The sequence below is a fragment of the Mercenaria mercenaria genome, chromosome 8, assembly GCF_021730395.1.
Source record: "Mercenaria mercenaria strain notata chromosome 8, MADL_Memer_1, whole genome shotgun sequence".
NCBI lineage: Eukaryota > Metazoa > Mollusca > Bivalvia > Venerida > Veneridae > Mercenaria > Mercenaria mercenaria.
Window position 1 is genome coordinate 51,642,677 of NC_069368.1, and position 72,089 is coordinate 51,714,765.

Below are 72,089 nucleotides of genomic sequence, written 5' to 3' on the forward strand. Positions count from 1 at the left end.
TCCTTATATCTTTTCATAAGTTAAGAAACACTTTTCTTCCAAAAAGGCGAGACTAAACAGGTTAAGATCTAGGTTAATTAGTAAATGCGTCACTATAGAAAAACATGTTGTTTAATTTTTCTCACGAAGTGCACATAAAATGCATCTAAAGTTATTGGTCAGGTAATATAAGTGTTATTTTGCAGTAAAATGATGGACATTGTGTGTAACTTGAGTGACAATTTATCTATATTTTACGAGAAATATTTTTATTGTTTATTACTTTCGGTTTGTACCAGAATTCATTAATGTTGCTTATGTAAATGATGTATTTGACCAATCTGTATAAATATGGAGACAAATTGTGTATTGTCGGACTAAGCTGTAAGGGGACGCCCGCTCACACAGCAACCACGTGGTGGCTCGGAAGCCGGCCAGGGCTAAGGCCTTGCGCTGCGCGCAGCCTGAGAACGATTGCAGACGTAGACAGAGAGTTATGAAATGCTTAAAGGCTTATTTGTGCTAGATGGAATTTTGTTAGCTCTGTCAGTTAGAAGTTATACAATTGGTGACGGAAAATAAACTAGATAGAAACAAAAACAGTGTATTGAGTTATTTATCCAGATGACTTAAGGAGCGGCTACGCTACAATTGTCACAAAACAGACACAGTCTTTCCTCCAGACGTTCACCAACGAAACGGGAGGATTCCAAAACGAAATTGGCACAACAGCGAACACTCGTACTTTTTTAAGTTCAGTGTTAAGTACTCCTCTTTTTTAAACGAGGATTTGAACAGGCGACAAGTTCGTAGCTTATTCACATTCATGATGTCATTTTGCCATCTGGTGTTGTACTTTGTCTTTAAACAATCATTCACAGTTGTTAAGTTAACAATAGTTTATGTCGTAAATTCATGATTTAGATTTAAGTAGTTCATAATTGTAGTACGTGTATAAACACTGTATACTAGTACCACTCTGTACTATTTCAATCGAATAAATCTTTGTCCGTGACTGTCTGATGTTAAAATTTGCAGATGTTTTTAGTCATGATATTAGATACAACATTGAATTTATCATTTTATATGTCCTCTTACCAGCATATTCATTTTATCATTAGTATTAACAGTAAAATCATGAAGAAATGATACATGTTTAAACCATGTTACCCATTCTCAATTTTATGTTTAGAAAAAAGTTTTAAAAGGAGTAACGTGGATACCATCTCTATTCCACTTGTATAACGATTCGATTCTTACTACTTTTCTTCTGAGTAACATTACATTGTGTTCACTGTATATCTAAAACAGATGAACGTTTAATTCACAGGCGGAAACATCTCAAGACGCATCAGGAAGACGGTATCAGAAGACTCACTCTTTTCCTTTCCATCGTTCATTGTTACAAAACGATGAAATTGTTGTAGTTAAATAACATACAGTACTAATTTACATTCTAAAGATGAAACTATGCCTTTACAGTGTTTAGCCTTTAGCTAGCTCATAGTTCGTAGATAGAATTTTAAACAAGCCAGTAGACTTATGGCAAGTGTTGCTCTTGTTGTTGTATTTCTTTTTTCTACAGTCCTATACAACTGTTACTTAGGATAGTGTGATATTAATACCAAGATGACATTTAGAAAGATAAATGAGGGCTTCAAAAGTAAAGTTGCTCTCGATGTAAACACCAATGACACAAATGCTGTATCTATAATAATTACAAACATACCAGGAATATATGGGGACACTAATAGCTTATTAGCACATACTACAATCTATGTGTTAAATAGATAGGCGCACCTAATACGGAATAATAACGACTTTTATATAAGTATGAAAAAAAAACAAAAAAAAAAACAAAAAAAAAACAATCGGATTTATATGTTTACTCGTACCAAACACCCAACGAAAATAGTCTGTTATTTTAAATACCACATAGCGACAAAGTACGTATATCATAACTTGTTATGTAAGTTCTGTTGGTTTTCAAATCTAAAGAAAAAACTGCAACAACGTGTGTAAATACCTGACTTTTATCGAAATACTGTTACCGTCGTAAAATTCTAGGGAACGTAGACACTCAAGTGTATTCAGTAAAATTGTTTTAATGTTGTTTAAACGTGCCTTTGGCCCCTCTGTTTTGAGACACGATACATGTTTGATACTCAGCTATGCTTTCCTACTGGGACTGCGATTCTTCAATATCAGTCGTCTGGCCATTTCTTTCAGGATCTGCGTTCAGCAAAGTCATTTAGAACAATCATATGTGGGTGTTTAGTTTATATAATTGATGTTTTTCTACTGACTGATGCGGAACCCAACCCTCTTCATTTGCTTGTTTTGTCAACATGTTTTACTTTGTCTATATAATAGTGTGTTTTGTATCTCTCATGTACACATCCGTGCAAAAAGTACTACTTGTTATATTTTGAGGAGGCTGAGTTCTTTGAACTTGTGTAGTCTTATATGATCTTTGTCCTGGGTGAACACCAGTTTAAGACATAAGAATACGTAAGCCTTTATTATATGAGCCGCGCCATGAGAAAAACAACATAATGCATTGCGACCAGCATGTATCCAGACCAGCCTGCGCATCAGTCTGGTCAGGATCCATGTTGTTCGCTTTCAAAGCCTATTACAATTAGAGAAACCGTTAGCGAACAGCATGGATCCTGACCAGACTGCGAGGATGCGCAGGCTGGTCTGGATCCATGCTGGTCGCAAAAGTACTATGTTGGTTTTCTCATGGCGCGGCTCATATCAACTATTTCCAAATGCAAACAATCACTTAATACACAAATAATAGCTTTCTGATACTACTGATTAGGTAGATATAAGGTTTTAGAGTAAAATTTGCTGATTTGCAATATTATTCCTTATCGCATAGTGCGGCAGTTTTCCTTTGATCTTTGCAGTATGTTAAACATGGTAACACACATTAATACTACAAAATCTGTTCTGATATTTTACAAAACTGTTACGATATATATCAACACAGAAATCTCTATAGAGTTTCATTAGAAAAAAACTGTTGCGATATATATCAGCACAGCAAAACTGTCCCGATATATATCGCAACACTTTTTCTCTATTGAGGTCCTATCAAGGGAGTATAATTTTTTCCTTTCAAAGAAAAGTTGATTTTAGCTCCAATTTGAAGTTCACAGAGAAAGAATTGTCACAAACACCTACATTTATAAAGTAAAAGATTAAATTAACTAGAATATTTCAAAAACTTGATAGTTATTGCCAAATTCAGACATACATGAAATATATGAAATTCTGGGATTTCTCAAATGTTTCTTTTTCTTTGATTTTTTTTTACAAACAAAACAACAAGTTTTACAATATGTTTGGCCAATGAAATGCAAAGATTTAAAACCAATCCAGAAATCTGTTGGATACTTTTATCTGGGGAACAATTTTTTCTAAAACAGAAGTTTTAGTGTTTCAGTCAGCGAGGCGCAGAAAGGGAATCAAAAGAGTAAAAATATTAATAAACAAATTTAAATGAAAATAATATATAAATTTTAATGATAACCTATGCGATAAAACAGTTATAATATGTAATGCTCGTGTGTTACCCGGATATATCAGAGCTAGGGGTACATCTCGGTATTTTTCTCTGCACATATCTGTCTCGGCCTACCGGCCTCGACGATATGTGAGGAGAAAAATACCCTCGATGTACCCCTAGCTCTGATATATCCTGGTAACACACTCTCACACATACTATAACTATTACATATATCGCTCAGTCGAATGTGTCATACTATCTTACTAATTAATCAATCGATTATATCTGCTGAAATGTCGCTAATATTGCTAACTTGTTTTTTATCAGTTACATACATACTTTATAAATCTCCGACTCATATCTATATCATAAAGAATGATTAAAATGAACACTCACAAATTAAGAAAGTCGTTTGCCTGCAAGATTATAAACGTTGTTTATAGATAAAGTAAGAAGCAATAATATCCATTTGGAAACAATTTAAGAGTTAGACCAATTAAGACAATAAACTGACATCCTCTTGAAATTTGAAAAAGAAAAAACTACAATTTTACAATACTGATAAATCCTTACATATTATCACTTATATTTGATATCTTTATAATTTAGTGAATAGGCTACTTCTTTTCCCACATCTAAGGACAATATATCGAAACATGCATGTAGTCAATTTTAAGCTCATTCGTGACAGTACATACTAAGTCTGTCAATTTTTCAAAGACAAAACTTCAAAGCTGCTTATTATCTACCTACATGCATTTTATTTCTATTCAGGACAAAAATTGCAATGGTTATAAAAAAGTGGTGATTTTAGATTGTACTAACTGGACGACTGCACTGTAAGGGAGGCAGTGCCGTTACAATATGAAACTTGTGTGTGACCGTCAATACATATTTGCAGTACTTCGATGAAGCTTTATACAGCAGCTTCATTCCAAATTCGCCATCATTATCATATTATTTTTTTTACAATATTTTGAAGTTTATTATACAAAACAATATCTTATTGAAAAAGTAATAACTTTTTTTATCATTATAAAACGGGCAAAATGTTTACACTGATATGTCTGTATGCTACAATTCCTGCTTTATCTCTGAGGCCTTTTGTAGGATTTATACCGGCAATTTCTCCTTGCAAAGGAAAAACAAAATTCTAGATAAATTATCTATTTTAATTATCATTTTGGTGACTTAAGCTATAAATACATTTGGAAAGAAACTGCTGCTAAAATTTACTTTGTCCAATATGTGTAGTCTTTTACTTTATGACCTGTCTTGAAATCTGCTCTATATGCTTATACTGTCTATCAAATTTTACCTTTATTGAACTATGCCATTCATGATGGTATAAAGAATGTCAAGAATAATATCAGCTAAACATTTTGTTTTTATTATTAAGTTGATAATGCATTTATGCCGTAAACATCATATACACAGATATATTAAATAATGATGCTCCAAAGAAAATCAAACTTAAGAAGGCGATTATTTGAGAACTTTTATGCCATCCATAAAATCTTATAAACTAATCAGTATTAAGATATGATTTTTATGATGAATATAGCAAGAACACTTTAAGCACATTTTACACTAAACAGTTTTGGCAAGACAAACTGATCTTATCTTGTCCTGTCCTGTCCTGTCTTGTTCTGTCCTATCCTATCCTATCCTATCCTATCTTATCTTATCTTATCTTATCTTATCTTATCGCTTTGTTCTGAAAATACTGAAATACTAAAATTCCCTTATTATGTTTATTATATTTTATATTTGAGAAGCATTTCCAATCTCTAGTTTTGCTGTTTGCTGATCTGGTTGCCTATATTCATAAGTCTTCGACTGTTTTTTTTAAATTCTAATGTGCAATCATCATACATCCTATTATGGTATTAATTAAACACATAAATATTTATGAACATTGTATGGTACAATCCTTTGAAATTTTCATACATGCTTCACTTAATAATCTCTTCTCGTTTTTCAGAAACATTTATGACAAAAAATAACAAATACTTATGATGTATAATTAATATGTTTTATGTTAAGAACATATCTAACAGTGGTGGCCATTTACCTTCTAATTAAGTGAAAATGTCATCATGAAACGCGGCAGTTATGGAACTGCTTTCCTTATGTCACTCGTGATCAAAATGTACTAGGCATGTAGACAATCGATTATGTTTGACTATGACTAAATTGTAACAAGAACTGTCAATAAAATACAAACGAGAAAGGCTGTTTCAGCCATATTATTAATACTCAATTTTATGTTAAGAAATATCATTTTAGCATTCGAAAAAGGCAAATAAAATAAAATACTTTACGATCAATTATTGTTATCAAATAATAATTATTATTATAACAAATATTACATCATATGATAAGCATTGCAATATTACAAGTTCACGTTAAGATAAATCTTGGGATTAAAGGCCATTTAAAAGTAGGACAGGGAGTGCCGGAGCCTGAATAGTTTTTCTTGCAAAATAAAGTCAATTATTTGCAGGACAAAATAATTTTTTATAGTTTTAAAAGGCGTCCCACGTAGTTACCAACTCTGTTTCGACTGTTTTAAGTTTTTTTCTTTTAGACATTTCTCTAAACGGCCATATTACATGTTTTTCTAGAAAATTTCACAGAAGTAACATAGCAATGAGTTATATAAACATTCCACATGCGGATACTAGTATAAAACAGTGCAACAAACATTATGAAATGGACATTAGAAAACACTCTCTTTATCTATTCTCTTTAGAAAGGATGGCCTCTATACCCAGATATGGCATTAAAAATAAATGAGTGTTTCAGAAAATATTGTTTATTGTTGTTAAGAAATAAGCAATTGTGACATACAGGCTGTATCTATGATAGGGAATATATATGGAGGCACTAAAAGCTTATTAGCACATACTACAATCAATGTGTTAACATTAATAGGCGCACTTTATATGGAGAAATAACAAATTTGTTAATAAATATGAAGACAATCAGGTGATGTGATGTATAAGTTTATTTGTGTCAAACACCTCATAGTTATATTCTGTTATTTTAAATACTAGTATTACATAGCGACACATGATCGTAATTCGTCCAGTATTAGTAGTGAAGGCATCTAGAATGAACAAAATCTAATTAATTTCAATAAACATGTATTTATATTCTATCTACATGTTGTTCGTGTCGTTTTCTTTCCGGAGCTTTTAATCAAACTTCCTGTTTCTATGTGAGTGAAAAGAAAGAAATTCATACTTCTTAAAGTACCTTTTCTTTTATTTTTATTGAAAACAGGCCCCAACAAATTCTAGAAGAGGCAAGTGCTTCCGTTTGCTCCGTGTGGTTATGGCCCTACAAGTGACAGAAAATAAATATGCTTTATTTATAATAAATAACGTCACTGCGCATGTGCTTTTTTATCCTACCATTTAAAACTATCGTATATAGTTTTATGAAATAGTATACATGAAGTGTTAAACTGCTTAATATTATCAGTTCAAATGCGTTTATTAGCTGACATTTTATGTTGCAGATGATGAATACTAATGACCATGAAGAGCTTGACCCGAAAGTCGGAGCTTTACAGTAGTTACAGCACTCGTCTGTCTACGCTACGTCGTCATATGAAAAAACGAGCATACTGTAAGCTGTCCTTGGAAAGCGTGCGCTGTACATAATGCATCGTAAGAAATCCAAAGATCCGCCGTCACGTGACTATTCCAACCCAATAATTTTTGAAATATGCGAGAATAGATAAAAACTCAATGTTAAAGACAAAGAAATTCTAACATTTCCTGATTTTAAAAAAGACTGATAATGTGACGTCATTTTATGCGATATTTCAAAGGGTACCAAACACACGTCAATGTCTGCAATTTACAAACGAGCAAATTTTGTTATAAAGCTAAAGCAAAATAACTCCTTAGTTTAATCATATTTTATTGTAATCATCACACAAGACATTATGGTAATGTACATCAAGACAATATTATACAGATACATATGTAAATATATATACAACAGCAAACTATCATTATACAAGACATATAATTATTATTACTACTGTATATTAGGAAGTATTCAGTAACTTTGCGAATGTGTGATAATACAAAAGGGTTGGACCACAAGTTTTGCCAACATTAGAAATCGGTCCGTCCCTGGCTGTCAAATTAATGTTAGATTAAACTAAATGGCGGATTTTTGTTTGGTCTAGGATGGAAAAATTATATAGGCTTAACATGCGTCAGACAAAAACATAGCTGATAACCAAACAAATGTGTTCAATAGTCGGGTCATAGCCTCTTTTGAAAAAAAAAATTCCTTAAGCTCGTCATATCTTTGCTTTCGATTAGTATATTCTAAACACTGTAAGATTCTACGAAACGGCAACTCTGTTACTTGAAAGAGGCTATGACCCGACTATTGAACACGTTTGTTTGGTTATCAGCTATGCTTTTGTCTGACGAGGCAAATAGCCGTTTTTGAAAACCCACTGGGACTTGATTTTTTAGTATTTGTCTTTTGTTAGGTTTCGTCGGGCCATTTATTTTTTACGAGTTCTGCAAAGTCATTTGTTTATTGATAAGAAATGTCCGTATGTACTAAATTAAAGTAGTTGTTGTAAAAATAGGTTTCATCTTAATTTAGACTGGTTAATCTACATGTATTAAAAACGCTTGCTTAAAATAAAAATAAATGTGTTAGTGTCCAAAAGACAAAACAATATATCCTTTTTAAAATAAATGCGTACGTACAAGACTTTTACACTTTGTGACTGGAGGCAGGAAGGGGATTTACCTCTCGTGGGTATGTTTATTTACAATATCCTGTACATTAACACATATCGTCGAGTGTCCATCATTCGTCACTGGCCTTCATTCGCCACCATATTGTTTTTCATGTAGTCTCGCGAGATTTTACAGGTGCACGTGACCATCCACAAGAAAATATGTTACAACCGTAGTAGTATATGTAAAATAAAACAACAACATCAAAATGCGCAAATAACAGGTAATTTTTCTCTACCTTCTAAGAAAATGTAAAACAGTATTATTTTACCTGTCTGCCAACAGCATTTTCTATTTAATTCCCATTTTTATAGAAGTTTTATCCTCAAAATAAATTTGACAGTTCGTCTGCTTTTGTTTACAAAATGAATGAAGGCCATGTGACCGAAAATTTCCCTCTCTCGTGTTGTGACGTCACAGGAAGTGGTGGGGTAACGACCTTGGGACCAAAATGTGACGGATATTTTTTGCAGTGTGTTGTTTTTTAACGGAATGGCTACAATTTATTTTTTATGGTGTGCAGCTAAAACTTGCTAAATCTATGGATTAAAGGCTATTAACTACTTGTAAGTGCTTAGTTTACTTTGAAGTTCGATAATTATTTTTTATGCGTGTGCAAATGCTTACGGTAACGAATGATGGATATTCGAGGATAAGATTTTTTACACATTGTGACTTCTGATACCAGTGGATTGACCTAGCAGATGTATCTTAAGTTACACTTTCCTGAACATAAACATTTTACTTTTTCTATGTATTGTAACTTCATTCCTTACTTACGGGGATATATTAATTCAAACTCTTCTGAACATTAACATGTTACCAGGGGATTCACCAAACGGCATATGCGTATTTACATCTGTAATTTGAAACACGATTGGGAAAAGAGTAAGTTTTGTGCATAGTTACATTGCCAATTTGCATTTTCTCCACTAACCTTTCAAATGCTTTACCCAACTCCTCCTTCGTTTGTTTGCTTGGCCTTCTTTTGTTTCATGTTTACTATGTCTACACACGAGTGTATTTTGTGTATGCTTACTATGTATCTCATATACACAACCCTACAATGTATGTTTTCGATTTCATTTCGAGAAGGCTCGGTTTTTTTAACAGGAGTAGTTTTATTATTCCTTCTCTTGAGAAGGAATATCTTATTTCGGTAAGTCACATTTGACTGAGCTACTGATATCGAAAGCTGTTGTAATTACAAGCTGACCAATTAAATCCGTGACCTTAGAAATAACCTCTAACGCTAAACTATTCTTTCTCTATTGTGGCGACTCTCTGACTGAACCCGTTCCATGGATTACATAATACTTAACCCGAGGATGATTGATTGATTCTTTTATTTCCTCCATTCTTGACGAACATAACATATGTACATTCAGTCGGCCAGATAGACATTTATCAGCAAATTTAAATGTTAACAACCAAGTATTATCGTTACCTTCAAATGCATGGTTAATATATTAAAACAAACCCCATTGCAACCCTCTAATTATGCGCAACAAATTCACACATCGAATCATAATGGATTGACCGGGTCAATGTCTTGTTGCCGTATTTACTCTGAAAGTGGTAACAGATTTTATTTGTTGTTGGATTTAACAATTTATGTTAAATAACTAGCGTAAATACTTACCTGACATTTTTTGGCAGTAGAAAACAAACATTGCAACCAAAATTTTACAAGATGATCATTTTATATTTATATAGATGTGCCCTAGAAGGAACTTTTGCTATGCTTTAACTTGTTGGATATTTGTTTTTGTTGAAAACCAGAGTCAGACGTTGCGTAAGCATTGATGAATATCAGCAATTCCCCGATGCAAACAAACACATAATACACGAACTGTCACTTTCCTGACACTACAGATTTTGTAGATATTACGTTTCAGAGATGGGTTAATTTGTAATATTATTCCATATATCGCTAAATCGAATATATCTGATCATTTTACTAATTAATCAATCAATTATATCTGTTGAAATGACGCTAATATTTCCAACTTGTCTTAGTCAGTCACAGGACTGATTCGTCATCATCCGATAACATATTTAAAGATACAAATCTATATCATAAAGCCTGGATGACATGAAAACTGAAAAATAAAGATGATATCAATTATCTTTAACATGTGCATGAAAAGAGTGGTATATAAAGGTGGTATAATAATAATGATAATAATAATCATAATAATGTTATTATTTATTTATCTATCTATTTATTTATTTGCTATTTGAATTCAGAAACACAGATTTTCTATTAGTATCATTCTACTACATATTTCTGTCAGTTTTGTTTACAAGACATATGGAAATATTAGGCACAAACAACAGAATGTTTTGAAGGTGTATTTTTATATTAAACTTGAACTGCTTATATAAACTACAACCTAAACTATAACAATTTTATCATATGTTAATATCTAAATTGATCGGATATGAAAGATGGAGGCGAAATAGAAGAAGTCGGAAGTGTCTTTTAAGACGCACGAATTTAAGCTATGTTGTAGGGCTAAATGGCATTTAAACTGGGATACGAAACCAGAACCACAGCTTTTCATTGTTCCCGAGTATAAAACTACGTATCAAATCTCTTTGTTTTCAGTATATATCCATGTACATATATAAATATTGAATTATTCCGTATGCTTGTTATATAACAATGTATTTAGTGTAACTGTGGTTATTGGGCTAATATTGTTTAGGGGATCTGTGCGTTGTCTTTGGTATATTGAGCAGCTGTAAAAGAAATGGTATGTATTTTCTACCTCACCACATAAACACAATGGACTGTTTTACGATGGTTTTTTTAAAATATGTATTGACTAAGAGAGCTACATTGTGTCCCTAGTCTGCCGTAAAGAATATGGTATTTACGTTCGTCTACATAATTGCGACAGGGGACTTTCAGTATATCAGAACAAGGCCGTTTTTGAAGATGTTTAAAGTGGGGGAATTCCTATGACCCATTGGTAATTTGTTCTGGGCGGGACAACTCTTCAAATTCCGTATAAAAGAGTCGTCTGGAATTACATCCCTTGTATGTGGCGTATCGCCTGCTGGAAGCAGTAGTATTAGGCAAAAAACTGCGATAACTTTTTACTTTCAAACGAAACATACATGTGAGCACTCAATCTTTTATATATTAGTTAGAAGATTTCCTAATAGTTTATGGTTCCTAGTCAAAAGTCAAAATCTAGTGAAAAGTGTGTTCGTTGTTTTTGTTGTTTTTGTTGTTATTTTTTTATTTTTTTTTTTTTTTTTTTTTTGCACTGGGAGTAGGCCATCGCTGCTGAAACAGGTTTATTTGAAATCAAAAGACTAATATTTTTCAAGGTGTTCTTGCATGTACAACGCAAACGTCTAAATTAACATACCTATTATCAAAGAAGAACATGAACTTTATATATATAAGATGCTCAGTTTCCAGTCGTCAAGTAAAATGTGTGAATTTTTGTTTTCTTTCTTAGGCGTAAAAAAAATTGTTTGTTTCCGGTATCCCGACCTACCCTAACTTTTTGACCCGAACCTAAATGTTTTTAGGGCCTTGGAGAATATTTTTTCAACTTTTTAACATAAAGTTACTAAACTTCACTTTTTATGCTTTAAACATGGTTAGTATTGTTAGAAATCAACTTACTGGTGCTCTAAAGGCATAACCCCCTTATTTGTATTCATTTTTTGACATAAAAATAATTTCCGAAAAGTCTCACTTAATAAAAAATAAATCAAAAAAAAAAAATGTTTCCGACCTACCTACCCTAATTTTTTTAGCATGTTACCGGAAACAAAGAATTTTTTTAGGCCTTATCTGTCATTTCAAAGTTTTATTTTATGGTATGAAATTAAGAAGTAATTTAAAGTTATTGAGTAATTGTACTCGTTCACAGCATTAAAATCCATAAAATCATCAATATTTGGATTCGGTATTCGCCTTGTTACTGATGCCTACTCGCCCAACAGAATTCAATATGATAACAGGAAAATAGACAAAAATGTTTATACAACTTTTAGCGTAACCAGTTAGCTATGAAATATGATATCCTCATAATATGATGTTGTATTGAGGTTGCTTAATAGGATTTCTTAGTAGTGCCTGGATTTTATCTTGTGAGTCACTGTTTAATTAATTACGTATATTAGTTCTGGCCAGCTGCTGGAATTGTATCTATAAACAGACTGATTTAAATTTTAAAGCGTCCTCTTCAATGCTCAATAACTACTGTCAAAGATGCCACATTTTATTATGTTTAAATAACTAAAGCTTTGAAAAGTAATTTCAAAATTATACGAAAAAAAAAGAACAACAATAAAAAATATTTACTGAGAAATCAGTATCTTTTATTATTAAATCAGTCACTAAGGAATCATCTTTTTAATGACTTGTACTTAATATTTGAACAAGAATATAATCGAAAATTAAAAGATTTCTTAGTTTCTTTCAGTCCTAAGCCAATTTGATAGTGAAAAATGATTGTCAATCGAAAACAAAATGTTAAACCGCCACAAACCCCTGCCAATTTTTGAATCAAAATTTGTTTCGGCATCTTTTATGTTTGAATAATTTTTAAATTTAACAAAACGGCAACTATTCCTTTACATTTTCTGATTTGGATTAGACACGGATTGTCAAATCATAATGTACATTCTTTTAAACTGTATCTAAATTGCGATATTTTTAAGATTTATTAAAAACATTTAAGCAAAATGCTTTGCACTCATTTCAATAAAAAAACAACAAAAAAACGCATTTAAGTTATGTATAAACGACTCGATGTTTTAAAACTCTTTAACTAATTCGCATTGATATGCAATCTGATCTATATCTGGCTTGTATATATACGTTTATTTTAAACTGCGAATTTGAAGTTTATTTACATTCATTTACTGTATAGACATTCGGAAAAATACATTACGTTTTGCCATTTACAATATTACATCACAAATACGGTCAAGACAATCAACATAACTATAACATAAGTTTCAACATTCAGTTGGAATAATCAATTCAAGAAGCAGTTACTTTGTTAAAAGGCTGCTGCCTTGTTATCCCCCGCCGATGAAATCGGGAGTGGGTGTTGAAATGGCGTTGTCCGTGCGTGCGTGCGTCCGTGCGTGCGTCCGTCCGCAGCCATTTCTCAGTAACTAGCAGGTAGAATTTCATGAAACTTGAAATAAACGTGAACCAACATACTGCGATGATGCCCGTTAAGTTTTGTTTTGGATTGGTCAATTTCCCTTAGAGTTATTGCCATTATCTCAGTACATCATGTATACAGAAAATGTATAGAAATATATCACAGCAGGCACTTCGTGCAGGATTATACCACAGCAGATAATTAGTGAAGAAATATATCTCGGTAGAATAAAAATAAAGATATAAACACTTCAAGAAATGTTAGTAATATAACAACTACTTTATTGACATAACACTTAGAGCGGGAATAGACTTGTTAAGACCATGTTTGTAATGACAGTAGTTCCTACTTCTTTAACATTTACCCTGGTAAATTTTTTTAATGGACTGCATGTCCATGCAGGCTGATCTTATACTGCATGGGTTGCAAAGACAGAATCACTTGTCGCCAGCAGATTAAAGGTTAACGGTATGATGATAACCAAAGTATGGTATGTAAGACAACCATTAAAAGGTAAATGTTTGTTTCTATTAATTTAACGATATTGTTACATGCAATTTACAAAGGAAATAACATTAAACACTATGAAAAAATACATGAAACATTTTGTTCTTTGTTTCTTCTGTCTTTTAAAAGCAAAATCTACTGGTTCTTATGTGCTCAATTTTAAATGCATCCTCTTTCAAAAACTTTATAATAGTATACCATATTACTTATTAATTTTAAACATCAAAAATTGAATGATGGTAATTCCATTTGTAGTTGTTTACATGCTGATACGCCCCATGTGGTTCTGGGACGATCTGTGTATGAAAAGAATTGAAACCACTGGCTTACCCTTGCATGATCGTAAGAGGCGACTAATAGGGTATTTACACTTGGTTTGCAGTAACTCTGTGATTCCAGCAGGTATGCAAATTTTGATTCCATACCTCATGTTTTTATTTCGATGTAAATGAGATGTGGAACCAAACTCTGTAGTCCTGTTTGGCGCCATATAACCTATACTTTGTTGGTGCGCCGTAAAACCCAAATAAAATAATATATATATATTACATGCTGATACTACCGTGCCAAGTTTTGAACACAAACCACACGTTTTAATGGCGACAATTGCATGGCCGTCATGATTTAGTCGGCTAGCCTGGATCCGGCATGCGGAAGTGATAAGCATTCCACGAGTTAACGATAGCCTGTGAATTAACTCATAAAACTGATAACGTTCGGATCTTTCTAAGGATCAAATGCCAAAATAGAAATGTTGACTTGCGGAAAAAAATCTAAATGGTGCCATAAATCCAGCTTAAAAGTTTGTAGTCTCTGTGATTATAGGCAAATAATTTGGAGAAAAGCACATGGACCCATATATTTTATTTTAGCGCATGACAGGTTACTAAAAATTTCGTTGAAATCTACAATTTAGTATGAACGAAAAATGTCAGCAAATTGAGATTTTTCCATAAAGTGTCATTATGAAACTAATTTATGATATTATGTTTCAAATTAACAAAACACCAAGTCCATGACCTATCGTTTTCGGGAAAGACATGGTTAAAAGCAAGGACAACAAATTTTCATGTGCCCAATTTTAACTGCATCCTCTTTCAAAAACTTTAAAACGGTCAGTTTGATTAAATGTGTGAACTTTTTAATCAAGAAACTGCTGTAGTCATCAGCCTACAAGCACAAGGACCCATACATTCTGTTTTAACGCATGACAGGTTATGCGCTAATGCGTAATAATTAAATTTCGGTAAAATCTACAATTTACTACTAGCGAAAAATGTCAGCAAATTCAGATTTTTCCATAAAGTGTCATTATAAAACTAAATGTTTAAAATTAACAAAACACCAAGTCCAGAACCTATCGTTTTATTGCGAGATAAAGTTTATCCTTACATTTAGAAATACATGGTTAAATGAAATTCTACGTTGTAGAAAAAATGATCTGAACGTACAAAACTACTTAAGTGGTTATTTGTGGACACTGTGGTAAATATCAATTTAAAATTGTCAGCATTATAAAAGCATATAATTGATTGGATGCATTCATATATATTCATTAATAGGGGATTTTATCTGGTCATTATTATCTGACAATCTCCGTGCTATTTTGTAATCAGATAGAATATCATAGGCGGGATAATAACCGTGATGTCCATTGGGAGTCTAAACAATGTTGTTATTCCTGTTAATGTGGTACATTATTTTTATTGATTAAACACAACAAAAAATGAGACTAATGATACAACAGATAACTTCATCATTGGGTAATATATACTAGTAAATAAAATTTGTGAAAAGACATCCTTTGGTATGAACGCTAGAACAGGTATTATAATTATTGGCGAATTGTCAATAGTGAGTAATGAAAAGTGAAATAATTAAGCATTCTGTGCTAAATTATCATTTATTGTTATCATCACAGAAAAAGTGAACATAAATGTATCACATTTGGCATAATACACACAAGTATGGCGGTGACAAAAATTAAAGCTATAGACAAATAGACCACTCGCACGAATTTCCATCCGAGGTTTAGATTTATCAAAATGAGTTGTACATATTGTAAAATTAAGGCAAAAATCCAATTGGAAGAGCCAAATGCCAGAGACAGAGCATATGTATAGATGTGTAATGATTAACATTAACACAAAAATACAAATAGTATAACATATAAACAACCGGGACAAAGCAATTAATAAGAACACAGTGGGACATCGCCTTACAATGGTCGCTGGCAAAACCACTAATCAAAAGCTTAAGGTAGTTCTGCGCGTTTGGATCAAAAATTTTCTACAGTGTAGAATTTAATTTAACCCCGATTTTTCAAAACCTCAGAATATACTTAGAAAATTCAGCAAATAAAAAAGATATGGTCGTGTTCTTGATTTTTTGCTAGGCTGATTTGAAAAATTATAACCTCTAGCAAGTTTTCATAATGGAAATCTATGGGAAAATCACAATTTTCGTAACTTTTTCGTGAATAGAATTTTTCTACAATGCAGATTTTAATGAACCTTCTCACATTCGTAAAAAAACATATGCCCTATAATAATTATGGTGAAATAAAATGTGCAGGTCCGTGTGCTTGTTTTTGCGATTTTTGCCCATGATTAAAGTGATCCACACATTTCAAGCTGGTTGTAAGCCATTATTTAAGAAATAATGAATCTGTTCCTATATTTTATCAGTTAATAAAATATGGGCAGGAGTTTGGATGCGTAGTAATTAAATCACGAGTGCGTAGCAAGAGTGATTTAATTACTACGCATCCAAACGACTGCCCATGTTTTATTAATTGATAAAATTATTGGAACAGATTTATTATTTCGATTCTAACAACGCAAATAATTCGCATTTTACAGTACTACATTTTCAGCGTAATACGTCATTCGGGTCATATGCTGTTACAATTTACCCCCTATGGTTAGAAAGTGTTGCATAGCCAATGGAACGTATAGATATTTGTTTCTTTTTTATCAGAATTTGGAGAAGTATTTATAAATTAGTAATCTAACAGCTCGCAAACTAATTATGAACAGAATCATCAAATTTGGCGAGTTGACCCTGTGTTAAGAGTGACGAGCTTAACTTTTATATGATGTCACATCATTATGACGTCATACTTTATGTCATACATTTATGACGTCACCGCTGAATCTTAATTGAGCTAATTGAATTCGCTCGAAGAGATCAGAACGTGTTTTACGGTCCTTCACATAAGTCAGTATGACTTTTATCATATTTATGTTTTTCAAATGCTGTTTTCAACCGTTTGGCCATGAAATAATTCGTATGTAATGGAACTGAAGTAGAATCTCTTATGTCACAATCATAGGGGGTGAAATGTAACAGCCAACCATATTTTATCGTAGATTCATGTATAGGCGATTTCGCTATATGTTTATATAGCAATTGCTGCGGATCGTGTTAGAATTTGAATTATTTAACGTATCAGGTGTTTAAATATCATATTTTAACTTTATAAAGATAGTAACGTTGCCGTTGTAAAAATAAATACTCACGGGTTGCCATTAATTTATAAAATGATTTTCATTTTCGTACGGCTAATCCAGGCTTTATTCTACGTTATCCGGATAAATGACGTTACTCCATCACTTCCGGTTTATCAAATGTGCAGAACTACCTTAAACAAGTTCATGATGTTCGTAAAAGCCTTACTGTAAACTCTGACGTGTTCCAAAGCTACACTGTAAGTATAAGTTAACCAAACAGGTGAAACCATAACAAATCACAACATCTAAAACACAAAAATGTTCTAGTAAAAATCACAAAAAAAAAATAACTTAACAGACCATAAACGCAAGTAGTCCATGCATGAAAGCTAGGGTGGCAATTCCTTTCCGTAATGTGAAGGGGATGGCAGTTTACTATTCATCAGTAATTTTCAATCGTTTTAGAGTAAAGTTGCTTAAACTGCAAAGTAGTGGTTTAGTAAATCTGCGACCGGTATGAGAAGCTAACCTATTCGAAAACACTATCACTAGCAGGAAATAAATATATTATACTGTTACGGGAAATATTGCTAACAAGTTGATAATTACACTATTATATTATATCAAGGAAGGGACTGGTGGAATTTGTTGGCTACACATGTTGATCATTATATCTGCTTCAATAGCTTGGTTCTCTGGCGTTTTCAAATTGTTGTACTTTGGAAAAATTTCGAATTATGAAACTTTTTGAACATCTTATTCATGTACAGGTCCTATATTGTACTAGATTCATTCGGGCTAGTTACAACAGATGAAGTGGCAGAGAAACAGGTGAAGAAAATTTCTTCCTTGAACACTGTCTTTTTTAAGGTTATATCATCTTTATAAACCAGTAACAATAAGAATTTCTATTCTGTTGCAAGTGTACAGAAAAGTCTCAACCTAGCTTATCAGACCTGCGATAAATGTATATATTTCAGTTATATCATCAAAATTAAACCAAGCAAAATAGAAAATAAACTAAGTCGTTAAGCCCAAAAGCTTGCGGAAAATCTTTGTTCCGTTTTTCATCAAGATTTAAAACACACTTAATAGATAGGTCAGCAAATGTAAAATTCTATATTTTTACTTTGATGTTCTGACTAAAGTAGTCTTGAAATCAACGAAACAATTTTAAAACCAAAGTTTGATAGTTGTGTGTCACAAATATACAACAGCAGTATGAGATTACATAAGCTTACACTTAACATGAGCAAAAACATAAAAGGTAGGAGTATATTTCCAGGAAGCACAGCGTACCCAAAACACAGCCATAGAGCCATGCATCGCAAAGCAGGTCCGCAACTAAAAGAAACTGAAACGGAAAGTATTGCAGATGGGTTGCTTAAAGCCCTGCTCTGCAGCTATTAAAATTCTGTTGTGTGTATGCAACCCATGATTACAATAGGTAACAATTAACGTCAACGCGCCACACTTTAGTACGCAAAACCACAGGTATTTTATATAAAATTTTATAAATAAAATATTAGACTCTATTTTGACAGGCGTCAATGTTCATAGTCAGGATTTTCATGCTTTTTCAGTGACAGGTAAGACTGGAACAGGTCTTTAAACAACCCAACAACAATCATATACAAAGTATAAAAATGGGTAAGGGGTAGATAAAAGGCTGGGGTGATGCGGAAAATAGAAAAGGCAAGAATGAATATTCAACCGGAAAACGTCAGACAGCAATAAATTCGGGATACATAAGCAGAATTTAAGACACTTATCATTTGGACAAATTCAGAAACAAGAATTAGTATTGGAACATGTAAAAATCAATCCGACTATGTTGACTTAACGCTTAGAGCGAGCATACAACAGTTAAAACAATATCTGTAATGATAGCAACAAATACTAGTTTCTAATAATCGTTTAGTTATTGTTTACATGTGACGATAATGACCAGAATATGGACTACATGATTACCACTTAAAGGTATATTTTAATTAATCTAGTTGTTGAAGATATACCAATAGCTTACTATTTAACGTATTGTTGTTTTTTTTTTTTTTTTTTTTTTTTTTTTTTTTTTTTTTTTTTTTAATTTTAAGAATCTATTGTAATACGTAACATACAACTGAAAGAATGATACCATGTAACGGCAATAATTTTTACAAATAATACATCGTTACATCGTTCACCTCTGTCTGTCTATTTACTTATTTCTATAAATACAAAAAATATTTAATCAACTTTTTTCAATTCATATAGAACGGTTGTATTTGATGTTACGTAGGTTTTGTTCTATGTACCACGGTTTTCAGAAAATTAAGGCATTTTGTGAAAAGGAAAATGTTTTGAACTTACAAACTTACAAGTTGTTTTCCTCGTTAGTAAAAGTCTTGTCGTTTAAATGTGAAAACTATTTACGTATTTCATTTAACGTTATAGGTGTCATGACGTAACAAACTGACTTCAGTATTTCAGCAGGTAATTAAGCCTATTGCTTACTTTTTTACGGCATTTTGACTGATGAGGAGTTGTTTGATTTGTTCAGATTTTGCATTAGTGGTCTTGAAATTCGGACTTCTTAAATTAGAAGTAGTAAGAAAATGCCCATTATAGCAGTGGCCCTTTTAAATTATTTATTCTTCATTATTTCATTAATTAATTTTTTGATTTTTTTTTCTGGGTTAAGAGCCAAACCGATTGAACCTATGTCAAACGGTGGCTTTTCCAGCTTTTCATGGTGGAGCAAGACCCCAGATGCCCCTCCAGGTATTGTTTCATGCATGGGTTGGTATCTGGATAGAACCGACGGCCTTCGTTAAGCCGGCTTGATAGTTTCCTCACATAAGGAATTCTGCTTCCCAGCAAGGTGTTCCAGTGCTCCAAATCTATTTTACAGTATTTCTTAAAAAATAGGCATGATATTCACAAAAAAATCTTCTGTATTTTTTCTGTATCGAAGGACATATAAAATGTATAGATATCAAACATATTTTGTCGAGCCTGCTTGCGGAAGCGAAAACATAGTCGTCCAAATGGCTGTTCGGTGTATGTGCGTGCGTCGTGCGTCCGTGCGTCCGTCCGTCTGAATTTGTTTGACCGGATCATAACTTTGGCATGCATAGAGCTGTCTTATTCTATATTTGGCACATATGTTTACCTCAGTGAGACGGATTGTTATGCGCAAACCCAAGGTTCCTATCTTAAAGGTCAAGGTCACAGTTGGAGGTTAAATGTCATGCCAGATCTTGTCCGGCCCATAACTTTGACATGCATTTAGGAATCTTGTTAATATTTGGCATGAATGTTTAACTTAATGAGACGGAGTGTCGTGTGCAAACCACAGGTTCCTATCTCAAAGGTCAATGTCACAGTTAGGGGTCAAATGGCGGGCTCGACATGATGCCCGTGGGCATCTAGTTTTTATTAAAGTTTGAACCACATACACATATTAAAGACAAAGGTAGAAATGTCATGTCATTTTTACATAATGCTTTGTAGATGTAATACATTACTACTATAGTTCATTGATATTATTTTGCCTGATAATGAAGCTTCATCAGAGAGTTCTATTATGGCAAGTTAATGTAAAAGCTTTAAATGAAGCTGTCAAACGTTTTCAGGTGTCGTCTTCTACAATAAGATAATATCACCAATGTAATTAGGAATACATCTTAAATATCTAAGAAATCTCAAAGAAGTACTTACTCACTTCTTAAGAAAGTATATCTACAAAGATAAGGTTTAATGAGCTATGAGGGACTACTTCGTTCTTTTAACTGCGTCACTTTTTCGATTGATTGGTGTATTTCTATTATTTCTATCAATTTCGATAAACTAAATTATGTATACGCATAACGTTTTCTAAATTCTAAAAGAAATCTTTTTCTAACAATACTGTCACAATAAGATCACATTGTTAAAATACTTCCATGACTAGATAAGTAATGGCGTTCGTTGCACTCCAGTAGTTAATTTCACTCGGGCGAATCTGTATGTAAAACGAAGTAACAACTGGCAATATACCTTTTTCTACAATATACAGTTGTTTTATAATGATACCAAAGCAAATGAGGTTCTGGTACATCAAGAGAATGAATGGACACCGCCAAATTGTTGACAGATATTGTTTAAAGTTTTAGTAAACCTTACGCCTGATTGCACTACCTGATACAACAAAATTGTTTAAATATGTATCTAAATTTACCGGCTTGTATAATAGTCGAAGGTTCGAGCCCCATGGGGATCGTTCGTCCGGGGGATGTTTGTCATGAGACTCGTTCCGAAATGGCCGGTTCGTGAGCCGCGAGCTAGTTAAATGAATGGTTACCGACTTCTATCCGCCTGGCGCCTGGCATAGTGGTAGGAGTTGGGAGGTAATTGGTACGCACAAGAAAGGTGTCTCATAAGCCAAATTGGCTGGCCCTTTCAGTAGGGGTGACACTATAATAAACAAGACCTTTACCTTTACCTTTTATATTACCAATTTAATCTGAAAAGCAATCACTGCCATATAATTACTTTTGTTAAATTACCGACCGAGCGTTATTTGATCTACTCTTACAGGTTAAGTATGCATTGGGGAGATATTGTGCAAGAACTACTAGCGCTAGTGTGTCTATAAACTCGACTAAAATTATTTCCTGTCTGAAACACATGCAACAGACGCAGAGATAGGATTCTGCATTTCGTTTATGCTAGTAGAAATAGTTAAACATATCCAACATCATGTATATTGTCTAGTTTTTTAATAAGGGAAATGAATACATTAATATTTCCATTAATATTGAATCACTTACTAAGAGCCGATTGTTAGTTTTCATATATTTTCTTTTTACATTTCTATAGATTATGTTCAATGGAATGCACTGAATCTTAACAGGTTTCGATTGACAAAAAGGAAGTCCATTTGCTGGAGTCTGAGACAAGACGACAGCAAACAATTACTGACATATTGTTTTCCTTACAAAATAAATAGGAGGCATAACAGAAACTTCTTGAATTTAATGGTAGTCATAAATCCATTGAAAGATCTTAATTGTTTTATTCTATCTTAAAATTGTACTACAGCCGTTGAAAACATTGTTGATGTATATTTTCAGAAGCTGTACTTTTTCAAAGCAGCAGGCTCATTTTCCGGAAAAAGAATATCAAATATAAACAATTAAGGAAATTCTAAAGGGAAATCAGAGAAAGGTTGTCACACTAAGTGTTTCAAAGAAATATTAACGTTACCATAGACACCACTATGGAGAAATTATAGACACCACTATCGAAACTAACAACGGCAAAATGTGAAAAAGAAACGACGATAGGAAAACCATCAAGGTGTCATAATTAATTTCAAAGCGATGTATTAAAATTTGTTTTAAATAATTGTCAAGGGATGTAACGACCTACTATATCATGGAAATAAATGTACATACATGTATATAGGAAGCTGACTCGTCGTCATTTTGTAACTGAAAGATGAATGCAACTTTTGTTCCACAGCTTTTAGAACACATCTGCTACCTAAGGTTACCATCAGTATCAGTGACCATACCGAAACAGCTTTGTTTTTGCACTGACGTTCTGTAAAACCTGTTTTCTGTAAGATGGATACATAATATATACTCTAACAAAGATGTTTAATTGACTCATTGGTCAATTATGACACCACAGAATTGAGATGATGGCTATCTACAAGCTTTAGTCGATACTAATGACATTTTAAGTGATGAACTTTTGTATATAAAGGAGTACGTAACGACTATTGACATAAACGAAGAGGAGGATTGGACCTTTACAAAAAAGCAACACACAAGCAAGCTTGCCCGTGTAAACTTTGACAGGTTATTATTGCAGTTATTTAAACGGTGGATATAACTATACTCCATGAAATGATGAATGTTGTATGCTAAGGATATAGGGTACCATTAAAAAAGATTAAAAATTCTTGGTCGGAATGGCGAATACTTCTAACACGACGACGACATACAGTGAATATGAAGCTGAGAAACTAATATGGAAAATAGTTCCTCCAATACTTTTGGTTCTTGGAACAGTCGGGAACTGTTTATCTATTCTCGTCTTAACGCGGGGATCTATTCGATCTTCAACAACAGCTTTATTTTTGACGGTCTTAGCGTTCTCTGACCTAGTCGTGTTGTACTCGGGACTTTTACGACAATGGTTAATTCATTTATTTGACACGGACGTGAGGAAAGTAAGCCCATTTGGGTGCAAATTAAACATCTGGTTAGTATATTGTTCCTTGGATTTTTCAGCCTGGATTCTCATCGTTGTTACATTAGAAAGAGTGATTTCGGCATGGCTACCGCACAGGGCGCGAACATTATGTACGACTAAAAGTGCGATATCGTTGCTGATTTCTGTAGGTGTTTTCATTTTAGCGCTTAACGCTCACATGCTTTATGGAATGGTATTCAAAACTTCAACCGACGAAAATAATAACATAGAATATCAAAAATGCGTGGAAATCGATGAAGATTACTCCGGGTTTTTCAATGTCACATGGCCATGGATTGATTTTTGTGCGTTTTGCTTAATTCCATTTACAGTCATTGTCATTGGAAATGCTTTGATACTATTTAAAGTTATAAATAGTCAAAGAAAAGTGAAATCACGTATTGTGCCCACAGCCGGAAGTGGGAACAGACAGCAGACGACATCTAGCCATAGCAGTAAACAGTCTTCTATGACTGCAATGTTATTCACATTAAACATTGTATTTCTGATTAGTACATCACCGATCAGTGTATACAATATTTGCTATCCCTTTTGGACAGCAAACGCAAGTGAACACGACTATGCACAGCTTGCCCTGTGGTGGGCTGTTGTTAATATGTTAATGTATGTAAATAATTCATTAAATTTCATCTTATATTGCCTCAGTGGGTCCAAATTCAGACTCGAAGTTAAACGAATATTTCATTCCTTGAGGCAAAGACTAATTACTGGCAATAGACAAATAACAACACAGTCTAACTACACACGAACGAAAGTTGACCATACTTCTCCCCCGTCGCCAGGGCATTCAGGAAATAAACAGTTTTCTAATTCCAAACACCAGAAAGATGTAAATGGTGTGGAAACTACATCATCAGGTCAAAAACAGAACACAAAATTTTAGACATTGTAACAACAGGCACCTTGAAAATCGTCTATAGTATGTCCTACCATACTTTAAAAAAGGAGAGAGTGGAACTGATATTCTTTCCACTAGTGCATTGATTCTTTATGGCATATGTCCACCAGAAAGAATGGAGAAAGGTCATTACTTTATCATAAACATAATTGAAGTGGAGTTAATACACTGACGGCGTGTTTCAGAAAATGATGCGAATTGTATGTCAGACTGGCGTTAAAATTGTCAAAATCGCAAAAAGAATAAAGAACTCGAAACTGTGTGAAATTGTAATAAAACATGGCAGCTAGGCATGTGGACAAGGATATATATAACTTAGTTAAATATTACTTACATTTTCTTATCAGAAAGTGGAATATTTGAAAGAACGTGCAAAGGAAATCTAAAATAAACTACATTTCTATTTAACTAAGTACATCAAGGTTTATCCTTATCTTATTTCATTGTATGTTGTGTTGTCCTATAAAAAGATTGAACTATTTCATATGTAGTGGTGTTGTTTCTCCGTATTTGGATTCAGTGTTGTTACATTTTCTGGTCCTTTGGGATCATGGAGTCCATTAAATATCTATAAGATAGAATTCCGCTTAAGCCAGTGCCTTTCTCCTTTGAATATTCATCCTTGTTTCATATTCCCCAAACATCCATCCCTTTTATTTACCCCTTACCCCTTCCCGCCCCATTTTCTGTATTTTGATTATAATTAAAATGTCCTTGTTGGATTTTAAAGCCGTCTACAATATTTTTCCGTCACAGCATCTTTTTGTTACAGGCCTACTTTGCGATGCATGGCTCTATGACCGTGTTTGGATTGCTCTGTTCTTTCGGAAATCTACCCTCATCTGTTATCTTTGGCAATAAGTTTGGTAGCAAATATCAGGAATAAATTCAGTATTTCAAAACTTTCATATTAATAAGTTGTTTGTCCTTGACGCCATCCTCGTCAGTGGAAACGGAGTCAGTAGTCATTGGTACTGACAGACATGTGAAAATCAGGTTCAAAGCAGTAATTTAACATTTACATTTATATCTACCAGTGTTTCAGAAGAGAGAAGAAAAGTTTTAAATTAACAAAATCTCACAACGACAACAACAGATTTCTCTCTGGAAATTCAAATCATTATCAAATGTAACGGGGATGGAGGGGAGACCTGCGGAAATATACAAACATAAGAAATACTTATTACTCATAAACCTAAGTGTTGTATGCAAAATTTGGGCCTCGAGTAAAGAGAAAGCACCAAATATCGTACACATAAAGTTTCTAAATCACGATGATATCGTGTGTTTAAATGCAAAATATTATTTACATCAGAGAGATAATCCGTCATAGATCTATTGCAAAGCAATTATTGGATTGACCTGTATTGGACAATAAACAGTGTCGATTGTATTCAGGTCAACTGCCACATTATCAAAGTTTATTATTAACATATTTAATATCTTAAGCGATAATTATTTTATTTTACTGATAAAATAAAGATTCTGCTTTTTTCTAATTTCTATGTAATGAATTTAACGTTACATATATGTATGTAATAATATTATCCGTCTTTATTGTATGAAGACAAGGTAGCTAGCGTTGAGAGGGGTATTTTGTTACAAGAAATTTAAACATCACCAAATCAAAAATAACGGAGAGTTGTTTTGCATGAAAAATGAACAGTACAATTTATAACGCCTTCATATAACAGTATAAAATGCTTGTTAATTTGCCGATAAATGCCTTGCGTTTCGTCTGGCTAGAAAGTTCAACGCCTTTATACTATTAAATACTTCGGCGTTTGTTAATTTCATTGTGTTGAAATTTCACATAACTAGCTTTAACATCGTTTATAGCAGTTTTGAAAATTGACAATTTTTATTTATTTACCAACTGTAGGTCGTTTGAAAGAGACAACTTTTTGAGAATATTTTAAGTACCCAGTAGTACTGAACAGTTCGAGATAGCACAGTAAAATTTACATATCTTTATTTCGTTGTATGCTATTTATGGTCCATGAACATACAATGTACATACAATAATACAAATACATTGAAGACAGGTATTGCAAAAATATTATCTCTATGTTCAAAAACAGTGTATACAATTTTAAACGCTTATATTAGCAAAAAAGTAAATAAATAAACCGGAAAGACTATCATGGTGGACTGTAAAAGTTATCGAATAAACAAAATTCATTTTAACAATGATAGACATGAGTTATAGATTTCTTCCTTTTACAAATGTTTTGTATGTATATGCTGCAAGTTTTCTTATGCATTTTACATATCAGCTGATAGTAGTTCAATAAATTTATAATAATTTGGTCTGACACGATAGTACTTATCTATATATACTTTACGTAACTCGTTGTATAAAGGACATTCCATACAAAAATGATATTCATCTTCCGGCTTATGACAACAAGGACATTTTCTTTCATTATACGGGATGCTCACTGGGATTTTTTTTCACCTACCACATTCTACTGCTAATCGATGTAACGACACTCTTAATTTAGACAAAACAATTCTATATTTTGCTATATTAACAATAGAGAGATATGACTGAAATTCAAAGGAAGCTATATTTCGATAAAAAAAAGTGCCCTACTTGATTCTTGCCAGGCAGTGTTCCAATCTTGATAATATACATCTCATACACGCTGTTTAAATACAGTCGAACTTCGATGGCTCGAACTCGAGGGTCCCGTGGAAATAAGTTCGAGTTTTCCGTTGTTCCAGCCATCCAAATGGCGGCCATTTTGAATTTGGGAATTCGAGGGCATGGTCTGTTACAAACCTTACATCGTAATATATTGTCATATTGTACCTAAATGTGTGTATGATACGATGATAAATAAAAAACGAACGCTGAAATATGCTTTATTATTTATTTTCAAACATGACATAGATACGGGAAAAAAACACAGATAAAACACTAATATAATTATAAACCTTTTTGAATCATAGTCCAGTACAAATATTATCAAATATGTTGCTTTCTAGTAGCCGACTTAGCTATCCCCCCATATCCGGGTCCTTTACTAAGTTGTTCAGCCATGCTAAAGCAGTATGAAAGTTGACGTCTCCCGTTTTTATGCAGAAAAAATAAAGACAGACGTAGTATGTACATTGCTCAATCATTTTAAATAATTTTATCCGTATAAATCAAAGCCCATTAAAGCATTGCAGTGAATGAAAGTCACTTTGTTTAATTTGTTTGTCGTATACCGACGCTAATTACGTAAGCGTGTGAAAATAACGCACGCGCCGGTTAAAGGGGAAGCTTGGCGAATGTCAGGCAGAAGTGTGAAAAACTTTGTAAACACAAGCCATCCCGGCAAAAATTGTCTGTTCGACTGAATAGGTGTAATTATCACTGTAATTAAGCCGATGGGACCACCAAATGAGTTCGAGAGTTCGAATTATCGAAGTTCGAGCGATCCAAGGTAGAACTATATAGAATAAAGAAGGAATAAATTCGGGACCGGGCGAAGAGTTCGAGCGATCCCTGGTGTTCGAAAGATCCGAGTTCAATCCATTGAAGTTCAACTGTAGATTTAACAATATAGTTGGGTTTTCAGCGCCTTATTTAAACCATTCTTCAGTCTTGGTTAAGTCATGCTTCATAAAAACCAAGTCTTGATAATAGAGATTTGACTTTGGTGACCTTTGTGGGCTTATTTGTGTGCGATTTCGAGTTTGATTTAAGTAGATTATGAACTGTTTTTATACCTTGAGTCATCACAGTGGCATAGTTTCAACTAAAATTTAACTATAACAGGTCTTTGTATAAACAATAGGAGCCGACACAATTCTAAAAATGAAACAGCTTAGATTGTTGCTAAAGATGTTGTTCTTTTACCAACAAATGTGAAAAGTATATACTCTATTTCATTGAATCATGTTGATTTAAAACAACATTACGTTCATTTTATTACAATAACTGGAACGTTTTAAAAACTTAAAAATATCCGGAAGCGTGACCCCTTCCAGTAGTTCTTTTCCAGATTCTAAGGCATGTGTCAATAAAAATGACAAATTGATTGCACCACAGTAAGCGCACGTTAAATTTGCTGCTTCTTTCTTAACTCTTTCCATCTACGCTCTGTGATTTTCTGTTAAACCTTAGTGGCTTTTTGGGGTGGTTTTTTGGTGGGGGCGGGGGGGGGGGGGGGGGGGGGGGGGGAGTTGTCAAAAAAGAAAACGTTTTAATTCATATTTAGTTTAGGCTTTTCAATTACTCAACTTCGATAGGTTTCATATAAAAAAATGTCAAATGACAAGATTGTAATTGGAAAGCATCAACGCATACATAAATATCATGATGAACGTAAAACATAAAAATATTGACGGAATATGAGAATATTATCCTGATATGAAATCACGGATTATGTGTAATCTGATATGATCTCTAAGTAAGGATCACAACGATATTGCCACATGCTGAGACTGCATGTAAATGTAGTAAATATTGTTCATATTATAAAATGGGAGAGGAAAATTTAAAAGGATACTATTAAATGTTAATAGTTATACCGGATGTTATATGGTAATGTGTCGAATAATAAGCCAATATAGTAACAATTATCAGTATACATTAAATTACGAAAATAAACCGTGAACTACTTCCGCACTTAATTATCGCTACAAAGATATCTTGTAATGATAAATATTGTTTGACGGAAACGTATCCATAAAAACACATTACCCCGTACAGAAACATATTACTGACAAAAAAGAGTAAAATATCAGAAGAGTGCTTGCCATTATGGCAAATATGTCTAACACAACTACAAGTGTACAGTACAAAGATTACACAAAATACGCGGAATATAAAGCTGGAATACTCATCTGGAAAATAATCCCTCCAATACTGATAATTCTTGGAACCGTCGGCAACGGCTTATCTATTCTAGTCTTAACGCGGAGATCTATTCGTACTTCAACAACAGCTTTATTTTTGACGGTTTTAGCGTTCTCTGACCTGGTCGTGTTGTACTCTGGACTTTTACGACAGTGGTTAATTTATTTGTTTGACATTGACGTCAGAGAAATCAGCCAGTTCGGATGCAAATTGAACATCTGGCTTGTATACAGCTCTTTGGATTTTTCAGCTTGGATTCTTGTTGGTGTTACGTTAGAAAGGGTGGTTTCGGCATGGCTGCCACATAGTGCCCAAACTCTGTGCAGTAGGAGGAGCGCCGCTGGACTGATAATTTCCTTAGGAATTTTTATTTTGGCATTTAACGCTCATCTGCTGTATGGTATGGTATTCAAATATACATTCGACCACAGCGGGCATGCAGAGCTACAAAAATGTGTAGAAGTGAATAATAGATATAAAGATTTTTTCAACGTGACATGGCCTTGGATAGATTTATGTGCATTTTGTCTCATTCCTTTGACAGTTATTGTCATGGGAAATTGGTTTATAGTGTTTAAGTTGATAAACAGTCAAAGGAGGGTACACTCTAGAGTTGTTCCGTCGTCTGCAGTTAATGGAAGAGGACCGACGACAACACCGGGTCCATGCGGGAAACCATCCTCTGCCACTGCAATGCTTTTTACCTTAAACATCGTGTTTTTGTTCAGTACATTACCAATCAGTATATACAACATAGGGTATATCTACTGGACAGAGGGCGCCAACGAGCGCGATCATGCGCAGTTAGATCTATGGTGGGCTATAGTAAATATGTTAATGTATGTAAACAATTCAATTAACTTTTTTCTTTACTGTCTCAGTGGGGCCAAATTTAGGCGAGAAGCTATTCGAATATTCTGTCCATGGAAACAAAATCGAGTCAACGTTATTGGTGCAATTCGATTACCCGCTGATGATCTTTAACATTCAGTTGTTTTTGTATCACTTAGACATAATACTGTCTCTTTGTATTTAAGCTAAAATTAGACCATAAAAAATCCACCGTACGAACACTAAGAAAGCGAAGTCCCTGCAAAGCTATGTCAGGAGGCGTGCAAAATGGAATAATGAATATATGTGCCGATTTTTAGCTCACTTGAGCACGAAGTGCTCAATGTGAGCTTTTCTGATCGCCCTGTGTCCGTCGTCCGTCCGCCCGTCCGTCCGTCCGTCGTCAACAATTTGATTGTTAACACTCTAGAGGTCACAATTTTGGCTTAATCCTAATGAAACTTGGTCAGAATGTTACTCTCAATAAAATCTTGGATGAGTTTGATATTGGGTCATCTGGGATCAAAAACTAGGTCACCAGGTCAAATCAAAGAAAAAGCTTGTTAACACTCTAGAGGTCACAATTTTAGCCTAATCTTAATGAACCTTGTTCAGAATGTTACCCTCAATAAAATGTTGGACGAGTTCGATACTGGGTCATCTGAGGTCAAAACCTAGGTCGCCAGGTCAAATCAAAGGAAAAGATTGTTAACACTCTAGAGGTCACAATTTTGGCCCAATCTTAATGAAACTTAGCCGGATGCCCTCTGTAAAATTTTGGATAAGTTTGATATTGGGTCATCTGGAATTAAAAACTAGGTCACAAGGTCAAATCAAAGAAAAAGCTTGTTAACTCTATAGAGGCCACATTTATGACTGTTTCTTCGAGGCCAATCGTAATGCAATTTGGTCAGAATGTTACCCTCAATAAAATTTTTGACAAGTTTGATATTGGGTCATCTGGGATAAAAAACTAGGTCACCTGGTCAAATCAAAGGAAAGGCTTGTTAACACTGCAGAGGCCACATTTATGACTGTTTCTTCGAGAAACTAGGTCAGAATGTTGATTTAGATGATCTCAAGGTCCAGTTTGAATCTGGGTCATGTAGGATCAAAAACTAGGTCACCAGGTCAAATCAAAGGAAAAGCTTGTTAACACTTTAGAGGCTACATTTATACATCGTAATGAAACTTGATCAGAATGTTAATCTTGATGATCTATAGGTCAAGTTCAAATCTGGGTTAGGTGGAGACAAAAACTAGGTCACTATGTCAAATCAAAGGAGAAGCTTGTTAACACTCTAGAGGTCACAATTTTGACCCAATCTTAATGAAACTTGGTCAGAATGTTGCCCTTTATAAAATCTTGGAAAAGTTTGATATTGGGTTATCTGGAGTCAAAAACTAGGTCACAAGATCAAATCAAAGGAAAAGCTTGATAACTTTAGAGGTCACAATTTCGGCCCAATTTAATGAAACTTGGTCAGAATGTTACACTCAATAATATCTTGGACGAGTTTGATATTGGCTCATCTGGGATCAAAAACTAGGTCACCAGGTCAAATCAAAGGAAAGGCTTGTTAACACTGTAGAGGCCACATTTATGACTGTATCTTCACGAAACTAGGTCAGAATGTTAATTTTGATGATTTCAAGGTCCAGTTTGAATCTGGGTCATGTAGGATCAAAAACTAGGTCACCAGGTCAAATCAAAGGAAAAGCTAGTTAACATTGTAGAGGCCACATTTATGACTATATCTTAATAAAACTTGATTAGAATGTTAACCTTGATGATCTATAGGTCTAGTTCAAATCTGGGTCAGGTGGGGTCAAAAACTAGGTCACTAGGTCAAATCAAAGGAAAAGCTAGTTAATATTCTAGAGGCCACATTTATAATGTATCTTAGTCAGAATGTTAATCTTGATGATTTTTAAGTCAAGTTCGAATCTGGGTCATGTGGAGTCAAAACCAAGGTCAAAGGGTCAAATCAAAGGAAAAGCTAGTTAACACTTCAGAGGCCACATTTATGACCATATCTTAATGAAACTTGGTCAGAATGTTAATCTTGAAGATCTTTAGGTCAATAGGTCAGGTGAGCGATACAGGGCATTCATGGACCTCTTGTTTAGCGCTTCACTTACGGGTTAGTTTAACGCTTTTGTGCCAAATAACTGTTACTTTTTTGAGATCTACGTAGATGTAATAGTAGGAAAGTTTAGATATCTTAAGCTTTAGACATATCAAAGGAGATTTTAAAAATGTTTACGGTATAATGAAACTAAATGATGTATTTACCACAAGAAAGGATCAATTATTGATCCTTATTATTATATAGATATGGACAAAATCTTGACAGAAACAAATAAGAGCAACTGACATTAGAATTCATGACATTTAGTTCAACTTAAACAAAATCGTTCAAAACGAAAATAAAATGGCTGGCAATATACATTGTGATTTTATTAATTCGAACTCCGAAGTTTAAAGATTTTCATATTTCATATTCTTCTTAAAGTAAGGCAAATATTGCGCCCACACTAGTCTTTGTCAAGGTTTTGCTGATTATGTTATGTGCTCTAAGTTCGAACTGACCATGTCAGTAATTGCACTAAACACAGCTCGGACAACTAATGTAACAAGTGTAAACATGCCTCGTATAGTGTTCAGTGAGAAAGCCCCTATTGGTTATAATAGTGTTTACCGGAAAAATAAAACATAACGAAAACCATATGTCTGATTCCTTAGATTACCCAGTAACTTTGTTTTCCAACAAAGGTATTATAGTCTGCTTTACTTTACCCTGCTAAATTTCTAAAATGGACTGGTCTATCATTCAGATTTGGCAGTACCGTTTATTATTTCAAGGGGTGTTCACTGAAAATTTACAGACTGAATTGCGAACAGTCCGTTCAGGCAGATCTTGGTCTGCACTGGTCGCAAAGGCAGAAGCGGCTAAAGGTTAATAAAATGATTTATCAAATCAGTAGCAGACGTAAATATCTAGCACTGTTTACAACAATTTTAATGAATTGTAATACAGAAAAGTAGAATATCACAGATCGCCTTACACGACATAAACGAATTGATTGAGCATGTTCATGAACGGAAGTGGTAATGCAAGCTACTGTCCACGCACTCTAGCCCCGGGATGAGCAAAACTCAACATTTATATATGTCACAAGTACCAGAATATAATTTAGACAGCCGCAGTTGTATTCATATGGCAATGCACATTGAACCTTTAGTGATAATGTGTGCAATTTCATGAAAAGCGGCGTGTGGTCCCCAGTTAAAAAAGTTGTTTCACTCACGATCTTACATATAACTGCACCAGCTAGTTGTTTTTAATATAATTGATAATACCTATTCGAAAATGTCTCTTTTTAACGTTGATTAAGATGTGCGCGAAGTAAATCAAAATTAACTCAGTATCACTGTTCAACTCACAATAACTCAAGCTGCTCAAAGTGGGCTATCACGATTCCTCACCATCCATCGTCTGCCGCAGCAAACGGCATCTCGTCATTTGTTCACATTTTGTTAAAACGAAATCTTCTCTGAAATCGTTGAAACTTTTCTTGAATGTTGAACTATGGTCCTCTTCCGAAGCATGTTAAACAGTTCAACTTGTTTACACATAGGGCTGCCAGAGCTAAAATGAAAACTCTTCAAAAGACATATTCGAAACCGCTGGTCCGATTTTAAAGTAATTACACAGAAGAGTTAATTTATTTTGTTTCGATGGCCCTTTGCGAAGATCGTTCAAATCATTCAGATTCTATAAAACTGTAGACTTTTTTTATTTTATCATTAACACGGAAATTTTTGGAATTGTTTTCATTTGAAAAACATGAGCTAGAAATAAAAGAATATCCAAACAACATCTCCTAAACCAACGACTTAACTTTGAAATACTTTTATATAGAACATCTGCCAACAGTGTTCCTAACAGTCCGATTTGTCAAGAAAAACATGACCACCCGACCTAAATATAACAAAATCGTCTAACACCATATCTCTATCACACAATGATAGAACGCAGTCCAGCTTTCAGTTGATTCATCATTGTGTTTATTATATCTGACATTATTAAGGATAGAATATTCAAATACTTCTTAAAATATTAATCGTTTTGTTTACATGTTTAGGACATTGTTGATATTTACTACTCCAGCAAATTTCATAACGGCGCAATGTTTTATCCATTTAGTTTTGACTTAAATGACGAAGTCTCAGCAGAAATCGATTTGATTGACCTTAATTAGTTTGCTATTGTTTTCGACGAATTTTTTATTAATTAGTCAGAAATGTTAATTACTTTGTTTACTTGGTCAGCATATTGTTGTTGTTTACAACTTTAGCACAATCACATGTTTTGTCTTTTAGATTTGACCTTAATTACTTTGGTGATTGGTTCCACATCTGTTGTTTACAGCTATATGAGTACATAATAGACATTTTGATTGACATGTTTTTTTTGAAATTGCTATGGGTATTTTGAAATACTGGTGAACATGTTAGTGCGATGCATTTCTTGAAAAAGGTATAAATATTCAAATAATGTACCTGTCAGGATACGAGTAATATGACCCAGGGAAGTGCCTACGCCGTTAAGTATCTTGAACAATGAATTGGGTCCAATCACTTAGGTGACTATGTCTTAGACTAGCTGACAAACGAAATAGGATGTCCTTTGTTAAAACGTACAGCTGGTGAGGTCAAATATCTATTATATAGAATTTTCCTCTGGCTACCTTGCCTAAATGATTCATGTACCAATGATTCGTAAATGATTTCTATTAGGAGCAAAATAATTTCAGGGATTAGGCAAATCATTCAATGTTTCAAACTAACAATCTTCAATTAATAATAATAAGCTCAAACTCCTGTAGGCTGGAGAATCTATACTTGACTGGTCTTTTTGTTGAAGTTCCCGTCAGACAATGTCTTTGAATCAACAACATACGAGTCCTATCGCATAGATGCTCGGCCTCTGTTCTCTTAATTGAAGTTATAACTCTATATGAATGCCCTGACACCTGGAATGCTCAGCGCCTATATGCTCTCATATGTAGCATTCAAGAACCATGTATGTATACCCCCGATGCCTTGGCTGTACTTCGCCAATAATGCTGAACCGTCTATAAGCTGGAACTCTCTTACTATTTTAGTAGATTACCAAACTCTGGGTCTCTGTCTCAGCTTTCCGATGCTCAGCCTGTATTTGCTATCGTCTACAGCATTCAACTACCGTTAAGGTAAAACTCCTTTGCGCTGGCCCGATAGCTCGAAACCTTGTTGAAATTCTGCATCTCTTCTTTAGTCTATGAACTTCAAGCGTCATCTTTTTAATAATTTATCCGCCCTGACAGTGTAGTTGCAATAACTTCCTTATCAAGGTACTGGGATAAATTATTAGTTGAATCCTCGATGTGTCTTCTTCTATCGCTGGATAAAGAATGCGCTCTCTGTCATTCATCTACGTATTTATACCTTAGCAGACGTGCTATTTATAGAACTTGTTTCTGATTGGTCCAAATTATACATAGCATTTTGCAATGAGTACTTGCTCTAACAAATATCTGGTTCCCTTTAACTATTGTATATGACATAATGTGTGATGCTGGGTTCCAGCTATCAACATAATGAACCCAAATCAGTCACAAATGACCCAAATACTATTATTAACAGCAATTTAACAATAAACATAGCAATGATAGTATGAAAAGGGAGTCAAGCCCTATCTGTGCTTTTGTGTAACAGTATCAATATTTCGGATATACAAATTATTCTGACAGTACCACGGGTGACTCTACTAAAATTATGAAAATCATCAAAAACATGGCTACCAGGAGCGGGTCTAAATGTTCCTGAAGGGGTTTGGTGGTCATTTACCTTTACGTTTAGATAATTCTAAGAGAACTATTAAAACACTGCACTTTACAACAATAATTTAAAAGTACTGATTTCACCAATTAAATCATCTATTCTTAGGAAATACAACATAAAAACATTTGCTACTGAGCACGTTAGGTTTCACTCAGTCTCTAAGTGCCATTCTAATAGGTGCATGTGCTGTCCTCATCTTAATACTAACTCGACAATACGTTTTACTGTCAAAAACAGAATTTCAGTATAAATATTCATTCAAACATTTCATGAAATTCCTCTGATGTTATCTATGTTCTTACATGAAATGCCCATAATTGTGGTATACAGTATGTTGGGCAAACGAAAAGACCTCTTAAAACCAGATTTCGGGAACACTGTTACAAAATTCGTATTAATAATAATAATAAATTTCGAAACTTCTTATACAATCATTTTCGTAAAACTGGACATTCGGTTAAAGATGTTTCTGTTCAAGATGTTGAACAATTAAAGTATGATGTTAACATGACTTCTGACTTCAAGACAAAACTCAGACATGTCTCTGAACTTAAATGGATTAAATTTGTATAAACACCCTTTCCATTAGGTTTAAATGATAACATTTATCAAAAGGGAAATATTTCGAAAGATTCCGGAATTGATATATTCTCTATCTATTCTCCAAGAAGACGCAATACTCGTTCTCATGGTGTCCGACGAAATGGGAATATCAAACGTAAACTTCGCAAAAGAATGAGTGTTGCTGATTGCCATATGATACTAAAATGTTCTGGTAGACATGCTATGCTATCGTGTTTAACCTCTTTACCTGTTTCGTCGTTGAGGCAAATTGATCAAGGAGCTGATAATATGTATATGCGTACATTTTGCGACACTGCTTCATTGATACAAACTTATATACAACATTTTCTTACACCTCATAATGATTCTGAATCCGATCATAAATGAAACTTTCTAAAATTATCTTTTATAAATAAAGGAATCGAGTTTATTGATTTACCTAGTATTTTGAGAGACCAATCTCACGTCTACTAAACGCTAGCGCCACCATCAAATTGTGGTGATAAGGAAAAGAGCTATCGACATTTCCGTGGTGCAGCTATCGCCGGTTTCTACTTGTAAACACGTGAGTAAAATTTATATTTTATCTTATATTTTCATTGATAGAACATTTTTTCGAAAATCGGAGAATGTAGTTCCGTGTAACAACACTTTTACTACAGGTTGGCTGTGATTTCATTAAAATAATATGCAAATTGTGGTGTCAGGAGCTTTTCTCCCGAATCTTACAGTGGCGCATTTTCATATCGACCAGTATTCGAACACCATTTCGATGAATAGACACACTGTAAGAACATACCTGCGCATGCAAATGGTGTAGAAATGATAAATACAGTACAATCACGATCCTACGAAAAGCCAAGGGACCGGCCGTTTTTTTCGTAATATCGCATTTTCGTTCGAGCGCAGCATAGGGAATTTCTCTATACAACACATTAATATCTACACGTCGTAACCCGTGATATTTTAACATGTGATTTTCGTATCGGTTCTCATGTATACCAGTTTTATATGTACATCTGGGTTTACAACAAATCTTATTCGAATCTGAGCTCAGATGGTATGTAGAATGTAGAACGGGTTGTTTCTTTTTTTTTTCACTTTTTATTCACTGTACATAGAATATATACAGAGTACATTGTTGCACGAGCAAAAAATCGCAATTGCATATTCCGATACCCTCAGCTACCCTTTACTGAACTGTTTGGTATAATAAAACGATAATATACAGACGATTAGGACTTAAATATTGTTTTATTTTATGCGGTGATTGTTTGAGACGTATAGATATCGAAGCAAATGTGACTTGTATGCCATCCGATCGGATAGTTATAGGAGAAAAAAACTTGTGTCATAGTGTACAGCATATGTGTTTCGAATTTAATTACTAAGTTTTCACACTTTAATCACTGTATACGCCTAGCTAAATGATAGTGACACTTTGAACTCTAAAGGTTTTTTACGCCGTTAAGGAAGGTGTGAAAACTTAGACGATACATTCGTAAAATCGCAACTAAAACAAGTTGAAAACAGGCTTTAAGGGCATAACAATACATTCGTAGGAGCGCATTTTTCGTAAAAGCGCATTTTCGTAAAACCGCGACTTTGTAACATAGAAATAAGAAGGAAAGCAGCCGGGTCCACAACACCTTTTCGTAGTATACCGGTATTTCGTTAAATTGCGATTCGTAGCATCGCGAATGCACTGTAATTATATACGCACACACCATGAATAGTAGAATCTCGGGTTAGTATTAATATGCAAGGATTTTTAAAAGCGGTGGCGCTATATCTCTAGTGATGGCGCTATACAGTAGTGGTGGCGCTGTAACGGCATTCAGTAATACGAACTGCTGACGCATCCGGAACAAAACAAACAAAAATATTCTCTAATTGATAATTTTCCTGCAATGAATTAAAGTTAATTAATGTTATTAAAGAAAGAAAAACACGATCATAGTTTACTTACCTTTATGAAACATTCTCTATCCAAGGGAAAAGAACAAAATACTCACAGACCCTTGGGACTCTTGTAGTCAAAGTAAATATTTTCCTTTGTTAATTAAAATGTTAATGTAGAATTATGTCTAACCTTTAAATATTCTACTTAAATACAAACGTAAGTGTACTTTAAATTCAGGTCAAGAAAAATAGTAGCAATACTTTTATTTCAAACAAAGATTTGTGTCTAGGAAATAATCGGAAGATAGTGTAGAATTTATTTGTTATATTAAGATTCTGAAAGTTACTCCCCTTTGTTTTTATACGTCGTTTGCATGTCATTGTAAACAAAAGACCTTTCTGAAAAGTGAGTACAGTACATGTTCAATTCCTATCGATTAAATATGATTAATCAATAGATCTTAGATGTACAATCTGAATCCATATACATGTAGATTATTTTGCGATCATGTAGAGGTTACTACATGTATTTTGTTGAGTAAGGTAATTTGGGTGTAGTGTGGGATAGGTTGATAACATCGATTATTGTAGAAATTTCCGTGGCTTGCAGACAGACATTTTCATATATTAAAATTGAATATATCAGCCACTAATCATATACAACAGCGCCACCACTACTGTAAACGCCACCACTTGTTACCTTTACGTTTAGATAATTCTAAGAAAACTATTTAAAACACTTTTAAAACTTGGACTTACACACCCGGAATACTACGGAGATGTAGTTTATAAAATTCGGAAAATTAAACATACCCCTTATTTTAATCAAAGTTTTGTAAAACTGGTTAAAAGGTTTATCAAAAGAGGATACGATGCGAAAATCGTGAAGCACAGTGCATGTTTAATGATTGACCCCTCTACAGTTAATTGATACCCTTTCCTATTTGATGGTGCGATGACTTATAAAGCGTAGGACTCCATGATGCTTTTCTCTGTTGTGAGGAATAAAAAAATTTGTATTTTTGCTGTGAAAAGTAAATGATAATCTAAATTAAAGTATCTAAATGTTTTTTGTGACACTTTACTTAAATGACTCTGTGTAAAATTAACAGCAATGTAAATTAATTACCAATAATTACTTAAGTATTTAAAGATGAAAATCTGAAATAATTGCTGGTAAAACAATAGAATTTAAGTTACTTAATTAAAGAAAATTACTTACTAATTTAGAGAAAAGTTACAATGAATTTAGTAAAACTCTTAGGTTAAATATATACATGTAGCCAAAAATAAATACAAAATTAATTAATTGTTAATTACTAAACCCTAAGAGAGTTTTTAAGATGTTGTCAGTCCAAAAATTCCTTACAGAGTGAAGAAACGGCTCTGAAATTCTACTGAGGTAAACTCTTCCAGAACGCATTCAACCATGAAGGATGTAAAGTACATTCTGATTGGTCAGCATCTTTCTGATAGGCCATTCAACATTTATCTTACATATCAGCTTTGACCTTGACTGACAATGTTTATGTTAGCTCTTTGTCTTTAATCTAAAAATAGCTCAAAGTTATTTCATAACTGGTCTTACTAAAAATAGCTGATGTAAATACAAAATGAAAATATGTAATGATATCAAATGCAGTTTGTTGCAGTAAAGATAAACTGAAAGTACTGATGACTATGAAGTAAATAAGCAATAATAAAGTATCAAATGAATATACTGAACTGTGTGAATGAGCATGAAGAATGATCTACATCAGCAGTTGTTACATTTTAAATGTATAATACTTAAACTTTTAGATTACCGAAATGATAAATTAAGCCGAAAGAAAGTGATGTTTCTTACGCGGATACTTAGTAACACTAATACTTAACACTGGTCTTTACCGCGATAAGTGGAATATCTTTCATGATCTGGACCGGTATATGAATGTTGGTTGCAAATCTGTAGAGGTCATCTTCTCTGGGTTATCTGGACATCTTGGAATGACATCATTGATGGTATAACAGTATAACATCTGGTGGTTCTTCATGAACTTCTTGTTGACAATTCGATGGTTGATTGTAACCGCTTCATGGTTTTCTTTGGTAGTGTGTTTCGGTAGAAAACCTGGAGTAGACCATGTAGGAAGATGGTTATGGTCTGAACAGGGGTAGTTGTCTGGATAACTGCCTCTTGGTGGTTTGGTGTTTCGCTTCTCTTTTTCGAAGTATGGTTTTTGGTATTATTACTGTCCTCTGGTGTTTCAGGTTTGCCAAAGAAGGTACAATGTTGTAGTTTTGCAGTGGAGGACAAACGGGGAACTGCAGTCTGGTTTTGTTGTGGAGTCTGGTTGGCAGGTTGTGTTCCACTGCAGGTACAGGATACAGTTATGGTAATGGTGATAGACCATCTTGAATATAGTTGAATTTGATGTTGGCAAGAGCAGTGGTTTGTGGCGTTCTATGCTGGCCTGCTTGAAGCTTTCCTCTGTGACTGTGTAAAGCTTCAAAGGTTGGCTGATGGTTTGTGTTTTCATCTGGCCGACTGCTTGTAGTAGACGGATGAGCAGGTAATGGATCATGCAGAGGTTGGAGTTGTATTGTTACTTCGGTGGTGGTGTTTCTTCTACCTGCTTCCAGTACAGGTCTATTCCAGTTTGTAGTTGTTGAAGCATCTTGCAGTAGTAGTGTTTTGTTTGTTCTCATAGATGCCTGGTCGTCATCCGAAATTAAGGTTTGACTTCTGATTTGGTTGCCGGAAGATAAGAAGTCATCACATACAGACGTGATGTGATGGTTCACTTTGAAGTTGGTGTAGTGTGGCAGGACTGATAGAGTACTGGTTTCTGGTGCCATCTTCTGTATAAATGCTCGGTAGAATGTACGGCTATGTTGTGCTTCTTGACAGCTGACAATATCTTGGTATGACAATAACTGAGAGAAATATTCTTTCTCTATTTGGTGGAAGCCAATAAACGGACAGAATTTGGAGGTTAATTTAGTAAAATGCCTGTGGAGTGCTCTGACATTGAAAATTTGCGAGGGTGGCCTTTTTCGGACAGAATAACGAAATCATCCACACAATATAGCCAAAAGTACATTGTGGATATCTAAAAATGTAGAGCACTTACGGACGCTGAAATAAATGAGTTATTAGTTGGCTAAGGACTTCACTTCATAGATCTGAAACTGGGTCTGCTGCAGATCTCAGTGTTTTGTTTAAATACTTTATTTATACTGCCTGAGAGTTAAGGTCTCTAACGGAATTGGCCTTTATCATTTAAAAGAGAACAATAGGCCAGGACAGAAGAAAGAAAAGAGGTGTACATCCATAAAAATCATATATAACACTTGCGTGCTCCAGCTTCCTCACCGTATAGCCAGAAATATGCTCTTACCGCTGTACTGAAATGATAACAAAACAATAAAGTCATATAACGCCCAGTTTTACCAGACTTCCACACCGTATAGTCGGAAGGTTGTCAATGCATTTACCGTTCTATCTTATATGCTATTAAACTGAAACTAAGCTTTCTGATCAAACTCGCACCGAGCTTCAACCTTACAGCAATCCTTGTCAGTTGAAATAGAACAGAATGCTGAGCACAATTGAAGGAAGAATAGCAAGGACAAGATAATACTGTAGTGTGGCAGTTCACTTAGATACTTAATTGCTGAAAAATACAAAAATTTACTGTTTCCAAAAATAAGCTGCTTCCAAGTTGAGAAAATTAACAATTTTCAAAACTATCCCACTTCTGACACCATTGTTGTGGGGAATAAAAAATTTTGTATTTTCGCTGTCAAAAGTAAATGATAATCTAAATAAATGTTATTATTAAAGTATCTAAATGTATTTTTGTGACTCTGTACTTAAATGACTGTGTTTAAAATTAACAGCAATGTAAATTAATTACCAATAATTACTTAAGTATTTAAAGATGAAAATCTGAAATAATTGCTGTTAAAACAATAGAATTTAAGTTACTTAATTAAAGAAAATTACTTACTAATTTAGAGAAAAGTTACAATGAATTTAGTAAAACTCTTAGGTTAAATATATACATGTAGCCAAAAATAAATACAAAATTAATTAATTATTAATTACTAAACCCTAAGAAAGTTTTTAAGATGTTGTCGGTCCAAAAATTCCTTACAGAGTGAAGAAATGGCTCTGAAATTCTACTGAGGTAAACTCTTTCAGAATGCATTCAACCATGAAGGATGTAAAGTACATTCTGATTGGTCAGCATCTTTCTGATAGGCCATTCAACATTTATCTTACATATCAGCTTTGACCTTGACAATGTTTATGTTAGCTCTTTGTCTTTAATCTAAAAATAGCTCAAAGTTCTTTCATAACTGGTCTTACTAAAAATAGCTGATGTAAATACAAAATGAAAATATGTAATGATATCAAATGCAGTTTGTTGCAGTAAAGATAAACTGAAAGTACTGATGACTATGAAGTAAATAAGCAATAATAAAGTATCAAATGAATATACTGAACTGTGTGAATGTGCATGAAGAATGATCTACATAGATACATCAGCAGTCTTTAATAGACTAGCTGAATGCTCTTAATAGACTAGCTAAATGTCTATGCTTTCAAATCTTAAAATACCATACTATTTGTAAATACAAACATTTATGATAAAATATTAGACTGTTAGATGATATTATGCAATACTGAAACTATGTAATATGTAACATTATGTTGTAAAAATCCAACTTTACAACATCTCCTAAATCCTACATTCAACGGACGGAGGAAGTTGATTTTTGTCTTACAGTTTTCTTAGTCGTGCCCTTTAGGCTCTTGTTGCTCTGACTTCAGACAAGTTGTTGAGTAAAAATTTACCTTAATTTTATGTTTGCTTTATTTATCTGTTACTTTTGCCCTAATGTTAGAGCCTTTCTCAGCGGGGATTTTATTTACATTGTGTTGTTTAACTTGTTGAAAGTAGGGTAAGTGCGAGGTTGGCATGCCCTAAACGCGTTTAAACCCCCAGTTTCTTTTATTTAGGTTACTGACCGTTCAAAGGCGGTGCCCCTGTTTTCAACAGGTTGTTTTGTCTGTCTTGTATTGTGTGTTGCGTATGTTTTCTTGTTTGTTGTAAACGTTTTTCCTCCGCCCCACTCCCCCTTTTGCACTCTCCTTTCCCTTGCATTTACGCTACTTTTTGCATCCCCTCCCCCTTTACTTTTAGGACGTTTTCGTGGCTCCTCTTTGTTTTGGCAGCCGAATCCCAAGACGGTACTTGATTGTTTTTTCCTACTGGTATGGGTGTTTTAGTAAGCTTGTGAGTCTATAACGGTGCCCTACTGTTTTCTTATGTGTTGCTTGTTCGTTTTTCTTATGTTATTCAGTTGATCGTCGTTGTGTGTTTATATTTGGTACATGAGTGTCTGCGCTATTGTGGTTTACGTTGTAGTGTGGCTGTTTTTTTAAAGAACATGACAATCCCTTGTAAAATCGTCCTTGTTCAACTTGCCCCTTCGGAATCCTCCCCCACCCCGACCCCATTTCGCCCCTTACCAATTCCTTGCTCTTTATCAATATTTAGCTTATATTAATATGTAAATGCGTGGCTCTGGGGCTGTGTTTTTGGTGCTCTGTGCTTCCGAGAGATCTACCCTTACCTATCATCTTTTGCTACACTTGTTTAATCTGTGAAAGTATGGTTGGCAGTATAATGCCATCACAGCCCTCTTGTTTCAAAGTTATCTTAAAGCAATAAATGTCTGGTACAGTTTTCGACAGAATGCATTTACCGTCATTAATAATCTATGTCGCAACCAATGAATATTCTGGAGTAATAACTGATAGAAACTATGTTATTCACTGTAAATGTCAAGGAATGATTGATAGAATCTACGTGACTGAGTGCTTGAAAAAGCAGCTAAACACTGTTGCGGTCAAAAAAATACAACTAACTGTAACTATTTGACTGCTTACATGCGTGTCTATGTCACGGTAAATGCTGATTATGGAATTAAATCACGTAACTACCTACTGTCTGATCTTTGTCGCAGTCAAGGAACAGTCCTGAATCACAGTTAATAGAAAATTCGCGACTGCTTGCTTCCTTGTGCTATGTCTCGCAATTAATATCACAACTACAACAAAGTATTTGACCAATCTGGAAAAAAAACACGTGGGTTCCTGCTGAAACTCTAAAAAGATCGTGATTAATTTATTAATATAATTGCGTACTCGTACTCGTTATTACGTATAATTTTATAATTAACAAATTGTTGAATTATCAAAGCGTACTTTAATTGGTTATTGGCACGACAAACGACAAAAAAACATACTGACACGAGAACGTAGGCGCACCATTTCTTTTAAATGGCAAATTTTAATAATTACATAATCATACTATTCCTTGAAATACAATTATCAAAATCAAAAATAGATTAAAGCCCTCTACAGACGGTAGGTTTTTGTTGTACAACACCAATTAAATTCAAGATGTACAGCCAAATATTACCGTGTGTACGATGCTATTCCTTGATTTCGTAAATCTTAAGTCTTGACTTACAGATTAGGACATGTTCTATTTCGTAAGTTTTGCCTTACGTACCACCCACGTTGACAAGCAACAAATTGGTAAATAATTAATTGATAAGAGGCAAGTGAATGAAATTCCAGAAACAATTTCCCAAAAAATAAACACAAATCTTAATATAAAATGGCTTCTAATGCATAACAGAAAAAGGATGACACTGAAAAGTTAAATGATTTGAGCCGCGCCATGAGAAAACCAATATAGTGCCTTTCCGAGTCTGGTCCATGCTGTTCCCTAACGGTTTCTCTAACTGTAATAGAGTTTGAAAGCAAACATCATTGATCATGACCAGACTGCACGGATGCACAGGCTGGTCTGCATCCATGCTGGTCGCAAAGCCACTATGTTGGTTTTCTCATGGTGTGACTCATTTGTGTCAGACATAATCAAATTTATGGAACATAAAAAGGTGAATATTACTTTTTATATTTATAGTTACATTTTTTCAGTACCTGATGCACTATGTTTACTAGGTAAATCTCTGTGATTTATATTAGAATGGAATACTGTCTGTATGTGAAAAATGTACAATTTCAAAATTGTACATCTTTGAGATAATTAGTGTTGTACAACAAAAACCTACCGTCTGTAGAGGGCTTAAATGAGACGTTTGCGGTTAGCACATGAAACATGAATTTATTAAAGGTAAAAGGAACTGTATGTTATTTTGTGTGGGTAATCGACGAAAGTCCAAAAAATGAAATGGCTTTCTAAGCCGAGCCAACATCAGGTGTCATATTTACTTACCTGCCATTACGTCTGTGTTGATACTGAACGAAACAGGTACCAATATATGTAAATCAACTATCATTAAATCAGTTGTATCGGAGAATAGGTCAAGCTGAAAACGCTACTGTGTCAGTTCATCGAGGCGATTCAAATTTAACAGTAAAATAAGGAGTTATCGATAATACGTACTTACACGAGAGCTGATAAAAACTCTTTGGACTTTCAATACACTATATTCCACATAGTCATAGAGACACGAAAAATAGTACGTTATATTTAATAAAATGCAAAACAAAAACTCCAACAACAAAAAAATAATGAACCACATTTAAATATTTGAGATATGTCACCATAGCAACCAATAATCATGCTTGCGTCAGAGCCGTTTTCTTTATGTCAAAGATGAAGTTTCCAATTGTGACGTGTAACGTTCTTATACGCAAAAGACTGGTACTGGTAGTTGGCTGAGTTTTAAAAGCTTTTCACAACGAGAAGAGAAATAACAGAATGCTTGATGATGTAATTCTATTATTTTAATCGAGAAATATTTCTACTGTCACAAATGTTCACATATGTTCCTAATGAGGTATCGCATACTCCCTGTTATACTGCTTGTAGAAGTCCTCTGGCTCCTATTGCACAATGTTAAAAGTGAGTATATCAAGGTTTCCACCAATCACATACACTTAGCTTCACTTACTGAGAAACACATCTTATGGTCAGGGAAATTACCAGTCTTTATAAAATTTATGCATTTGGTCAGAAGAAAAAATATAATAGTCACTGATGTGTGTTCTGTTTATGGAATTGCGCCCATTCAGATGAAAAACATCTTTCCAACAATCTCTCTTACTGCATACAGTCCTTTAATGATTTAGTAAGCAGTATTAAAAGAAAGTTTCGACTTCCCATCAAATAAGAATTAATTACAATTTAGTGAACGGTGTGGTGTATCTTTGAAAGTATTAAAGAAAGCAATATAACTTACAAATTTCATTGTTTTTATTTCTTTATAATATGCACTACCAACACAAATAATGATTTGTTTTCGAACCCGTGCTGTATTTTGATTTTTACCAGTATGTAACAAAAGTCTTCTCTTTAAAAAAATAAAATTGTGTTTGTTTTTGGTTAAACGCCGTTTTTCAACAGTATTTCAGTTATGTAACGGCGGACAGTTACCTAACCAGTGAACCTGTTCTCCACAAGTAACTGCGAACGTCCCCACATGAATCAGAGATGGAGAACAAATGATTTCAGACACAATGTCTTTTATTAAATCGTCACGGAGAACATACGGTCCGCCCGATGATCGAACTCACGACCCCGCGATCAGTAGATCGGCGCTCTACCTATTGAGCTAAGCGGACGAGTTCAAAAAATCCTAGTTCATGCAATACTTTTAAAACTATTTTCATTCCATTTGAAAAATACCTTCAAAATATGATATCTAATTGTCTTTGCCTTAAAAGTTAGGTCCATGTTTCGGAGAAAAAAGTTCAAACATCGCCAAATCATAGAAAATAAGACTTATTTAACATGACAATTCAACAGCATATAAAACATTATTATTATTCTACAAAACCATTGTCTCACTTCTGGACAGTTCAACGCCTTTAAAAACTAACCATTTAAAAAAACTGTTACATGTCTTTGTTTTGGCGCATTTGCAACAAAGTCCCAGTGCTTAAACTTTATATAACTAGGTTAACCTTAGTTTTTAACAAATGTTGACTTTTATTTATTTACAAATGACATTGTTTTTTAACGGGGGAGGGGACAACCCTTTTAGAATATTTAAGTATCCAATTCTACTGCACAGAACGGTAAAAAAATGACAGATGGGTTGTTTATAAAGATTTTGTTCGTTTACTAAAACTTACTGTGTTTTTGTGATATACTGCTAAACCTTACAGAGGACAATAACTCCGCAATTTTAGAACATCACGAATGTCTCGACTTTTTCATGAGACCCGTGTTTTAAGTCAAAGAAAAGTCTCAAACTACTCTTTCACATAATGGACACATTTCGTCTTTTCTCCTTTATTTATTTGTCCACCACGATACTGGTGGCAATCTCTTTTATATTAGAGTATTTGCATAAGTTACTGGAATTAGTATGAGCATTTCGAGCACATTCAAGTGAAGTCAGAAATCTATTCCTCTCTATTTCAGAACAAAATTAATCTCTAAATCATGTCCATGTTTTTCCATCATTAAAGACAGAAAACGCAACAAGATGAAAGGTGCTAACATGAAGAATTAATGGACTGCATGATAAAATCGACACATTAAACAAAGTTGGAAAAAGTCATTACATTCAGAAAATGTGCCAGTATATTGATAAAATAGTTTGCCACTGAATTGTTAGGAGCGAATCTAATGTAAGTCGGGGGTTGACCGATCACCTTACATGGAGAGATCTATGGTGAAGTGACAAGATTATGCAAACAATTAAAGAGCTCACTCCCATTTCCTTGCTTGAATGAAACGTAAAGACTGGTTAACACGTGTAAGTACGTTGGTGCCTAGACAGCATATATACTAGGTTCTTTTCAACATTTGCAGCTTCATTTACAATGATTTTATTTTTCTATATATATTCAGCATTATAAAAACTACTATTTCAATATTAATTTATTGATTAATTTCAATAGTTTCCACGGTTTCTTTAAAATATGGAATTAAAAGACAACTTCACTGGGGTAATTCCTTCTGTAAGTAAGTACAATGACTATTTACATCACAGTCGCCGAAAACAAGTTTATTTTAAATTGCAAGGTGTCTCTCCTTTTAAATAAAATCTGCTAAATGGGAGCCTAAGTCCTATTCAACTGTTAATTAAATAGAAAAGCACATTCCCATTTACAACATACCCTTATAACATCTTAATATTAAAGATATTTGGTAGCAAACATGTAATGCGAATCGGATATATTAGCCGTGCCATGAGAAAACCAACATAGTGGCTTTGCAACCAGCATGGATCCAGACCAGCCAGACTGGTCAGGATCCATGCTGTTCGCTAACAGTTTCTCCAATTCCAATAGGCTTTAAAAGCGAACAGCATGGAGCCTGACCAGACTGCGCGGATGCGCAGGCTGGTCTGGATCCATGCTGGTCGCATACCCACTATGTTGGTTTTCCCATGGCGCGGCTCATATGGTTTTCCTAACACTGAAATGCCTAATATACTGAAAATGATGTCTGTAGATGTAATCGTTTATAAGAATTAAAGCAGCAAAATTAATGTGTCATACAACCTACTACCGGTCTCGTTCTAAAACCCGTACTACTTTATAAACAAAATCCATAACAGACATGAAAATTTAGGCCATAGTAAATAGCCTGCTAGTATTGATCCAGACGTTATCCAGGTGGTAGCAGAAACGTCTTGGAATGTAATTAAGTCTTACGCTACTGGACGGCATATTAAACATGGAAAATCCGTATTTTGCACCTATGGTGGCTTATATATACCCTAGAGGGCTTCAGGTAAACACTGCTAACAACGAGGATACCATTGCTTCTTTTTTAGATTTACAATTCTCTATGTATTGGTATTACATGTACGAAAATATATGACAAGAGAGATTACTTAATTTTGATTTTGAATTTCCCACACCTTAATGGAGACACACATTACGAGGTAGATACTTCACAGCTAATAAGATTTGCTAGGGCCTGTTGTCAAGTTGTTTCCGTAATATTGCTATTTCCAGCATGACTACTGTTATCAAAAACATTTTAAAACATTTGCTAAATTTCATCATCGTTATTTGAAATAAGTAATTGCATTCAAAATTAATCTCAAAATCTTTCTGTGACAAGATATTTCACGACCTATTTCACCGAGATGTGATTGACAGCCCGGCAAACCATTTCCGACCATTAATTGTTAAAACTTATTTAAAGCACTATTGCAAAAGGCTATGGTCATATTGTTTGAGACACAATGCATTTTTGATATTCATTCGTTGTAAAGTTTTTCACTGCGGTCTGTACGGAACAATTTAGGGACTACGTGGTAGGTAGCTCTAAAATCAGTCTATTTGATCACACTTGTTTCAAATTCGTGTTCCTTTTGTGTTCTGGCTTCTGCAAAGTCATCGAATTACATGTTTACGGTTCCATTGATTTTGATTTATCTTTACATGTCACTGAGCTTTTTTGTGTTTTACAGTGTGATCCTGTAGTGACTGTTACTTGTATTAGGGATTCAGCTGGCGGGTGGTAATTTTATTTACACTTGTTTTGTTACATAGGAACATGGTGGCGGTTAAAGAATGAGATTTGGTGCCAGTAATCTAGCTTAAACTGCCCAGAGAGATATTTTACGACTGATCGTTCAAAGGCTGTACCTTGTTGCATTTCTTCTTTATGTATGTTAGTGCTTGTTTGATACTTCTATGATGTTACTACATTCATTTGTGTTAATGTTTTCATGTGCTCAGCCACTCTGATAGAAAATTACCTTTAAAAGTGATGAGAAATTAATAAATTATAGATTTTATGTGTGTATTAATCATATTAGAGAACAGTGTGGTATAATTATGATAATAGAAGAATGGTATCAATATGAACAGCAACAGAATGTGTGACAATGAATTGAGTTGTCAAGCCAATAGGGACCATCCAGACTAACAATCGACAGGTTGATCTTAATTATTTTACTTCATTTACTGCGCAGATTTTTCCATCTCTCGGAAACAGCAATACTGTATAATTCTCCTGGCAACAAGATCAAATCACTTGAAACATATTTTCTCATCTAAACTGTCAGACCATGCAAGTCTGCCCGAGGGAAATTGGAAATGTTACTGTAACAGAGTTATATAAAGTTTTATGTGTTTAATGACATATCATTGTAGTATCAACCATATGGCAAAACGATAAGGATAAAACAGCTGATATGTTTGTGTTATTAAGTTCTTAAGCGGTATTGTTATGTTTTTAATCAATTACGGAAAGATATGAGCCATTCCATGAGAAAACCTGCATTAGTTACATGATATAAGTATTGCATAATAAATAGTTTAAAGTTCTGGAAAAATCATTGTTTTTACGTTCATATAGAATCTAGAAACAAGTATATTGTAATTCAGTTATGTAAGGCTAACCAAAGTCTACCCTAGATTACAAATAAATGTTATTTGTGTTGTCATGGCAATGGAAATTCCAAAGCACCTATGCATCATAAAAATAAGGAGGTGCATAGATAAAAGGCCCGTGATGAAACCAAACATATATGGTTAAGTTGTTTTTCAGTTAAATCATTATTAACTGTTCCTATATATTCAAATGAATGATGTTAAGAAAGTGATACGCATAATTTGTTGCATTAATGACTTGAAAAATACATGTCATGCATGACGACGTCATACAGCTTTCATGACGTTCTAAACGTCACGTCTCAAAATGCCTTCCATGACTTATTTTATTTTATTTATTTGGGTTTTACGGCGCACCAGCACAGTATAGGTTATATGGCGCCAAACAGGACTACAAATTTTGGTTCCACATTTCATTTAAATCGAAATAAAAACATGAGGTATGGAATCAAAATTTGCATACCTGCTGGAATCACAGAGTTACTGCAAAACCAAGTGTTAAGACCCTATTAGTCGCCTCTTACGATCATGCAAGGGTAAGGCAGTGGTTCCAATTCTTTTCATACACAGATTGTCCCAGAACCACATGGGGCGACTTAGTTAAAAGCATTGTTACACTTTAAATAATGAAGATAATTAGTACAATTTTTCATACAGTCGAACTTCGATGGCTCGAACTCGAGGGTCCCGTGGAAATAAGTTCGAGTTTTCCGTTGTTCGAGCCATCCAAATGGCGGCCATTTTGAATTAAGGAATTCGAGGGCATGGTGTGTTACAAACCTTACATCGTAATATATTGTCATATTGTACCTAAATATGTGTATGATACGATGATAAATAAAAAACGCACGCTGAAATATGATTTAATTATTTATCTTCAAAAAATGACATAGATACGAAAAAAACACACAGATAAAACACTGATATGATTATAAGAATTTGGTGAAGACAACATCAAATGAATAGTAAACCTTTATGAATCATAGTCCAGTACAAATATTATCAAACATATTGCTGTCCAGTAGCCGACTTAGATATTCACCCGTTTCCGGGTCCTTTACTAAGTTGTTCAGCCATCCTAAAGCAGTATGAAAGTTGACATCGGATCTCCCGTTCTTATGCAGTAAAAATAAAGACAGTCATTGCTCAATTATTTTAAATAATTCTATTCGTATATTAAAATCAAAGCCAATTGAAGTATTGCAGTGTTTATTTAATTTGTTTGTCGTATACCGACGCTAATTACATAAGCGTGTGAAAATTACGCACGCGCCGGTTAAAGGGGAAGCTTGGCAAATGTCAGGCAGAGGTGTGAACAACTTTGTAAACACAAACCATTCCGGCGACAAATTGTCTGTTCGACTGAATAGGTGTAATTACCACTGTAATTAAGCCGAGTGGACCACCAAATGAGTTCGAGAATTCGAATTTTCGAAGTTCGAGCGATCCGAGGTAGAACTGTATAGAATAAAGAAGGAATAAATTCGGGACCGGGCGAAGAGTTCGAGCGATCCCGGGTGTTCGAAAGATCCGAGTTCGAGTCATCGAAGTTCGACTGTATTTGAAAGGTAAAAGAATGTTCTTCATGAATAATTTGGTATCAAAATTTCATTTTTTTATTTTTTTGTCACTAATACAGGTTTACTCATATAAGCACTGTAGAAGCTGACTCTGTTAGTTTTGCATTGTAATACAAATTGTATTTGTGGTTCTGAAGCAGCTGATTAGCCCGTGTTAACTTCTTTTACCAAACTCGATAGGCAAAATTCAACATCAAGATAAACTAATAAACGTTGAACGGGGTTAATAAAGATGTCAGTATTATAGAATACGAAGAGGCAAGGTACGAATTTTTTTAAAGATGATAAATTGTAATGGCACATAATTCTAACATAAACACTGCACTATACTATGATAATTTTACTACATTTGGCGAATTCTAAGCTGGACTTCTCATTTGAAAAATAATTTCTCCAATACTGATTATTCTTGGAACCGTCGGGAGCGGCTTATCTGTTCTCGTTTTGATGTGCGTGGAGATCTATTCGATCTTCAACAGCTTTCTTTTTGACGCTTTTAACGTTCTCTGAACTGTTTGTTGTGAACTCCGGACTTTTGCGACAGTTGTTACTCTATTTGTTTTAGACGGACGTACTGCACATCAACTAATTTTTGTAATTTTGTTGCAAACTCAATATCTGGTTGGTATACGGCTCTTTCGATTTCTAAACGTAGATTCTTATCGTTGTGACAATAGAAATAATGAAGTTCGGCATGACTACCGCACAATGCGCGAATACTGGGCACGAAAAAAGGGCACCATTGCTTTGTTCTGTCCGTGCTTTCATTTTCGGTCTTACCCCTCATCTGCGATGCAATATTTGTATTACAAAGTTTAATTGAACATGCTTTAACACAGAATTTAAGATTGCCTTGCGCCTTTATCGACTGCAAAAGGCATTCGACTCAGTCTATCGTAATGCCCTGTGGTTCAAATTTTATGGTATGGGTTTCAATGGTAAGATACCAAAAATGTTCAAGGCCATGTACGCAGTGGTAAAATCTTGTGTTAAAAGTTGTAACCAGTGCTCAGATTTTTTCGAAATATCCATTGGCTTAAGACAAGGTCTGAATAATTCACCGGCATTATTCGCCCTTTCCTTAGAAGACTTAGAACTATTTTTACAAGATACAAATACTCAGGCCTGACTTTATATGATATATGTGTAATCATATTACTGTTTGCTGATGATATGGTTATTGTTGGAAACTCTGCGCAGGATTTACAAAATAGCTTAAACAGGTTATGCGAGTATTGTGAATACTGGAGTTTACAGGTCAATATAGAAAAAAAAGAAATTGGTAGTGTTTCGAAAAAGGGGTCCAGTTAGACGCAATGAATGTTGGTATTTTAATAGTAATCTTTAAGAAGTAGTAAATGATTTTAATTATTTGGGCGCTGTATTCAACTACACTGGTTCATTGTTTTACATAACCAGTATGTAGTTGGAAAGGCACTAAAAGCAACAAATACATTGTTATGCAATGTAAGTAAGTTTTAATTAAGCCCATCTGTATCTCTACAACTATTTGATTCGTTCGTTGGTTCAATTCTTGAATACGCCTGTCCAATTTGGGGATTCTCCAAGTCCAAAGAAATAGAACGCATGCACTTAAAATATTGTAAGGCAATTTTTGGAAGCAGGCAAAGTACCAGTAATGCGGCCGTATACGGCGGATTGGCACGGTATCCGTTGTTAATCTCGAGACATTTTCAAATTATTAAATACTGGTTACAACTTTTATCGTCCAATAACATACTACTAAAATACATTTATAATGATTCGTTTAACAAATGCTTAAATGGTAAAGCTAACTGGGCCAGTAAAGTTAAGCACTTGCTATGTTAATATGACTTTCCTGACGTCTGGAATTATCAGGACAGTGTAGATTCCAAAACATTCTTGCCCATTTTTAAACAAAGGCTTATAGACTGTTACGTGCAACAATGGCGGGCAGATATACAAAGTAACAATGTTCTTAACCACTTATATTTTTATGTAAAAGACGAATTTGTCCCAAGTGACTATCTTCACGTTCTAAATACAAAAACCTTACGTCAGGCACTAGCCAAATTGCGTGTTTCAGCGCATATGTTGCGAATTGAAACAGGTAGGCGCGGTAGAAATCGTACCGAAAGGGTCGAACGAATCTGTCAGCTATGTGAGTCGCGTGACATAGAACACGAGTACCACTTTGTCATTAAATGTAAAGTATATGAGCAGTTACGACACCAGTTCATAAAATCGTATTTTTATAGACGTCTCAGTATGCACAAATTCATTAAATTACTCAAGTCAGAAAATAAAGTTGTTATTATAAATCTCGCTAAATACATTCTTCAAGCTAATAAGAAGAGAAATAAATGAATTATTGAATCTTGAAGCTTAGTACGCAGTATGTTTGTGTGTGTACGAGTTTTATAATTACATGAGTCAGTAGAACAGCTTTTAAAACGAGAAAATACACTCTATTAAATCTTTTACCTTACAGTTCATTCTCCAAATCATAACTATTTTATTTTTAGTTTGCAAATTAATTATTTTTCTTTCCACTGTGCTTGTTACAACAAGAGACATTAACTATTTAAACAAGTACTGATATCATGAAAGATCGTATGTGTAATAGAAACAATATTGTTTGTAAAGACTTATCGATAACACATCTATTTTGAAAATGACCATGTACATTATGAATATTGTATGAATATTTTGTACAACGAGGTACCTGTATATGTATACAAGTTGAATAAACTATGTTCTGTTCTGTCCTGTTCGTCTGCGATATGGTATTAAGATATTCATATGACGAAACTGGTAACTTAGAATTTCAGAAATGTGTTGAAATCACCGAAGGCTATTCCACATTTTATAACGTAACATGGTCATTGATAGATTTTTGTGCCTTTTGTTTAACTAAATATAGCGGATGGGTAGTTTCAAAAATCCAACAACAATTTCATTTCTATTATTTGCAAAATACAAAAATGGGTAAGGGGTATATAAAAGGGATAAAAGGGTGGGGTGCTGAGGAAAATGGAAAAAAGTAAGGATTGATATTCAACAGGGAAAGCTATGCTCCAAATACACAGACATCCTACATCGCAAACCACTGCAGCGCAAACACGCATGTAGACACATAAACACAGGCATACATACAAAGACAGACAAGCAGGAAAAACCACAATGTGGTACCGTCCAGGGACGGCCGTAGGCCAGAAATATGCAAAGCACCTATCCCCACTCACAGTTAAAGGAGAAAGGGCGTAAATGCAAGGGGGCGATGGGGGAAGAGGAAAGAATCACCAACAACAAACAAGACAATATACGTAACATAAAATACGAAACGAGAAAAAAGGTTGAAAATAGGGGCACCGCCTTAGAACGGTCAGTATTCGTTATTGAGAAAACTGGGGATTGAAACGCGTTTACGGCACTTACCTTGTTTTCAACAAATTAGACAAAACAGTATAAATGAAATAACTTTCCACTGAGAAAAGCTCTTACAAAGTACCAGATTATATGAAGTAAACATATAAAAAGGTCAATCTAAGGACTTATAATACCAATGTACTCAACAACTTGTCGGAAGTCAGATTTTAAAGGACATGACTCAGCAAGCTGCAAGACAAAATTCCACTCCCTCCATCCGTTTTTTAGGATTTAGGAAAAAAGCATCATGGAGTTTTACTCTTTCTTAGTCATTGCACCATCAAACAGGAAAGCCGTAGATGGGTCAGTCACCAAAGTTCTTATATATTTTATGCACTGTGCTGAACGATTTTCGCATTGTTACCTCTTTTGATACACTTTTTTTACACATTTTACAAATATTTTATTAGAATAAGCATTACGTTTAGTTTTCCAAAGTTTATAAACTACATACCCATAGTATTCGGAATATGTAAGTCTTTTAAGGCATGTGTTATATTTCTTTAAAAGTTCGGACGATCTGTAGTAAAAATTAGTGAAAGCCTTCCGTAGTTTATGATATGACCCTGTTGTAATAACGTTTTGGTATTATGCAGATTTCTATCATTAAAATCCTCTAATTTTGGGCAAGCTCTTCCAAAACGAATAAGTTGTGAAATATAGACACCGAATGATGTCGCTCCGAGGAACATCCCCATCCAGCTGGGGGAAGTTGACAATTTCAAAATTGAAATCATACTTACTATTCACAATAGTCATAATACTAGAACGTCATCGTTGCCAGCAATGCTATTTTCTGCAAGCATCGTTTTCTTTAAATGACTCCACCAATCAGTATATACAGTATTTGCTATCCCTTTTGGCTAAAGCATGCAAATGATCACAGTTATGCTCAACTGGGTCTGTGATGGGCTCTTGTAATATGTTAATGCATGCCTATTTTTATATTGTCTTAGGGGGACCAAATTTAAACGCTAATTCATCTGAATACGTTGCTCTTGGAAACAAAACACAGATAACATGCAAAGAGTGGCGCATCCTAATTATACCGGAAGGAATTTGGATATTCCATCCGTTATCCTAATGCGAAGAAATTTCACCTTAACTGCAGGAATTACTCAGTTGCTACATCTCAAAACAAACAATGGTTACAAATAACAACAATAAATACGTAAATAATCCAGGAAAGTGTTCTTGAGTGAAGCGTTCATTACAACCAAGGAAAAACAAAGAAGTGTAAAACCGGAATTAGCATCATATGTTTAAGTACATACGATTGCATCGTAATTGATTAACTCTTCTAAACAATTGTCTCCAAAATTGAATGCAAATAAACAGCTTTGTGCTCGTATATTGTATATTTCAATGCGTAATAGCTTGTAGCATATATCAACATACATACATTATACCCACGCGGCAACAAAGGTTGTGTTGAAAGTTCGTGCATCCACTCTTCAAAAGGAACGTGAAAAGTATGACATGTATAATTCATAAGTGATATAAAATGGTAATATGTTGATACATTAATGATACAAACTTTATTCATTCTATAGAATATTTAAATAGATACAATGCAATTTAAATTCAGAAAGATTCATCTTTTTGCAGAAAAAAAACGAACATTGCTTCATTTGTCGACACGTAAAACATTAGAAAATTCATCTTTGGTTTCTGATATTATCGAAAGTTCGTTGGACAATGACATGTATAACGATTAAATTCTAAGACAACAATAATGGATTCCAACGATAACGAATCTTCGCCGCTGTCAGTGAATCGGTGTTGGCTTCTGGAAAACATGACATTTGTTAGGCATCATCGCTGATATTAATTGCATTCCTATGGTTTCTATACTGATATTTATGAAAATTGTTTTCTAAAATTTGTCATTTGATCAGCATTGAATTATGTTAGTGGTTGTTATTAATTAAATTCAAGAGAGAAAATAAGGATTATTATATTGCATTGCAATATTCAGCTTCATGTTATACGCTACCTGATATTTGTGGGTAAAGTTTCAAAATCATGAAACCTGCACAAGCTTGATATCACAGTAAAATACAAATAAATTTGTCTGGAACAATATACGAAAAACAAACGTTTTCATAATTATAAGAAAATCTTGGTTATTTGCCCATTATTCAGTCTATATCACCTTGTTTGTAGATGAGCTTTCCGTTTAACTTACGAAATCTATATGAGCCGCGCCATGAGAAAACCAACATAGTGCGTTTGCGACCAGCATGGATCCAGACCATCCGCGCAATCTGGTCAGGATCCATGCTGTTTGCTTTCAAAGCCTATTGCAATTAGAGAAACCGTTAGTCTGGTCAGGATCCATGCTGGTCGCAAACGCACTATGTTGGTTTTTTCATGGCGCGGCTCATACATCTTTCCGCTAAATAAATGAATATTATACCAGATATGTCTCTAAGTTAACACATCTTCTTAATAATTTATAAATAAGCAAAATGTTAACATGTATATGATGCATTTTATGACAAAATATGATAATTTTCGACTAGATTTTTTTTATCTTAAGTGAATTATATTCGGTGATGAAAAAAGGGACAAAAGTCCATCAGTAAACTCCATATTCAAAGAACGCAGCAAAATTCAAAGATTTCCCGGTGATGATACGGCCTAAAAGGAGAAAAAAAAAGATGAATGGGCTTAAGATGCGAATAAAGAAGACAATGATGAAATAAAGGAAAAGAGCATTGAATCTTTTATAGAACCACAACAAACAGAGTTCAAAGCAAACAGAGATAGTGGAACCATTAATATGAATTATCCACAGAAGTTACAAAGGAGCGAATTCACGATAATGTTAACCTTTAAATGTCTAAGACTGAAATACAAAACACAGACTAAAGAAAGGAATATTGAACAAATCTTTAAAATGTAAAGTGAAATAATTTATTAAAACATTTATTTGATAGCATTTAAAATATTTCTCCAGCAACAAAACTTTGGCTTGGGAAACTTATAATTGTCGAAATTGAGTTTACTTAATGGTACATTTTTATCATTCAGTCATGAGAAAGTGTTAAGGTTTATTAGTACTAAATAAATATTAAAAACTTTTAACAGGTGTTTGTCGTTTTCCCCTAGTTGTAAATCTCATTTAAATTTCCCAAGATATTCCAAATTTGCAAAAGCAGGTCGTATCGGTCAGTCATCGGAGACCAACTAACTCGTACGCTTTACGTCAACTTCTTCCATATGTGAAAGCGACAGTCACGTTACACTGTCTAGGTCCCATGGGTTGTGGTCGAACATAATTGATCCTTTTAGCAAGGTGATACAACATTTAACCAGGAATAATGTTAATGGCTCGGAGATTTACTGTCCCTTTGAGATGACTATAAAGCTTTGCATAAAGTTATCATATTAATGAAACATAAAAGATATCACTTGCTTTATTAGTTTTTGGACCTTTGGGACCATAGAGTCCATTCAATAATATTGTATTCTCGAGATCTGCTAAAGCCAGCGCTTGGCTGCGTCGTGCATTGACATAGTCTAGCTGCTAGCAGTCTGCTTGGTTGCGTTTTATGCTGCTAAGGGAGTTTCTTCAACCCTTACCCTGCTAAATTTCTATAATGAACTTGTCCATCTTTCATTTTGGGCAATACCATTTATTATTCCAAGGGGTTTTCACTGAAAACTTACTGATTGAACAGCGAACAGTGCAGACCATAATCCGTGCAGGCTGATCTTGGTCTTCACTGGTCGCAACGGCAGAATAACTTGCCGCTAGCAGGCTAAAGGTTAAACGGCATGATTTGAATTAACCGTCATTGCCAGTTCTGGTATGAATCGTATTCAATCAAGCAACTTATTTGTCGTAATGTCGACATATGTACATGTCTGACAAAAAAGGCATCATGGTAGTTTTCTGGATTCCCGACATATTATTTTCCATGTATGTGCGTGCGTACATGTGCGTGTTTATGTTAACTAATTGCATTTTATATTCTGTTGAACTAGCTACGTCCTAATCAATCTAGGTTAATATTTTCTAGATGATCGAAATCCGCGAAATAAAACTGAACAGTAATCTTGTTTTCTAAACTAATGAAACATTTTGTCAAGAATCAATTCCATTAGGTGATTGTGTCATGTTCGGTGACATCATTTCTTTCTTAATAATTTTGTAATTCGTCGATAAAACTATACGTGCATATCAAATATACATACACGGGTTTGATAATTTATCTGTCGAGTAACAAAGATATTAGTGCAATCTTTAAAATCATTGTAAAAAAACGATGCCACCTTACAGGATGTAGATTTGGAGAAAAATATTCCAGACATATCTGATCCGAAATACAGTAAATGTCGGGGTAGAGAACAAATGATCAACGTGATTGGCACAATGCGTAAAGAAAGCTCCACATGGAGATGCATCCTTAATTCGTGTAAGTCACATTTTCAGTATTAGATATAATTTTAAAATAACTAATATTTTGCCTAACATATGTAAATTAATCGAATTAAATGAAATTCAAAAGGTGTTGTACAAAACAACACAAACCAATTGGTCCTAGAGCTCACGGACTTTTATTGCAACAAATGAGGCCAAAAGAAGTTTATACTTTTTTGGAAACAATATTTCATATCCTCCATTAAAACCCATTTCTTAAGTGTCAAAGCCGTGCCTATCTATATTTTGTTCACTTATGTTTGTGATAGGGGAGGTAAAACTCACTAGTGAAAATAGGAGATAGGGTAAAGATTACGTCTACCAGTTTTTTCACTGTTTAATTACAGTAACTATCTGATTGCCAATAAATGTATATATGTCAAACAATGACAGTAATAAGAAATTCATCAAAAAGGAATGAAGGGCAAAATTGATATTCAAGGTCAAAGGTCAAATTTATGTAAAAATCACAAAAATTGGCATATTTGAAATTTATTTTATTCTTAAAAAATAGTTTGTTGTCATAAGTCACTCATCTTTATTTATGTAATGTGTATATATTAGCCAAAATCAGAAATGCCAATTTTAGTGCAAAAAGTCAAGGTCAACCCTGATAATTGAAGGTCAAATTTCATTTTCATGCAAAAATGTGAAAACTGTTACCTTTACTTTTTCTAATCTGTTTAATATGTCTTCACATTATTAGTCACTGAAGTTAATTCGTTTTAATGTTTGCATGCCAGGCAAAGTCAGCAGTGCAGATGTAACCCCAAAACTGCCCAGGGTAAAGCTAATATCAAATGTCAAAGGTCAAATTTGTGTAAAATATCGCATGAATAGCTTCCATTTGGAATATAACAGATATATTTAAGTCATTATTAGTAATTGCTCGTGATTTTTTAATGTATATATGTCCCACAATGTCAGTAATAAAGATATCGTCTGAAATCAGACAAATGTGATATTAAGGGTTAAAGGTCATTTTCAAGTAAAAGAATGAAAAAAAATAGCTCTTTAACTTTTCTCTTTGTTAATAATATCTTGTCGATATTAGTCAATAATATCAGTTCATTTTAATGTATAAACGTTTCAGGCAATGTCTGGTATGCACATATAATTTCAAAACATTTAAGGTCAACCATAATATCAAAGGTCAAAGGTCAAAAAAGTGAGTAAAATGTTGCAATAATATCACCTATTTGTAATAATTTTTATTGTTTAGAAGTATTTGTTTGTCATTTAAGTAAGTGATCGTTGTTCACTTTACTGTATATATGTCAGAATATGTCATAGAAAAAAAATAAGAGAATGTCAAATCTGGTATTAAAGGTCAGGGGTCATTTTTCTGTAAAAGATCAAATGTAACATACTTACTCATTACTTTGTTCAAAAATGCTTGTTGTTATAATTCACTGTTAGCAATTTATTTTAATGTATACATGTCAAGTAAGGTCAACAATGTAGGTCTTATCCCAATAAGTCAAAGCCAAACCTATTATCGAAGGTCAAGGGTCAAATATGTGTGGAAATTTGCAAAAACAGCATTATTTTGCAATGATTTTTCTATATTGTTTTATGGTATTTTTGTCAAAACTAGTAACTGATCATTATTCATTTTAAAGTATATAAAACAGATGATATCATTCTTCCTTAATAATGAAAAATTAGTCAAGGTCAAACATGACATTAAAGGTCAAAGAGGAGGCTCTTCAAGAAACTCGTCTTTATGAAAAAACTGACTGGAACAAGTTGGGGAGCAAATGAAAAGATCCTACGGCAAGCCTATACAGGCACCATACGGCCCATAGCAGACTACGCATCCAACACATGTTTAACTGCTTCCAAAACCAGGTTAGGCTGCAAAAAATATTGCATGCTTTACTGAATAATGTTTGTCTTGCGTTTTTCTGCATGGTAAATTTATTCACTGTCAGTTTCATCTTTCTGAAAGGGGTATATAGATCTTGTGCAATAAAGTTCTACAAATTAGTGAAATTCTGGAAAGTAATAAAAAACCTGTGTTAATATGCTACGCTTATACATAAAGAGCAGCATATCTTAGTGGTATATTAGCCGTATAATCAAGTCATAGTATCGTTAGATGCAAGATTTAGTAATTTGTTCATTACCAATAATGTGGACTAACAATATGAGCGGTAGTTATCAATGTATGCAAGGTAAGTCGAAAAAAATCTGTTAACTGGGCTCCTGAACAGTATCATGACAAAAAGGTCCCACGGATTCTACAAACAAACCAGTTTTGTGATCAGGGTGTCATTGTAAACCTAAAGGGACGACCTTTCCACTTTGTATATTACATTTGGCATTTGAATACAGATAAGTGATAGTAAAACTGAAACAAAATTTGATAAGAATGAATCAAATGTCAGTTTGATAGATGTGCAAGAATCTTTTGTTATACTGAAAGATGCTAGAATATCTAAGCCAGTAACTTGCAAAATGCATGTCTACGCTGAACATTGTTACTGAACATAAGCTCCACCATTTCCATTTACAACATGTTTTACATTCACATTTCATAGCATATTCCTTCCATAGCCGTAACGTACTAAACCGTATTAGCATCTTGTGGCCCATTCACGCTTCCGTAGAATCAACATTTATGACACAAAATTAATTATGAACATTTTTCTGAAATGCCTAGGTCTGCAGCTCTCAAATACGAAAATATCTGACATCCGAGCTATAAACTGACATTTTTAGACAACGTCAGAAAAGGCCCTATGAACGATTTGACGAAGTTCCAAAAATCTCCATACATTGTATACCCGTAACGGTCCCCTGTGGGAGTTGTGTTTTTTCCGAGTGCAAGTAATAATCTTAATACACACATATATTTTCATTGCAATATAGAAACAAATACTAAAATCACTAAGGCTTGTAATACCGTAACCAGTTCTCTCTTGCGATGAGCCGTAGAAGGGTGAGTTTTGTGACGCAAAGATACAATTCAGCCAACACCAAATGTTTTAAACAGGTCATGTGTATTCACTTTTGCAATGTCAAATCTTAATGTCTTTCTAAATTGAGATCATCGTCCTGTCCTTACCACTGCACCGATTCCAAAGCGATACATCTCTTATTGTAATTCACAAGCTTAAAACACACAAAGTAGAGCGACAAACATTATGCAGATCGCCGTTTCAGCTGCAAAATATTATATACTTCACTGAATAAAGTTTGTCTTGGATTTCTCTGCATAGTAAATTGATTAACCGTCAGTTTCATCTTTCTGAAAGAGGTATATTGATCTTGCGCATTATAGTTCTACAAATGAGTGAAATTCTTGAAATTAAACAACAAAAAATCTTTGTTAAATGTGCTACGCTTATACATAGATAGCAGCATATCGTAGTGGTATATTAGCCGTATAATCAAGTCATAGTATCGTTAGATGCAAGATTTAGTAATTTGTTCATTACCAATAATGTGGAGTGACAGTATGAGCGCACGTAGAATATACTGTTCTATAGTAAATACTAATGTATGCAAGGTAAGTAGAAAAAGGTCTGTTAACTGGGCTCCTGAACAGTGTCATGACAACAAGCCCCTGCGACTTCTACAAACAAACCAGTTTTATTATCAGGGTGTCATTGTAAACCTAAGTTGACGACCTTTCCACCAGTATATTACATTTGGCATTTGAATACAGATAAGTGATAGTAAAACGGCGACAAAATGTAATAAGAATGAATCAAATGTCAGTTGGGTAGATGTGCAAGAATCTTTTGTCATATTGAAAGATGCTTGAATATCCAAGCAAGAAACTTGCAACATACGTGTCTACGCTGAACACTGCGACTGTAGATAAGCTCCACCATTTCTATTTACAACATGTTTTACAGTCACATTTTCATAGCATATGCTTTCCATAGCAGTAACGTACTAGAACGTATTACCCTCTCGTGGCCCATTCAGTCTTCCGTAGAATCAGCATTTATGATACGAAATTAATTATGAACATTTTTCTGAAATGCCTAGGTCTGCAGCTCTCAAATATGAAAATATCTGACATCCGAGGCATAAACTGACATTTTCAGACAACGTGAAAAATGACCCTAGGAACGATTTAACGAAGTTCCAAATATCTTCATACATTGTATGCCCGTTATGGACCCCTGTGTGAATTGTGTTTTTTCAGAGTGCAAGTAATAATCTTTATACACACATACATTTTCATTGCAACAAATACTAAAATTACTAAGGCTTGTAATACCGTAACCAGTTCTCTCTTGCGATGAGCCGTAGAAGGATGAGTTCTGTGAGGCAACTATACAATTCGCCTAACACCAAATGTTTTAAATGGGTCATGTATATTAACCTTTGCAATGTCAAATCTTAATTTCTGTCTAAATTGAGATCATCATCCTGTACTTACCACTCTACCGATTCCAAAGCGATACATTTCTTATTGTAATTCACAAGCTTAAAATGCATGTAGTAGAGCGAAAAACACTATGCAGACCGCCGTTTCAGCTGCAAAAATATTATATGCTTCACTGAATAAAGTTTGTCTTGGATTTCTCTGCATTGTAAATTGATTAACCGTCAGTTTCATCTTTCAGAAAGAGGTGTATAGATCTTGCGCAATAAAGTTCTACAAATGAGTGAAATTCTTGAAATTAAACAACAAAAAATATGTGTTAAATATTCTACGCTTATACATAAAGAACAGCATATTGTAGTGATAAATTACCCGTATAATCAAGTCATAGTATCGTTAGATGCAAGATTTAGTAATTTGTTCATTACCAATAATGTGGAGTAACAGTATGAGCGCACGTGGAATGTACTGTTCTATAGTAAATATCAATGTAAGCAAGGAAAGTCGAAAAGATCTGTTAACTGGGCTCCTGAACAGTGTCATGACAACAAACCCCTACGGCTTCTACAAACAAACCAGTTTTATTATCAGGGTGTCATTTTAAACCTGAAATGACGACCTTTCCACTAGTATATTACATTTGGCATTTGAATACAGATATGTCATAGTAAAATGACAACAAAATTTGATAAGAACAAATCAAATGTTAGTTTGATAGATGTGCAAGAATCTTTTGTCATATTGAAAGATGCTTGAATACCTAAGCAATTAACGTGCAAAATACATGTCTACGCTGAACAATGTAGCTGAAGATAAGCTACACAATTTCCATTTACAACATGTTTAACATTCACATTTTCATAGCATATCCTTTCCATAACCGTAACGTACTTAAACGTATTAGCAGATTTGACGAAGTTCCAAAAATCTCTATACACTGTATACCCGTTACGGACACATGTGGGAATTGCGTTTATTCCGAGTGCAAATAATAATCTTAATACACAGAAATATATTTTTCATTGCAATATAGAAACAAATACTATAATTGCTCAGACTTCTAATACCGTAAGCAGTTCCCTCTTGCGATGACCCGTAGAAGGGTGAGTTTCGTGACGGAAAGAAACAATTTAGCCAGCACCAAATGTATTTAATAGCTCATGTGTATTAACTTTTGCAATGTCAAATTTTAATTTCTGTCTAAATTGATATCATCATCCTGTCCTTACCACTGCACCGATTTCAAAGCGATACATCTCTTATTGTAATTCGAAAGTTTCAAACACACGAAGCAGATTGACAAACACTATGCAGATCGCCGTTTCAGCTGCAAAAATATTATATGCTTTACCGAATACAGTTTGTCTAGCGTTTCTCTGCATAGTAAATTAAATAACCGCCCGTTTCATCTTTCTGAAAGGGGTAAATAGACCTTGCGAAATAAATTTCTGCAAATGAGTGAAATTCTGGTATCTCAGTGGTATATTACCCGTATAATCAAGTCATAGTATCATTAGATGCAAGATTTAGTAATTTGTTCATTACCAGTAATGTGGACTAACAGTATGAGTGCACGTGGAATGTACTGTTCTATAGTAAATATCAATGTATGCAATGCCAAGGTAAGTCGAAAAAATCAGTTAACTGGGCTCCTGAACAGTGTCAGGACAACAAGCCCCTACGGCTTCTACAAACAAACCACTTTTATGATCAGGGTGTCATTGTGAACCTAAAGTGACGTCCTTTCCACCAGTGTATTACCTTTGGCATTTGAATACAAATAAGTGATAGTAAAACGGCAACAAATTCTGATATGAACGAGTCAAATGTCAGTTGGATAAATGTGCAAGAATCTTTTGTCATATTGAAAAATGCTTGAATATCTAAGCAAGTAACTTGCAAAATTCATGCTTACGCTGAACATTGTAACTGAACATAAGCTCCACCATTTCCATTTACAACATGTTTAACATTCACATTTTCATAGCATATCCTTTCCATAGCAGTAACGTACTAAAACGTATTAGCCTATTGCGGCTCTTTCATGCTTCCGTAGAATCAACATTTATGACACGAAATTAATTTTGAAAATACTTCTGAAATGCCTATGTCTGCAGCGCTCAAATACGAAAATATCTGACATCCGAGGCATAAACTGACATTTTTAGACAACGTCAAATAGGACCCTATGAACGACTTGACGAAGTTCCAAAAATCTCCATACATTGTATACCCGTTACGGACCCCTGCCTGAATTCTTTTTTTTCCGAGTGCAAATATTAATCTTAATACACACATATATTTTCATTGCAATATAGAAATAAATACTGAAATTACTAAGGCTTGTAGTACCGTAACCAGTTCTCCCTTGCGATGAGCCGTAGAATGGTACGTTTTGTGACGCAAAGAAAGAATTCAGACAGCACCCAATGTATCTGATAGCTCATGTGTATTAACTTTTGCCATGTCAAATTTTATTTTCTGTCTAAATTGAGATCATCATCCGGTCCGTACGACTGCACCGATTTCAAAGCGATACATCTCTTTTTTAATTCACATGAAATAGAGTGTCAAACACTATGCAGATCGCCGTTTCAACTGCAATACTATTATATGCTTCACTGAATAAAGTTTGTCTAGCGTTTTTCTGCATGATAAATTGATTAACCGTCAGTTACATCTTTATGAAAGGGATATATAGATCCTATGCAAAAAAAGTTCTACAAATGAGTGAAATTCTGGAAATAAAATTTTAAAAACCTGTGTTAAAAATGCTACGCTTATACATAAAGAGCAGCATATCTAAGTGGTATATTACCCGTATAATCAAGACATATTATCTTTAGATGCAAGATTTAGTAATTTGTTCATTACCAATAAATGTGGACTAACAGTATGAGCGCACGTGGAAGGTACTGTTCTATAGAAAATATGAATGTTTGCAAGGTAAGTCGAAAAAATCGGTTAACTGGGCTCCTGAACAATGTCATGACAACAAGCTCCTAGGGCTTCTCCAAACAACCAGTTTTATTATCAGGGTGCCATTGTAAACCTAATGTGATGTCCTTTCCACCAGTATATTACATTTGACATTTGAAAACAGATATGTGATAGTAAAACGGCAACAAAATTTGATAGGAACGAATCAAATGTCAGTTGGATAGATGTGCAAGAATCATTTGTCATATTGAAAGATGCTTGAATATCTAAGCAAATAACTTGCTATATACATGTGTACGCTGAACATTGTGACTGAACATAAGCTCCACCATTTCCATTTACAACATGTTTAACATTCTCATTTTCATAGCATATTTCATAGCCGTAACGTACTAAAACGTATTAGCCTACTGTGGCCCTTTCACGCTTCCGTAGAATCAGCATTTATGACACGAAATTAATTTTGAAAATATTTCTGACATGCCTATGTCTGCAGCTCTCAAGTTCGAAAATATCTGACATCCGAGGCATAAACTGACATTTTTAGACAACGTCAAATAGGACCCTATGAACGATTTGACGAAGTTCTAAAAATATCCATACATTGTATACCCGTTACGGACCCCTGCCTGAATTGTGTTTTTTCCTAGTGCAAATAATAAGCTTAATACACACATATATTTTCATTGCAATATAGAAACAAATACTAAAATTACTAAGGCTTGTAGTACCGTAACCAGTTCTCTCTTGCGATGAGCCGTAGAAGGGTGAGTTTTGTGACGCAAAGAAACAATTCAGCCAGCACCAAATGTATTTAATAGGTCATGTGTATTAACTTTTGCAATGTCAAATATTTATTTTTGCCTAAATTGAGATCACCATCCTGTCCTACCACTGCACCGATTTCAAACAGATACATCTCTTATTGTAATTCACAAGCTTAAAACACAAGAAGTAGAGCGACAAACATTATGCAGATCGCCGTTTCGGTTGCAAAATATTACATGCTTCATTGAATAAAGTTTGTCTTGCGTTTCTCTGCATGGTAAATTGATTAACCGTCAGTTTCATCTTTCTGAAAGGGTATATAGATATTTCGCAATAAAGTTCTACAAATGAGTGGAATTCTGGAAAGTAAACAAAAAAAAAAACATGTGTTAAAATGCTACGCTTATACATAAAGAGCAGCATATGTTAGTACTATATTACCCGTATAATCTAGTCATATTATCGTTAGATGCAAGATTTAGAAATTTGTTCATTAGCAATAATGTGGACTAACAGTATAAGCGTAAGTGGAATGTCCTTTTTTATAATAAGTATCAATGTGTGCAAGGTTTGTCAAAAACATCTGTTAACTGGGCTCCTGAACAGTGTCATGACAACAAGCCCCTGCGGCTTCTACAATCAAACCAGTTTTATTGTCAGGGTGTCATTGTAAACCTAAAGTGACGACCTTTCCACAAAAAAATTACATTACATTTGGCATTTGAATACAGATATGTGATAGTAAAACGGCAACAAAATTTTGATAATGAATCAAATGTCAGTTGGATAGATGTGCAAGAATCTTTTGTCATATTGAAAGATGCTTGAATATCTAAGCAAGAAACTTGCAAAATACATGTCTACGCTGAACATTGTGACTAAACATAAGCTCCGACATTCGCATTTACAACATATTTTACATTCACATTTTCATAGCATATCCTTTCCATAGCCGTAATGTACTTAAACGTATTAGCCTCTTGTGGCCTTTTCACGCTTCCGTAGAATCGTCATTTATGACACGAAATTAATTTTGAAAATTTTTCTGAAATGCCTAGGCCTGCAGCTCTCAAATACGAAAATATCTGACATCCGAGGCATAAACTGACATTTTTAGACAACGTCAAAAAGGACCCTATGAACGATTTGACGAAGTTCCAAAAATCCCCATACATTGTATACCCGTTACAGACCCCTGTGGGAATTGTGTTTTTGACGAGTGCAAATAATAATCTTAATACACACATATATTTTCATTGCAATATAAAAACAAATAATAAAATTACTAAGGCTTGTAATACCGTAACCAGTTCTCTTTTGCGATGAGTCGTAGAAGGAAAAGTTTTGTGTCGCAAATAAACAATTCAGACAGCACAAAATGCATTTGATAACTCATGTGTTTAATGTTTGCAATGTCAAATTTTAATTTCTGTCTAAATTCAGATCATCCTGTCCTTACTACTTGCCCGATTTCAAAGCGACACATCTCTTACTGTAATTCACAAGCTTACAGCACACGAAATAGAGCGACAAACACTATGCAGATCGCCGTTTCAACTGCAAAAATATTATATGCTTCACTGAATAAAGTTTGACTTGCGTTTCTCTACATGGTAAATTGATTAACCGTCAGTTTCATCTTTCTGAAAGGGGTATATAGATCTAGGGCAATTAAGTCCTACAAATAAGTGAAATTCTGGAAAGTAAATAAAAAACCTGTGTTAAAAATGCTATGCTTATATATCTTAGTGGTATATTACCCGTATAATCAAGTCATAGTATCGTTACCAAGATTTAGTAACTTACCAATAATGTGGACTAACAGTCCAGTATAAGTGCACGTGGAATGTATTGTTCTATAGTAAATATCAATGTATGCAAGGTAAGTCGAAAAAATCGGTTAACTGGGCTCCTGAACAATGTCATGACAACAAGCCCCTACGGCTTCTACAAACAAACCAGTTTTATTATCAGGGTGTCATTGTAAACTAAGGTGACAACCTTTCCACCAGTATACTACATTTGGCATTTGAGTACACAGGCACCAGTATCGGACCTGGGACAAAAAATATGTTTGTTTTCATCCTAAATGAGTTAAAAATGAAAAATATGTAGTGAAATATGAGCCCCCTTCAAAATATACATATGTCTACTGAAGGCCAGAGTCTCGAGAATCGAGCCTGCGAGCAATGGATTCACTTCCCGGGCCGTTGTGAAATAAATTCTCTAGACAATTAAACAAACTACCTATCAATATTTCACGTGTACATTTAGCTACAAAATGAGACCGACCCCAAGTCTCTAGCCCTTCCCGTTCATGAAATATCTATCAGAAAACGAGTGCCTATCTGTTGAAAGTTCCAGGTAGATAGAAATGTGGCACAACGGAGCGGTACGAAATCACGGACTAAAAGATGTTTGTCAGCCTAGCAAGGGTCAAATTCATTTGACATTAATAACAAGTATTACTAAATATGCAAATTATGGCCACTCACCACCGTCAGTATCATCTGCTACACGCGATATTTACTTTTTTATTTTTCCGTCGGTCTTTCAATTGTATTATCCGCCATTGAAACCGATACGATAATATCAGAGTAATTTTGTGCGAAACGATGCGGTTCTGTCGGAGGTGTGTCGCTACTGGCCAATCAGAAATTGCGTTTAAAAATACCTTACGAATTCTGTTCAATGGCGTAGCATTCAATTGAAAGACCGTGGAAAAATTTGAAACGCCAATATCGCGTGTTTGAGATGCTACTGACGATTGTGAGTGGCCCTAGTTTATGTATTTATTTATACTATTTAGTATTTTTTATTGAATTTGACCCTTGCTTGGCTGACAAACATATTTTAGTCCGTGATTTCGTACCGTTTCGTTGTGCCACATTTCTGTCTACCTGGAACTTTCAGCAGAAAGGCACTCGTTTTCTGATAGATATTCATGAACGGGAAGGGCTAGAGACTTGGGGTCGGTCCCATTTTGTAGCTAAATGTACACGCTAAATATTGATAGGTAGTTTGTTTAATTGTCTAAAGAATTTATTTTACAACGGCCCGGGAAGTGAATCCATTGCTCGCAGGCTCGATTCTCGAGATTCTGGCGTTCAGTAGACATATGTATATTTTGAAGGGGGCTCATATTTCACTACATATTTTTCATTTTTAACTCATTTAGGATGAAAACAAACATATTTTTGTCTCAGGTCCGATACTGGTGCCTGTGTTTGAAAACAGAAAAGTGCTCGTAAAACGGCAACAATATTTGATAAGAACAAATCAAATGTGAGTTGGATAGATATGCAAGAATCTTTTGTCATACTGAAAGATGATTGAATATCTAAGCAAGTAACTTGCAATATACATGTCTACGCTGAACATTGTGACTGAACATAAGCTCCGCCGTTTCCATTTACAACTTGTTTAACATTCTCATTTTCATAGCATATCCTTTCCATAGCCGTAATGTACTAAAACGTTTCAGCCTCTTGTGGCCCTTTCACGCTTCCGTAGAATCAACATTTATGATAAGAAATTAATTTTGAAAATATTTCTGAAATGCCTAGGTCTGCAGCTCTCAGATACGAAAATATCTGACATCCGAGGCATAAACTGACATTTTAGACAACGTCAAAAATGACCCTATGAACGATTTGACG

The 72,089-nt window shown here is 34.2% G+C and overlaps 2 protein-coding genes across 2 annotated transcripts; both read left to right on the forward strand.

The window, feature by feature from the left end:
* Window positions 1–22,490: 22,490 nt before the first annotated feature.
* On the forward strand, window positions 22,491–26,309 carry LOC123565738 (lysophosphatidic acid receptor 6-like). The gene has a single exon (XM_045359533.2). It carries the CDS (start codon window positions 23,322–23,324, stop codon window positions 24,507–24,509), a length of 1,188 nt encoding a protein of 395 aa, XP_045215468.2. The 5' UTR covers window positions 22,491–23,321; the 3' UTR covers window positions 24,510–26,309.
* Window positions 26,310–29,280: 2,971 nt separating this feature from the next.
* Window positions 29,281–30,360, forward strand: LOC123565339 (probable G-protein coupled receptor 139). The gene has a single exon (XM_045359206.2). The coding sequence runs from the start codon at window positions 29,281–29,283 to the stop codon at window positions 30,358–30,360; it is 1,080 nt and encodes a 359-aa protein (XP_045215141.2).
* The last annotated feature ends 41,729 nt before the right edge of the window (window positions 30,361–72,089 follow it).

Coding starts and splice junctions, on each gene's coding strand:
- LOC123565738 (XM_045359533.2), top strand. CDS start 23,322: ATGGCGAATACTTCTAACACGACGACGACATACAGTGAATATGAAGCT.
- LOC123565339 (XM_045359206.2), top strand. CDS start 29,281: ATGGCAAATATGTCTAACACAACTACAAGTGTACAGTACAAAGATTAC.